This window comes from Dioszegia hungarica, assembly GCF_025882075.1.
Source record: "Dioszegia hungarica strain PDD-24b-2 chromosome Unknown MKK02contig_2, whole genome shotgun sequence".
Classification (NCBI taxonomy): Eukaryota; Fungi; Basidiomycota; class Tremellomycetes; order Tremellales; family Bulleribasidiaceae; genus Dioszegia; species Dioszegia hungarica.
Window position 1 is genome coordinate 1 of NW_026515766.1, and position 64,408 is coordinate 64,408.

A 64,408-nucleotide genomic window follows, 5' to 3' on the forward strand; every position below is an offset into this window, starting at 1 on the left:
AACCCCCTAACCCCCTAACCCCCTAACCCCCTAACCCCCTAACCCCCTAACCCCCTAACCCCCTAACCCCCTAACCCCCTAACCCCCCTAACCCCCTAACCCCCTAACCCCTAACCCTAGGTGGAGAAGGGGACGATGGGAAGGATGATGGAATGGAAGGAGGCGGTATCGGACGGAGCTTGGGAGTACATGCTGCGGAGGATGGCGCTGGGGCTGTTGAGGAGCAGGGCGAAGATGTGGCAGGTTGGAGGGTAGACGGAGTGATGAGTAGCTAACTTGATAGAAACACTTGTATCTCATAGCAATAAGTATGCAGCTCAATCACCCCTAACCCTCAGCACAGTAAGCCTCAGTAGTAAATGTGTGGCATACCAGGCTCCTATCGCATGGCCTTTCCAGCTGTAGAATTAGCTCTGTATGTACAACCGGCGGACGAACGGCTCACCCAAGGATGAGTGCCGCCAGGGGTGATCTGGGAGCTTGGCTGAGAAGCGAGGGGGCGTGATTGATATGTCTCGGTAGGGACGAGGAAGTACTGGTGCGTGATCGCACGTAGAGTTCACTCGCAAAGAGGGGAGAGGGGTGGACGGTGGTGTCCTGACCGGTGGCTATAAAGTCAGCTGGCGAGCTGGAAGTTTGCCCCAGTAGGCGGAATAGATAGCAAGGTCTGCATGTCTTCCGCATGTACGATCTTCCCCTTCAGACGTATCACCCTTCTCCATCAAGCTCCCCTCTTCCTTCTCCGAGCACAGCTGAGGAGAGAACAACTCACCGGGTATACCCGCAGCCGATCGGAATAGAGGACAGCGGTCAAGCTGGCCCCGGTCCACTAGCCCCTCAAGCCGGATGGCGGTCCAGCCGATGCCTGAAAATGGCACCGCCAGGCACGATCGACGACCAGTTGACCTCGGACGGGGCTGCGGACCGAGGGTGAGCAGTCTACTCTGGCCAGTAGAGCTGCTGAGGAAGGCAAGGCAAGGCAAGAGCTTTTTCGCAGAGTAGAGGGGAGGGGGAATGGTCATGATTGTTTGGTCCCCCCTTGTACGCCTTGTCGGCGATCAGTCCATCTCTCTCGCGTCAACACCCTTGTCCACTATCTATCCATCACTCTGCATGCACTATGAGCGGCAACTCCAACTTCCTAGACGTACGTATGGGTCATAAGGGTATGGCTGATCTCCTAGAAAGCTATAGCGCTCGTGCAGAAAGCCATCGATGAGGACGTCAAGCAGAACTATGCGGTGAGCCGCGGCTGGAAAGGGTGGTCAAGTCAGAGCTGATCAGATAGGAGGCGTACAAGCAGTACCAGGATGCTCTGGACTACTTTATGATGGCTATGAAGTGTGAGTATATCACATAGCAACGCTGACGATAGACGAGAAGAACGACAAGCTCAAAGAGCTCATCCGAAAGAAGACCATCGAATACCTCGACCGCGCCGAAAAGCTCAAAGAGCACATTGCCAAGGCGGACGAGAAGCGATCCAAGTCCAAGGTGTCGGCAGTAGGAGCGGCGGGTGGATCATCTGGAGCTGGACCGGACGTCAAGGGGAACGGAGGAGGAGGGGATGATGATGATCCAGAGACCAAGAAGTTGAGGCAGGGATTACAGGGGGCGATATTGAGCGAGTCGCCCAATGTGGCGTGGGACGATGTGGCGGGGCTGGCGCAAGCCAAGGAGGCGTTGAAGGAGGCGGTCATCCTACCGATCAAGTTCCCGCAGCTGTTTACGGGCAAGAGGACGCCATGGAGGGGGATATTGCTGTATGGACCGCCGGGGACGGGAAAGAGTTTCTTGGCCAAGGCGGTGGCTACAGAGGCGAAGAGCACGTTCTTCAGTGTGAGTAGTAGTGACTTGGTCAGCAAGTGGATGGGAGAGTCGGAACGGTGAGTACTGTCTCCTGGTCGAGGCTGTGTTGTCGGTCTTTACCATCCCTTCTCCCTGCATTTGCTCTGACCCATCTCCCTCTCGCCTCTTCTCTCCGACTCTCTCCCCTTCTATCGTTTCTTTCTTCTCCATCCTCATCCTCCTTTCTCCTTCTCTATCTACCACACTCGCTCCACCTGTCCCCATACCTGTTTGCTCAGACCCATCTCCACCTCGTCTCTTCTCTCCGACTCTATCCCCGTCTATCGCTCCTCTTTCCTCCATCCTCATCTTCTTCTCACCTTGACCATCTACCCCTCGCGCTCCACCTCTCTCTCCTCTGTCCATGTCGATTCAGTCCCGCTCGAATTGCGCTGACCGTCAGGCTCGTCAAGCAACTCTTCACCATGGCCCGCGAACAAAAGCCCTCAATCATCTTCATTGACGAGATCGACTCGCTCACCGGGACAAGAGGGGAAGGGGAGTCGGAAGCGAGCAGGAGGATAAAGACCGAGTTCTTGGTTCAGGTGAGTGCTGGGATTGTAGTCGGGTTTGGGTGTTGGGCCGCGGTGGTTGGCTTGTTTCGGGTTGGTCTCAAGGGAGAAGTAGGCAGGCAAGTGGACGGAGTCCCAGCAGGGTAGTGGGATCCGGGATGATCGGAAGGGATGGGACATGAGCATCAAGATGGCAGGCTGGAGGGAGACGGTCATGGCGAGGCGGAACAGGAAGTGATACTACCGAGCGACCGGATCTCGAGGGATAGATGGGGCCTGGAGAGACTCGGTGGGCGTAGCGGGGATGGCAGCGTCTAGGCACAGCGGGCGATATGGGGGACAGTGAGGCGTGGGTGCGGATGAAGCGAGGTGGGAGGGGCTGCTGCGGAGGGAGGCTAGGCACTGTGCGAGAGGGACAGAGGGACTCTGATACTGCGGACGAGGGGACGCCTAGATCGCAGAGACATGTGCTGCTGGCCAGCAATGCGGGAAGGGGTACTGAACATTCGCGCTCGCTGGATAGAATGCCAGATCGAGGCTTTGGAACCACACCCATAGGATCAGCGCTAACTAGCAGATCAATGGAGTGGGCAACGACGATACCGGCGTGCTCGTTCTCGGAGCTACCAACATCCCTTGGCAATTAGATCCAGCCATCAAGCGGAGGTGAGCTCTTCCTTCTCCCCTTCCACCAGCTACCCCATCATCATCGGTACGGAGACCTCAGCTGATCCACCAGATTCGAGAAGCGGATATACATCCCACTGCCCGAAGTACAAGCCCGGCGCAAGATGTTTGAGCTCAACATCGGGACTACACCACATGCTCTTTCTCCAGCGGACTTCATGTCGTTAGCAGAGGAGACGGACGGGTGAGCTCCCTGCTTCAGCGCTGGGGTCGAGAAGCTTCAGTACAGCTGACAAGGCAGGTACTCTGGAAGTGATATTGCGGTCATTGTGCGGGATGCGCTCATGCAGCCCGTACGGAAGGTGCTAGCTGCTACGCACTTCAAACCTGTACGTCTTGCTCCTTGCCTAGCCCCAGTCCGCCGAGTCTGCCCCTCCCTCTGTCTCTTCTCCCCCGACCACCCCAATACCGCCTGTCTTCCCCTCGCTTCAACCCATGCTGTCTTGCATCGCATCCTCTCTTATTCCTCTCCTCCCCTTCCATGCCTACTTCTCTCCACTACCTCCACGTCTCCCTGGACCCACGCTGATTTCCAGATCACCATCCAAACACCCGACGGCCCCGCCCAGCGCCTCACCCCTTGCTCCCCTGGCGACCCCGCCGCGCAAGAGAAATCATGGACCGACGTCGAATCCGCAGAGCTACACGAGCCGATCCTGCAAAAGAGCGACTTTGATAAGTCTATCGAGGTGAATAGGCCGACTGTGAGCCAGGCGGATATCCAGAAGCATATCGCGTTTACAAATGAGAGTGGTGAGTCGGTCGTTCTCTCTCTCTTTGGTTCTGGTTACTGGGATGTGGTTTGGGGAAGGGGATGGACTGAGGTGGTATGGAAGCAGTGGACGCAGGAGGGACAAGAGGTACGACGCTAGCGGGGAGATCTGGCTTGGGTGGACAGTCAGGGCGGTCTGAAGCAAGCGGGATTGATGGGTATGGCGGCGTAGTCTGGGGTGATGTGTACATCAGGCCGGCAGGGAGAGGAGGATTAGTTCTGCGGGAGAAGGGAGGGACGGTACAGCTTCTTGGGGATTGCTTGGACGTCCCCCTATCTGTGCGGACCGGTGTTCTTTGATCTATCCACACCATGATCATCAATCCGGGGCAGAGCTGACATCGCAGGAGGAGAAGGGGCCTAGCTAGTTGTAGTATCGGATGTACAGAGTGTACTAGTATCGGCCAGCACGCCAGCGCTTATCAGCGGAGCTCGAACGGCTCGATAGAGTTTCACTCAACCTTTCTTCTCCATCTTCCTTTGACCTTCATCCTCCTCTTGTCCCCCTTCACACTCTGCTCTTATCTCCACTTCCACCTCTTGCTCCTTCTCTTCCCTCTACTTCCAATTCTGATCACTCACACAGGCAAGATGATTCCAGGACCCTCGCCTCGGACCCCTCGATCTCCTCGCATCGATCGTCCGCCGACAATGGAGGACAAGACGCTCACTCCAGACTTTGTCGCGGACGTCGTCCGAGCCATGCAGAAGTGGGACATCCAGAAGTGCGCGGTGGTGGTCGTGCCGATGGAGATGGGGATGGGTCCGCCAGCTGGGCGGTTCTTTGGTGGACGAGATGCAGACCAGGTCACGAGGAGGGTGAGTCTCTTTCTCCTTTCGCCTGCAGGTAGCTGATTGAGCAGACTGCCTTCCCCCTCGCTTCCGGCGCCAAGCACATCACCGCCCTCGCCCTGCATCTCGCCCTCACCCGCCTCGGTCTCTCTTTCAAAACCAAGGTGGTCGATATACTGCCCGAGTTTGGTCTGCAGGATGGCAAGGAGGGCAAGGAGGTGACGGTGGAGGATCTGCTGTGTCATCGAACGGGACTGCCTGGGTGGGATGGGATGTACAAACCGGGACTGAGCGAGGACTTTGTGAGTTGTTCATCTGGACATGGCAGAAGAGAGTGATGTGATGTGTGACTTGAAGCTGGAGGCGAGGGGATGGCGGACTCGGCCTGGAGGGGGAAGATCTGATGGCGAAGCTGGAGGATACGAGAGACCTCGATGCTGCCATATACACCGTCAGCGACTGAGCTTATCTCTCCAGCTCAACAAGATCAAGCACCCACCTATCCCCCCTCTTCCCCCATCCGGCATCCGCCCCTTTCAGTACAACTCTCTCATGTTCGACGTCGCCGCGCGTATCGTCCAGCGCCTCACCGACAAGCGCATCGACGAGTTTGTCCGGGAGGAGTTCTTTGACCCGCTTCAGCTCAAGGCGAGCTACCATGCAGACAGGATCGAGGAGAAGGCGGATGGAAGCTGGACGAGGATCGGGATGGGGAAGGCAAAGGTGACTGAGTTCCCGGTGGACAGGGAGGTTGAGATCAGTGTCGAGGTGAAGGAGAGCGGGGCGGATATCGTGGAGAAGGGCGTGGAGGTGGACTACGGGATCGAGAAGTGCGGAGAGGCGTGGGGAGCTGGGCGGGTGTGGATGAATAGTGACGATCTGGTCAGTTAATCGACTGCTGGATCCGGCCAAGCTGATGTTCAGATCCGATGGCTAGTCTGCGCTCCCAAGATGCCTGGCTTTGACAATGTCGCTACTCCTCGCTCGACCGATCCCGATGATGGGCTGTTCTTTCCGGATGAAGCGCAGGGGTACGGACTGGGACTGAGGGTGTTCAAACATCGCGGTGTCGATGTGCTCTGCCACAATGGGTCTCTCCCGGTCCTTTCCAGAAACAGTGGGTCTGAGCTGACCTACAGGGATACGCCCACCAGATCGCCTGGCTCCCGAAGCTGAAGGCCGGCTTTGCGGTGCTCTCAAACAGTGATGTGGGAGGGACCTTTCTGCGGTCTCTGGTGGCGTGCAGGCTGATCGAGGCGGCTGCGGATCTGGAGAAGAAGGATTGGTTTGACATGTAAGCACGTTCTCGCCTGTGTGATCAAGCTGATCGACAGCGTCGACGCCCGATACACCGCCTACATCTCCCCACAGCCATGGATGGATCCTATCTCCGGATCGTCCCTCTCAAACGGCAACATCTCCCCCATCGCCGGCAAGTGGGCCCACCCCGCCTATGGTACCTGGATGATCTGGGCCACCGACCTCGTCTCTGTCCGGCCGGCTCTGGGGACGTTACCCTACTTCCCCGAACTCTCTGGACCATGCAAGCGGATCTTTACTCCAGTCGCTACAGTCGACGGGCAAGACGGGGAGGCGCGGTATGCGGGCTGTTACGAGTGCAAGCTGGGAGGCAAGGTGTACTACGGGATGCCGTTTGAGGTGGTGATCAGGAACGAAGGCGGGTTGATGGAGGTGAGAGGAATGAGCGGAGCGGAGGGTGAGGGTCAAGATGAGCTGTGCCCGCTGGTGTTCGTGCGGCAATAGGTGGTGGGCTGTAAGCTTTGGTGGGCTGTAAGCTATGGGAGAGCTAAGATCATGCACCTGCTTACAATATGGACTGACTACTCTGACTAACCCAGAACTGATATTAACAACAGGCTATCAAGCTATAGTGTCCTTCCCTACCCCTGCTGCCCCCCCGCTACTACGCTCTACTGGCCATCTCGAACAACGCCGCCTCCAGCCCTTCCACCCCAACCTCGAGTGCCTCCCCCGTGTCAAGGTCACGAATCACAAACATCCCTTGCACATCCGCTACCTTTTCCACCCGCATCGTACTCCTCCTCGACAGCCCCTTGCCCTTGACCGTGCTCCTCCTCGACAGGCCGCGAGGCGGACTCTGGACCGGAGCGGGCAGTGGCCGGGTGTTCTTCCGCGAGGGGATGAGACGGGACGGAAGCATAGGCGTTGGCTTGGAGGGGAGGTTGTACGTGGTACCGAGGGACATGCCGAGTCCGAGACCGCGCTCGAGGGGAGATGGAGGAGTAGGGAGCGGTGGTGGGGTAGTGAGGTGAGCTTCAGCCGGAGACGCTGACCGCCGAGTGAGAGAGGGGAGAGGGAGGGGACGTGGAGCGGGCTTTGTGGGTGTAGGAGTTTGGGGAGAAGAGGATGCGGCGCCGAGCAGGGCGAAATCGAGGTCTGGCGATCCCCAGTCTGACTTGAGCGCTTCCAGAGCTGAGACGACCTGAGTATCCAGGCGACAGAGTGTAGTGCGGTGTGGAGGGCTGGGTTGAGCTTGAGCGCGGGCGGGAGCGGGAGGAGCACTGATGGGGAAGAGCGAGTCGTCGAGGGTGTCCAGAGCGCTGGATTTGGCTGGTGGGCGCGAGCTCCTCTTCGGCTTGGTCGTCTCCTCCTTCCGCGGATATGGCGTCCCTGGTACTCCCTTCCCTCTCCCCGCCGCCTGTCCAACGCCCATCGCATACACTTCATGCCCATCTTCCCCCTCCTCGTCCCCAAACAGCAAGTAATCCGACACCGAAAACTGCCCCGGTGACATCTCCACCGCCTCCCACTTTCTCGGCGGCGGCATCGGACTCGCTGGCGTCACCACCCATCTCCCTCGCTGCGCCTCCAGCCCACTATTCATTCGCCTCCCCATCCTCTGCTCCAGCTTTCGCCATACCGCCTGCGCTTCATCCTCCTCCGCCACCTCTGGCTGCCAGCTCAGGGTGTGATCCGCCATCTCCGGGACAAAGTCCGCCTGGGGCGGCGAGTCGACGAGCGCCTGGGTAGACGAGAGGATGTGGCCAGAGTGGAAGTCTCGGTCGATGGCGGCAAGGAGGGAGGTGCGGTGGGATTTGTTGGATGAGGACGAGTAGTCGCGAGTAGGAGGGAGGGACTTGAAAGCGGAACGGCGGCGCAGATCTGTGGTGTTGGAGCTACCGGATGACGATGACGTGTTGGAGGAGGTGCCTCGACGCATGGGAGGTGCGTCTGCTCTACGAGGACCGAGTGGGCGGGTGGTAGTGGGAGGTGCGCTTCGCCGCAGAGCCGACGTGGGGGTCGCCATATCGGTGATTTGACGACAATACGCGGTGGACGAGGTGGTAAGGACTTGACCGGGTTGGGCGTGCGGAGTAGGAAGATAGTTGCCGTTCTGATAGTCGCGCTGTGTTGGCGTTCCGAGCTGTGCTGGAGGCAAAGGAGGGAGGAAACGAGGCGGTGTACTCGGCGGCGGAGAAGCAGTGTAGCCATAGTCCGAGCCAAAGGGATTTGGATGGTATGGTAGCGGTCTCCTTTGCACTGGTGTCGGCGGGACGGGCGACATCCATCCTGCCTCTCCGCAAGCTCCTTCATGCGCCTGAGCTGGCTCATACAGCTGATATCGAGGCTGCAGAGCTATCCCGCCGAGAGCCGGAACCGATCGAGCGCCGCCGAAATGCGGTGCAGGCTGCGGTCCTGTAGGTAAGACGGGCGAGGCGGTGAGGTACGGAGAAGCGGAGTTGGACGATGCAGGGATAGGTGTGGGGAGGAAGAGTCCGAACGAAGGCGTAGGAGGTACCGCTTTGACGGGGACGGGGTCGAGATGAGAAACGCCTTTGGCTTTGGGCTTGGGCCGGAAAGTGGGGAAGCTGAGGTGGGGGATGGATGAGCCGGTCATCTTTTGGGTATGTGTGCGACCTGCGCTGAAGATTGGAGAGAGAAGAAGACCAAAGCATTGGTCGAGTAGACATGGTGAAGAGCGTCATGAGGTGCATGTGCCAAGGACAGTTGCTGATCGATGTCTCAGCCGACAGCCGTCCGAGACATTCCCTCTTGCCCTCCGTTCTCGGATATTCGACCGTCCAAGGAGGAAGGAGCGCCAATCCGGGATCGTTCGACGCCTAGAGGAGGTGGAGACGGACAAACAGCAGACCTTCCGGTCAGGAAGAGAGTGGAGAAGGTGGCTGGACAAGAGCGAGAAGTTGCGGGAAGGGCTGACACTGGTCATACGCCTGGCGATCTTGTGTCTCCATCTGGTCGCCTAAGGAACCAGGATGATGATATGGATACATGCGCCTATGGTCTCCTACCGATGATCGTCTGGTAGCTACTGGGGAGCGTCCGAGGTTTATGCGCCATGATCCGCCTACTCCACCCAGACCTCCAGCTTCCCGCCCAGCACCCGCGCAACATCCACCCCAGCTTCCCAGTCCCCTTCGTCCACCATGCTCATCATGTCCCCATCCTCATCCCTGAAGAGCAAAGTGCCGACGCCATCGGTCGCCATGTTGGGAAATTTGGTGCGGAGAGAAGAGATGACGTCGGTGAAGGTGGCTGTGGAAGGGAGGGAAAGAGCGCGGGTATGGCCAGTGATATGGACCTGACTATCAGCCTCGACACCCATGGCCTCGCTACAATACTCACCTTAAGACGTATCTTGGTCATCTCCCAATCATCATCATATCTCATGCTCGACGCCATGCTCCCTTGCCTCGTCAATCCCAACGCGTTCCGGCTGGTCATGACGCTCCCCGATCTGCCCAGTCCCTGCGAGAGCTGCCGATTGAAGCTGATGGGAGGCGAAGGTGATGACCGGCTCGGACTGGCGTACCGCTTATCGATCCCCTCCTTCTCCCATAGCATAATGCTGTCTGCGCGCGGGCGAGGTTTGGGCTGAAGGGGCCGGGTGCCTGAGTCCGAGTCGGGAGAGTAGTACTCGTTGACCACAGCCGAGACCGCCGAGGTAGAGATGGGGGTGCGAGGAAGTGGATTGGGCGGCGAGGGAATAACCAGGCACGTGAGGGCAGGTGGGCTTGGTGCTTTCCGGGGAGGGGTGCTGGGCTGGATGATGGGTAGATAGGCGAGCTGAGCGGCGGTATCGTGGTCAGGGATACCGAGATACGCCAGGGAGGTGGTCTTTTCGTTGTGCGGGCGCACAAACCCGGAGACGGTGCGAGGGGACGTCTCGTCGACCGATCCGAAGCGCCTGGCACTGCCCCGACTCATACGAGAAGCGATGGGAGTGGCGTCGGGGACAGGTAGGTCGCTAATGTTGGCTGAGCGGGGCGGGCGGAGATTGCTCGTTGATGCGGACTTGGCGAGAGGGTGGGAGAAGGGGAGGGGGATACCGCTGGGCGTCTCGCCACGATTGAGCCGAGTCACACCAGTGAATGTGGTGTAGGCGTCCGAGGGTGAGGTAGCGGCGATAAGGACCTGCAATCAGCGCAGCACGACATGGTAGCTCTTCCTCTGAATCAGACATCCACTATGATCTCGTCCGCCTCCTCTCAATCCTCGCTACCCCGCTCCACCTTGACCTCCCACCCCTGCCTCTGTTAAGGCGCGCGATCACGACCATCTCTCTCCTCCCGACTTGTCCGGGACCATAGCCCTTGAACACCGGACTCACTGCTTTTCCCATATAGTTTCTTGGCGCGAGGTTCTTGAGCTTGCCTTGGGACGGCTGGAAGAGGAGTCCATCCTGATATCAGCGGATTCAGGCAAGCACTCACGGGTACTGCCAGGGGATCACACCCCCTCCCCTTCAATCTCAACGCAATCCCAATCACCTCCCGCCGCTCTTCGCTCGTGTCTATAGCCGCTTCCGCCAGATCCGCCATACCCCTCTCGACTTGTCCGAGGTTGATGAGCGCGAGGCCGCGGTTGAGGAGGATCTCGCTGATGTGGATGCAGTAGGGTAGGCCGAGCTGGGTGTAGTTGCTGATGTAAATCAGCAGATTCATCGGATATGTGGGTGTCACTCACATATGGTCGTTCCCTCTCATACGAGTATGCGCCGCCTCAAAGTCTCGATATGCCGCTTCGTACTGTCCAAGCATCTATTGTCAGCCCAGACCCGGTCAAGGACTCACAAATCTGCTAATCCCGCACTGGTACCAGGCAATGACTAGCCAGTCATCCAGCTCTGTCGCCCGCCTATACCTCGCTATCGCCTCCAGATGTCTTCCCAGCTTCGCGAGCAGGACGCCGATGTTCCACTCGATCTTGGACGTATCGCCGATCTTGTTGAATAGCGCGATAGCCCGAGGTAGGTCGGACTCTGAGGCTGTCAGGGCTGACTGCCATATCTCGAGCTCGGCCTTGAGGGACATGTTCTAGAGTGATTGAAGTGAGCTAAAGCGATGAAGTGAGCAGAGGGAAGTAGCGGGATTAGGAGATATCCGGTCAGTGAGGCAAGAGCGATCGCACAGCGCTTATTCCTCTTTGACTGCACTACCTGTTTGTTATGAGTCTCATAGCTACTGGCATGACCGTCACCAGGACAGGTATCACAGATGACGGTAGAGAGGTGGTAGAAAGAGTAGATGAAAGAGGAGATGGTTGCTAAGAGACGGCTAGGCTTGGCGAAACTTAAAATCGTCGAGGAATGTGGAGCTGGATCAATGTGGCAGTGTGGCAGTCCAGCGCCCATCGCCCCGCCCTGTCACAGCCACCGCAAGTGAGGAGGCCGCACCAGGTGGGAGGCAATACTGGGCGTATACACAGTATAGAGATCTGAGACACTGACCAGTGGTACAAGTACATAAAGATCTGCTCTCACTCCGTAAGCAAACGAGCGCCTCTCTTTCTCGCGCAAGTGACTTGACATTGGCCACCCACAGGCGCCCAAGCTGCTGATCAGCCAGAGTCACTTGGCCCGTGGAATTGCATCGTAGAATCAGCTTACCAACTTTGGTCTGGTCCACACCGTCGATCTCATTGCAGAGTAGTCGCGATCCGTTCAGGCAGCCCTCGTCGCCTTTCTTCCGACAAACACATCCTCCTACAGCTGCGGGAGGGGGAGTTACTGGCACTACCGGGGCTGGTGCTCCACCACCTACTCCCGGCAGATTTCCCGGTAAATTGCCCGCCAGCTCAGCTGGAGTGACAGGAGTACCATCCGGAATCGTCAAGGTGTTCAGTCCCGCTCCAGGCTCGTCAGAGTCGAGCAGTTCCACCGTGTAGCCCCAAGGCTTGACCAAGCCGCCCAGAGAGGTTCGCTGTCCGCACTCGGGAAATAACTGCTTGATGAGGGATCCTGGTCATCAGTGTATGCCTTGTTCATGGATACAGATGGACTTGCCCGAGACGTCGAGTGTGGTCGTACCGCAGCCGGGGCACACGTCTTTGATGTAAAAGTCCTTGCCGTCGATCTGGACCGGTTTGCCCTCGGGACTCGTAATGCGTATGCTGAATTGTGAGCACTTCCCCAGCGTTCGACTCACTGCTTGCCACAGTACGTCTTTGCGTACACCGCACCGATGGCTACTATTAGCGAGGACGACCAGCGTCACTCACCGACCATCCGGTTGTCGCCGCGGCCTCTATACGTCCGTCCTCCGCATGCGCCATAATTGATAGCCGCCTCAGCGTACATCTTCTCCACGCCGGTGGTGATGGCAAGACAAGTGTCAGGTGCGCCCGGGGTTGCTGAATTATCATAGTAGCTCAAGGTCAGCCACGAGCCTCCCGCTGCACCACTTACAAGCTGAGATCCATGGTCCACTTAAACAGGACTTTCTGTCCAAGCACAGCTTGAAGACAGGCAAGTATGGTCAGTGTAGAGTAAAGCATGTTCGTAAGATGATAAGAGTAAGTAGGATGATAGGAGCAAGTAGGATGAGAGGGCGTATCATAGGTTGAGGGGGCAGTCGTTGCGTATCTCTTTATGGGCGTAGCTGCGATAAGCTTGACAGGCAGAAGGTATCCTTTCAATCTTCTTCATCCCCCCTCGTCTCCGCGTATTCAGCACTTGTGCCACCTGAAGGGGTAATCAAATCTGAAACCATGTGCCTCAGTCTGCCCTTTCATGTTTCCCCGCCTTCCCCTCATCGTCAAGAAATCTGCACATGCCTCGCTGTCAGCGAAGCGTCATCGTGCAAGGTTTGAGATCAGTACATCCTTGCAAGTTTCTTCTGACCATCTGATGCCCAAGACTCACCGTCCATAAGATTAGGAATTCGAGTTATTCTCATCGGAAGTAGCAATAGGCGCGGAGACAGCCTAAACGTCTCTGCCTTGCCTCATTCAGCGAATCAGTGGTAGTCGTTACCCACGACGGTCCATATGATGGGCAACAGTGTTCTCCTTTATCGGGCGGCTCAGCGACATTGAAGTGTGCCGAGGATCAGAGTCGCCTCAAACTCTGAAAGAAGAGCAGTGATATACCATTGAAAGTGAGCAGGTCAGCGCCGTTTTCTAACTTATCTGGCCCGACGAGGGTGACATCTAGGCGTCTTGACGGAGTAGCATGCTGTTCTTGGGTGCTGATGTCCCCCTGGCGTCATAGAAGAGAGACCGGCGGAAGGTGGATGGAGATCCAGAGGCGGAGTCAGCGCGAATTGCCGACTTCTCCAGCTTCATCATCAGCATCGGTCAAGAGGGCGAGCATGTGTGAAGGAGACGAGTACGAGTCAAGAAGATGGCAGTGAGCGGATCGAGTGGGTGTATCGTTGACTATAAGCTGTGATCCGTCGATCTGGACTTGGCGAGATTCTCTCTCTTTTGGAGGACCAAAGCGCAACACCGCCCACCACCGGGGTCAGGGCGGGTGCGGGACAATCAACTCCAATGAGGGATGTTGTCGAGCTTTAAAGCACCGTCAAGACGAGCATCAGATAGGCTGAGAGCGGGGGCGGCCGCGGTGTCGATCCCAGGCTCTCCGTGCCTCATCCACCTAGAACCCGCTCGCTCCCGCGGACTCGGTCAGCTACCGAGATGGAGAGTAAGTAGCAGCAGTACCCTGATACACCAAACATCGTCAGGACAGAGATGTTAGTGTCGGATCGCTCACATCAGACGACAGACGAGCATCAGCCAGGTCCGTGCGTCATTATTGAGTCAGTCTTCCGAGCCAAAAATCCTGCATAGATCACCCCCTTGCCGCCTTGACAAACGCCCCCACCTTCTCTTTATCCTTCCCCTCGGCCCCCTCCACCCCACTCGCCACATCCACCCCCAAAACGCCTCCACTGGCCGCTACCGCCTCTCCCACATTCTCCGGCCCCAATCCGCCCGCAAGCAGAACCGGCATCCTGCTCCCCTTGATCCCCACCTCGCCTGCCTCGATAATCTTCCGCGCATGTTCCCACGGGAACGCCTTGCCCTCTCCTCCTCCACCCGCCGTATCCAGCAGAACAAACTGATTCAGCCCCGGCCGGCCAATCTCGCCGCCTAGCACCGTCCCGTCCGGCTTGACTCGGAACACCTTGATGACCGGTACAGGAATGAACCTGGCCCAGGCCTGCGGCTCGTCCCCATGTAGCTGCACCATGTCCAGCCCACCCTCGTCCACCGCGGAGAGAATCTCCTCGAGGGGTTGATCCCGGAATACACCGACGAGGAGGGGTTTGCGCCGAGATTGGAGTTGGCGCGCGTGGAAGGCGAACCATCCTTCGGGGGTGGATGGGGCGGGAATGGGAGTAGATATGGATGCGGCGGACCGGACGAGGGTGGATATTTCCTTTGCGCGGGAGAGAGGGATGCACCGCTTGGTTCCGGGAACGAGGATGACGCCGAGGAGGTCCGCGCCGGCCGCGATGGCGATAGATGCGTCCGAGGTGGAGCGGATACCGCAGATCTTGACGATGGGGCGAGGCGAAGGGGTAGGCGAGGGAGGAGGGAGAGATATGAGTTCCCGCAAGAACTTGCCAGCGTCCTCGGCCCGCATCAATGCTTCACCGACCAATACCGCCCTCACTCCCTCCTTGACGTACTTGCTGACATCCTCTGGCGAGCTGATCCCGCTCAGCGCACACAGAATGACATCCTTCCCATCCAGCGCGGCATTCACCCGGGAGGTCGTCTCCATGTCCACCTTGAAATCGTGGAGATTCCGATTGTTCACGCCGATAACTTTGGATCCGAGGGCGAGGGCGAGCTGTAGCTCTTGGGGATTGTTGACTTCGACGAGGGGCTCCATGCCGAGCGATAAAGAGTAAGAGTAGAGTTCTTGAAGTTGGGAAGGAGAGAGCATGGCGACGATGAGGAGGACGGTATCTGCGCCGTAGAGCCGCGCTTCGTCTATTTGGTAGGTGGACAGGATAAAGTCCTTGCGGAGGACGGCGGGACGATTGGGGAGCGAGTCGATCGCTTGGCGGACCGCGAGCATATCTGTCAGTCCCCCCTTGAACCACTTGGGTTCGGTGAGGACCGAGATGACCGAGGCACCGGCGAGAGCGTACTTGAGCGCCTGCTCCGGGGCGGACGCGTGCAGCGAGATGTCGCCCTTGGACGGCGAGGCGCGCTTGATTTCCGCCATGACGGCCGTGTGAGGAGTGGAGGTGATGCGCTTGACGAGGTCGATTTGGGCAGGGGCGGTATGGAGGGAAAGGGAGGTGTGGAGGTTGGCGGGGGTAGAAGCGGGAATAGCGGCGGCAGCGTCGACGTCGACGAGACGCTGGGCGTGGATCCGATCCAGGATAGTAGGGAGATGAGCCGATCCGTTCGCCTTGGCCTCAGGCTGCGCCTTGCCTGCACCACACCACTCATTCTCTCCCCAGTATCCTCCCTTCATCCGCAAGAAATTCGCCATCATTCCCCTTCCGCCCTCGCTCATACAGCTCTCGGGGTGGTACTGAACCGCCTCGACCGCATACTCCCTATGCCTGACCGCCATGATGACGCCCGACTCCTGCGTTGTCGCCGTGACCGCCAGCTCTTTTGGCAGAGTGAGCAGTGTTGCCGCGAGCGAATGATACCGAGTCGACTGGAGCAGTGCGGGGAGCTCGTGGAAGATGCCGAGTCCGTCATGCTCGACCAGGGAAGTCTTGCCATGTTTGATTTCTCCAGCGAAGGCGATCTAAGTAAGCTTTGCTGGGGTCTCGGCTCACCTCTCCACCGAGAACGTCTACGAGGCATTCCAACCCCATACAAATCCCTAGCACGGGGACCTTCCCACACGCCCAGGTGATAACTTCTCGGCTGATCCCCGAATCGGTCCGAGGATGTCCAGGACCGGGAGAAATGATGATCCTGTCCAGGTCTCCTTTGGCGTGCATGGCCTGCCATTAGCTCAGCTCGGACCTCAACCCACCTCGACATCCTCGATAGAAATCTTGTTGTTCCGCCTGACGAGGGGATTCCCGCCTAGAACTGCGACGTCTGCGTATACGTTCCAGGTGAACGAGTCGTAGTTGTCTATGATGAGTGTGTAGCCCATAGTGAAGGTAGATGTATGTATAGTTGCTTGAGAGAGATCGAGTCGGTAGAAAGTCCTTGTTGCGGTGCCGTAAGTGGACCTCTCCTCAAACTGGGCTTGACACCTATCTCCTTACACTATACATCTACTATGGAGAAGTTCTCACAGTGGAGAGTGAGTACCTGGAGAGTGACAGGGCTGATAGATAGGACCCTGCGACGGGTATAAATGTGGGTAAAAGTTCGGGTCGAGCTAAACTTAGCCATTCGTACCGGTCCGAACGAGCTCGTCGGCGTTGTCGACATTGCTCCTTCCGGTCGGGCTGGTACTCGCTCTCTTGAGAGGTGTACTCCTTGCTGGAGTTGTGCTTCTCCATGTTATCCTGGTCGAGGGTCTCTGTGCCCTCTTCGTAAGTCAGACGTCAACAGAGCTAACGTAGAAACCCGTTCCGGCGCTATATCGACCCCTATCGTCCCTCTTCACAGCCATCACCTGCCGCTTGGCATTGGGATGTTTGGGATACTTTTGGATTAACGCAGAGACTGCTTCTGCGAAGAGAGGGTGGGTCTCGTCGATGACCTAGGCTGATCGTAGGGCTCAAGGGGTCGCTCAAGCGGTCAGAGAGCCAAAGAAGGGAGATTTGATCGTTTCGAACTGGACGAGCTATGTCGAGGTGCTGTATCTGGCATTCAGGTGAGTCTCACTTTCTGCACGGGTGGGGTGGGCATAGAGTGTTCCTCGGGAGTGCGCTGGTACGGGCGGATTAGGCGGGACGCAAAGTTTGGGGCGGTATGGCAGTGCCGAGGGAGACCGGCCAAGGAAAGCAAGGCGGTATACCAGACCTGTCTCAGCACGCATCCCTCCCTTAGTGTCCAGCTGACGATCAGATACAACCCCACTTTCCTCCTTCCGATCTTCTCCCCCGCCCCACCCTCCTCAACACCCCTGACCGGCCGACACACCGGCACCGGTTCCGCCCAGCTGTCCACTACCCTCCCTCAGCCCCCCTTCTTGGGGTATCGGCCATTCACCCTCTTCTCCATGCTACGACGTACGGGATGTCTCCCGGAAGTGTGCTCGACGCCGCCAGTGGGGATGTACAAGACGCTCAAGGAGGCAAGGCGGGCGGAGGCGGGTGTGGTGTGTCTGTTTCCGGAGGGGACGACGGGGAATGGACGGGCGGTGTTGAGGGTGAGTGAGGGCGTGTTGGCGGATGGGGATGTGGGTAGTGGGGAGGGGGTGGTGTGGGTGAAGTACGCAAAGTGAGTCGGATCATCAAATTGAATTTCGAGTGTTCGGAGACAGACGGAGTAAGTGCAAGTTAGCATACGCTGAAGCTACAGACATACCAACGCGTGCCCACTCCCTCAACCTCTTCCACACCTCTACTCCATCCTCTCCTCCTTCACCTCCAACTCCCTCCTCATCCGCACGCTCCACCCCTCGGCTTCACCCTCATCCCCCTCGTTCCTACCTTCCGATATCCTCTCGTCCATCTCGGGCGGACTCGAAGGGGTAGGGCGGGACGGTACCGGCGCATGGCGAGAAGCGGTGATGGCTGTGCTGGCAGAGACGGGTCGTACGAGGAGAGTGAGGGGCATGGGATGGGTCGAGAAGGGGAGCTTTCTGGAGTATGCGCGAACGGGCAAGAAGGGGAGATGAGGCATGAGATGTTTGATAGGGGACGGGCAAGTATGCGCAATCTCTCGAGGCGACGAAATACTGAAATGCTGATCTAGCTAACAAAGTTGACTTGACTGACCCTTGCGCGAGCCTGACCTGTGTCACGCGTGTACATATCCAGTCCCTTCTACAGGAATACATATGGTGGACGTATTACTCATTCTACTATGGACCCAATCTATAAACAAGCTTCCTTGACCGCTATCATATCATGTCTATACTGCTTCATCAGCTACTCATCCTTCCCCAATTGGCCATTACAGGACTCACCATTTTCTCCATGTTCCCTTTTGGTTCTTCGGTACCCGCTCTTCACGTCTCCCTTGGCTTCTCCAGTGCCTTGCCATCCTTGTCGACCTCGACAATCTCCTCGTCGATATTCTCCGCCTTCACCACCCCCCTCGACCGCTTTACTGATCCCTCATTGCCCTCTCCCTCCTCGTCCCTCTCTCGCTTCACGCCGCTCCCGTCGCCCTGCTGTCCGGCCGCTTGCGCCGATGACGCCGATGGGAATGAGGCCGCGCCGACGGAGCCGAAGCGAGCGAATCCGGCCGGCCAGTGGGGACGTCGAGCGGGGACCGACGCTGGTGCTGACGCTGGGAAGGCTGCTGGAGGCATTTGAGGCGCTGATGGCCCTGCTTGAGCTTGAGGGGGAGCTGATTGCGGGAGGACAGGTGCCGAAGGAGGGGCGATGACGGCGGCCTGGGCCTGTGCGGGCTGGATAGGGACCGGGTTGGGCTCGACGTGAGGCGCGGGGGGTGCTGATCGCGCTCCGGTGACTGTGTTGCTGCCTGACTGACCGTGCTGTCTCCCTTCCGCCGCTCCCTGCCGGTTCGCCTGTCCCTGCCCCTGCTGAGAACGCTCCGGCTTTTGGGCCTTCTCAGCCTTGACCCTGCGCACCACCTCCACATCCTCCGCCGTTATGCCCAACCGCTGCAGTACCATCTCATTTTCCCTTTTCTCTTTCTCTACCCTCTGTCTCTCCGCCTCGGCCTGCCTCTCGGCCTGCCTCTCGGCCTCCCTTCGCGCTTCCTCTGCTCTTCTCGCCTCCTCCGCCCTTTTCTTCTCATCTGCCTTTCTCCATTTGTCCGACTCATCAAACTTGTTGACGCCTCCGAAGAAGGGCTGACCGTTCGACGAGCCGAAAGGGTTGAGTTTGCGAGCAGCAGTGATGTCGATCTTCCGCGAGTAAGCGGTATGCGCGGCCGCGGCGTCGAGGATCAACATCACGGTGCTCGGTTTGTTTTGCGCCCATGCCTGCTTGACGTCTTTTTTCGCCTTGTGCGTCATTATCGCGAGGACATTCTGGTAGTAAATCAAGAGGTCGGCCGTGATCTCGTACATGATGATTTTCGGCATGGGTGATTGGGTGTGCGAAGGGGTTTCCGGTGAGGAGAGGGGAGAGGGTGCACGTGGACGAGACGGATTCCGGCGAGGTTGACGAAGGTGAGTTTACCGAGTCTGACCAGTGCGCGGATGAGTAATATTGATGGCGCTCTGTATGATGTATATATAGGTAGAGAGATGTATGAAAGAGGAAGGGAGATGGAGGGGATGACTCAACCCGCCCCGGCTCGGAGAGGGGGAAATCTGAAACAAGGCCCTCACCTTCAGGCACGTTTCATCTGACGTCACTCCTCCTATACCTTGCCTCTCCATACCAGCTCCAGGCTCTGCCAAGTAAGCCAGTAGCAAGTACTGACGCGTCCATATCGCGGAATACCAATGCAGGTAGGACTTCTCCCGCATCTCCCGCTCCCACTTCGACCAGTCGTCTAGCTCCCTCGCAGAGCATCTGGCGCGAGCTTCAGACCATCCGTGCCACCAGCACCGCCACCCCGGCTCAGCTGAGCAAGGTCATCCTGATATGCTGTAGGAAGGAATCATATATCTTGTAATGCATGTGAGGATTGTTCTCCTCGGAACTCCAGCTATAGTCTCGAGCTCCCCAGCGCTGTCTATCTAGTACGCCTGACCTCTGCATGTCTATACTGCCTCATCAGCCTCCGATCACATACCAGCCACAAGTCATAAGCTACTCACATATATCCGTATCTCAATTGCTACGCACCGCCGTACCTCACTCCTTGCTTGACTTCTCCAACACCTGCTCCACCTTGTCGACCTCCAAGACCTCATCATCCCCCTCCGTCACTTCCACCTTGACCCGGACATTCCTCCCATCATCGATCTCCCCCTCTTCCAGCTCTTCTCGTCCTCTCTTGACTCCGCCCTGTCTCGATTGACTCGCCTGAGCCTCGTGGGCGGCCGTATCGTTTCGAGCGGCAGACATGGTACCGCCAGATGCGAAGCCGAGCCCGTGCGGTTGCATGAGCATCGTGAGAGGTCGGGGTGGTTTCGGGGCGTTGATTACCGGAAATGAGGAGAGCACGCTCGCATTCGCTGCTCTACTGACCGATGCGAAGCCGCCAAAGCTGGATCTCTGGGGCTGTGGCTGAGGCGGCGCAGGGTTTGACGAATTGGGAAAGACGAAGGGAAGAGTGGCGATCGACCCAGAAATTGCGACTGACCCGATGTTGAGGTGAGGCCACGCAAGGCGCGATGAAGCTGGTCGGATAGGATCCGGAAGAACAGCATCATTGTTGATCTGCGCTGAGGCCTGAGGGAGTGAGGGAGCCGCGACGTTGGTAGATCGGGCAGGCTCGATTCGGACCGGGTGCGGGTTTGGCGCGACCCGAGGAGTGCGTGGACGACAGAGCTGATTCGACGGTCCATGAAGCGCCAGTAGGGGTGTCCGCTGGTCTCTCTCCACCTGGATATCGTCCGAAGGCTCCATCTTGACCGACATCCCCTGTCGTCCAGCAAGAGCAGGAGCGAGGGCTCGCTGCTGACCCAATGCCGATCCACTTGGTCCCGCCTGGCTCCCCTCCCTCACCTTCACACCCCCACACCCCTCCTCTGCCTCCTCCATCAACTTCTCCGCCCGCTGCAACTCCTCCTCGGTCCATCCCAGCTCCATCAACGCATTTCTCCGCCTATTCTTCTCCGCAATCTGCTTCTTCAACTCATTCTCCGGTCCCTCCGCCCACCTGTTCTTCCGCCCCCCTCCTAACCGCTTATCGCCGAGTGTATTGAACTCGTTGAGCCGGCGCGCTACGCTGATGGGGATGTCCTTGTCCATGGCCGTTTGGGACGCAGCGGCATCGAGGATGAGCATAATGTCGCTGGGTTGACGTTTCGGGCCGGCGTGTTGGTAGCGCTGCCAGTCGGTGATGGCTTGTTCAGTGATCATTTTGGCGAGGTTCCGGTAGAGGGCCTGGCGGCTGGCGTCGTCGTTGGACATGATGAGCAAAGATAAGGTGGAATGATTGGGGGAGTGAAGGGGGACCGGAGAGCGTGACAGTAGTGGCCGGTAGGAGCCATGTGTTACTTGGCTGCAGGGCAAGCTCGAGACCGAAGCAAGAGAGAGATGTCGTAGCTCTTAGGTTGTATGCCTGCTGATTGTGGAAGAAAGAGGAAGCTAAGGTCGAGCGGTGAGCTCGGGCAAGACAGAGCCAAAATCTGAAACACGTGACCGGGCGTGCGGCGTTTCAGCTGCTCTGTGTACTCGGCTCTCAGCTGCCTGGTCGCGACGTAGGCAGACCTGAGTGAAGGGACACGAGAGCACGCTCCATGTCATGATCTGCCGGGCGAGATACTATGGACGTGATATCTGGGCTAGCAAACCCTCCTGAATTAACCCTGCGATCCATATCCGGCCACTGCATCGGATATCTGATAGCCTGATAGTAGAGTAGTCAGCCCTCCCGCTCCATCTGTACTGAATGTGGAGTATTGGCGGGCTGTACAGTTGGACAGGGTGACAAAGGATATGTACAGTTGCATGATGTGTATGTTCTGAATACCAATACTGAGCCAGCTCAATCCTCACTGCTCCAGGCTGTACAAAATTAGCTTCGACCATCTCCGAACTCGAGCTATGGGCGCTAGAATGACTCACCTGTATTCGTTCTACCTCTTCGACGCCTCTCCTTCCAACAGCTACACCAGCCTATCCACATCCTCCACCTCCAGCTTGACCGTCATCTCCTTCTTGACCCGCACCCGCTTGTTTGATCCGCTCTCTCCAGTCTCCTCCCTCTCGCGCTTCACTCTAACTTCCTTTTTCTCCTCTTTGACCACCGCTGCGCCTGATACAGCAGGGACCCCGCCTACATCATCGCGATGGATGGTAGACTGGCGGTCTGAGTACGAATGTCGAGCGGTCGTAGAGAGGGCAGCGGAGGAGGGAGCGCGACTGGGGTGCTGAGGAGGGAGGTGATGCGCGGCAACCGGATCGATGATCTCTGACTTGATGATCTCGTTTGCGTTGGATAGAGAGGAAGCATGTGCCTAGATGGTCAGATAGAGCACAGTGCGGTGGTTATCAAGATCAGCACGTGCACTCGCCTTCTTCGCCTTCTTTTCCTTCTTCGACATCGCCTTTGTCGCCTCCGCAACCGCCTGACCCTCGCGTTCCCCTTCCACTTTCCAGTCGCCAAAGAGGAGCCTCTCTTGCTCCTTCTTGAAACTGAAGAGCCGCCTCTCTTCCTCCTTCTCGTTCGTCTTTCTGATGTGCTCCTCTTGTCGTACTCTCGATTCCACCACCTTCTTGTCCGCCTTCGAATTCTTCCCGCCCTTCTCCAGCTCTGACTTTGCTCTTATATCGTCTGTCTTCCTCTTCACCATCTCCACCACCCCGCTGAACCTATTCTCCCCTCCCAATGCCATGTTCTTGCCTTTGATCTGACTGAACCCGTTTGAGTCCCGCACACTACCCTCGTCTGTTCTCAACTGATAGGCGGTGATCGATACGCAGGCGTTCAGTAGCATGAGGGCGTCGGTGGGGACTTGAATTTCACCGTTGCCTAGCTTTTTCCAGTCCGCGACTGCTTGTTCGGTGACGATCCTGACGATGTTGCGGTACAGCCACTTCTGGCAGCGCTTGTGGCCAGGCATGATGTCGGGCGGATGAGGTTGGTCTGAGTGATTGGATGAGCGAAGGGGGATTGGGATCAGTGAGGATTGCCGGGAGTCCGGGAGTGCTGGCGAGTCAGCTGCCATTCTCTGCTGCGGCAATGAGCTATTCTAGCTCCAGATTACTCACGATGTACGCCAGATAGTATAGTCGCGTATCCTGTAAGGATGAAGGTGAAGTTGAAAATCTTCCAGGATTAGAGTTGAAGACCCACACACGGCTGGCTGAGCCAAAATCCGAAACACGTCCCGCCGAGATGTGGCGTTTCAGGTGCTGGACCATCTCCGCCTGTAGCCTGGTGAACCTTGGTATATTCTGGATGTACAGGCCTGGTAGCATGAGCGTAGATCCCCTCTAAGCGTAGATCCCCTCTACGCTTTGACTATTGCGGAAAGATCATGTCCAAACAGATGGCAGTATACTCTCCCACTTAAATATTTACCCTCGGGGAGAAACTCCGCCTCACCCCTCTTGCTGACGCCAGCAACGATGACCGCATATTGTTGCATAGAGAGACCCTAGCCATGAGCTATCCAAAGCATGTGTATTCATAATATCCGTAGTCCTATTCGACTATATACTGGCGAGTCAGCAAGCGCTCCATCACGAGTTAAGAGGGAACCGACAACATACCAAAAAGTTTCTGCCCGAAAGTTCCAGTGCTCACAACACCTTCCGTCCCTCCCTTTCCTCCTGGCAAGACCCCTCCTCGCCCAGCTCATGCTTCACACCCTGCTCCAACCTACTCCGCACCCGCCTCTCCTCATCCATCTCCCCAGACTCCTCCCTTTCCCTCTTCCGTCCGAGCTGACTTCCCGTCATCCTGCCATCCCTCCTATCTTCCATCTCTCTCTCGGCGACAGGCTCACCGACACCTGACCCGTCGCTATCTTCCTCGTCCCGCTTGCTCCCCTCCATCGCGTCCGCATCCGCCTTCTTGCCCGACTCTCCATCACCACCAGTATCGCCAGTATCCCCATTCTGACGTCGCACATCCTTCACCCCACCACCCGCCTCTCCTCTGTTCCCCGCAGTCCGCGTAGCTTCCTGCTCCGCCCGAGCAACCGCCAATCTTACGGCAAGCGATGGCCCTGGTGCTCGAGCGTTGAAGAGAGGCGGCGCAAAGTCGAGTCGCTGGAGTGGACGAGCTGATGGGAAGGAAGTGGGATACTGACTGGCCCACGCGGCTGCGCGTCCAGCGGTAGAGGTAGGGTTGGGAGGTATGCTGATCCCCAATCCGGCTGAGGTGAGAGTAGGTGAGGGGAGCTGGGTACTCGACAGTGCACCGAGCATAGGTCGGACGGCAGGCACGCCCTCGGCAGGGGAGACGGAGTGACCGGTGCGGACGGCAATAGCGGGTGCGGGGGATACGCCGGTACCGACCGAGCGGGAGGAGGTGGAGCTGACCGACTCGGCTGATCGGCTGTCCATGCACTTCTGAGCTTGCCGGACCTGCTGGCTACCGATCAGGACCTCGCGAGCACGAGCGAGCGCTGCCGCTTGCCGCGGAGTAGGGATCTTGGTCGGTGCGGGCGCAGATGGAGGTACGGCCGGTTGGCGCATCGCGGAAGGGCCGGTCGGAGCAAGAGCAGGAGCGGAGGAGACAGCGGCGATGGTGGGTATAGGAGCCGTAGCGACGGTAGAGCCGCCAGATACAGGGGCAGTATGCGGTCCGCGCGACGGGTGAGGAGGGAGGGGAAAGGTTGGCTGAAGACCGTGTCGTTCCGCCTCGAGAATCCCCTTCGGCTCAACTACCGCCTTGTCCCCCACCTTGCCCGCCATCTTGGTCGCCAAGAGCTCGCCAGACTCAGTAGCAGACGCTGACACCCTTGATCGCGCCCTCCGACTCCCTCTCGACTCCCGCTCCATCCCCAGCTGCTCCTTCCTGCTCGCCTGCGGCTCATCCCACTCCCTGATTCCTCCCCTTTCCTCCCGGTTCCGGCTTCTAGGCCGTATCTCCTCATTCGTCTTTTCCTCCCGCATCTTCCGCACCTTCTCCAGCTCCGCCTCCGTCACTCCCAGTTTCTCCATCATCTCCGCCCTCTCCTTCTTTTCCGCCCTCTCCCTCGCTCTCTGCTTCTCCACCTCGTCCCACTCATTCTTCCATGTCCCCGCTAACCGCTTATCCCCGAGCGTATTGAACTCGTTGGCCCGCCTGACCACTCCCACATCGCCCAGTCTCAGCTCGTGCGCTGTAAGACCCGCCGCAGCGTCGAGGATAAAGAGGATATCGCTGGGTTTGCGTTTGGGGTCCAGCGTGAGGGCCGAGTCGGTGATGGCTTGGGCAGTGATCATCTTGGCGATGTTCTTGTAAAGCACCGCGCGGATAGTCGAGGTAGGGCGTGGGGGTACGGTAGAGGAGGATGAGATGCTGGACATGGTGGAGAGAGTGGGAGTGGCTGATGTGATCCGCAAAGTTCGAGGGAGGTACTTGAGCTCGATTATGGGTGATAAAGAGGTAGAGCTACTGGATCAGCGCTCACTCTTCACTGTTTCGCCCGTACCGCGCAATACGTACTGTATAGATACTGTCAGATAGTGAGTTGAGAGAGGAAGACAGAGACTCGGTGGACGGTTTGCGCTTTGACTCCCACCCCACCCACACACAGCTGACTGGACCGAAAAATCTGAAACCTCCACATCCCCATCTCCTCTCTGTCCGTCCACAAGCTCATCGTGATAGACATGCATGCGTCGTTGGTGGAGGTGTTCCAAACCTGTCCGGATCAGCTCAAATTGTCTACCTGAAGCTTGCGGAGACGAGAATGAGGAAAGAGAGGACGACTGACCCACTCTCCCCAAGCCCAATCGGCCGAGCTCCGCCCGACCCTGGACTGACTGCTACTTCGCTACTGTCGTCTGCCTTTCGCCTGTCCAACATCATCCCCCGGTGGAAGAGCGGGGTATAGGCTGGGTGAGTTGAGGCGACGCGGAGAAACTTCTGATGCATCAGCACAGGATCCTCCTCATCTCTCCTTCTGCTCCCTATCATCCCGTATCGAGCCATATCGATCACTACCGACTGGAGCTTGCCGAGCATATGGAGCCTACTGAGGAGATATATAGAGCTTACCGAGTATATGGCGAGCTTGAAGAGCGCCTAGATGAATTTTTAAGGTCTTTCCTGTTCATACCCCACCTTGAGATTGCCTCCTGGAGGGCTGAGATCCGGCCCGCAATGTGCAAGTAGCGTTGAAAAGCATTAGGGATCCGGCATACTCGTGACAAGGCCACTGGACCGTACAAGCAAGGGACTGGGAAGATTGTTCTGGGTTCTGACTCTCTGAGGAATCAGCAACTCATTTTCGACTTCTTGTTCGCTAGGCCTAGGAGCACAAGGAGAAGCGCCAGCTGGACTCGGATGCTAGATAAGCCATACGAGTAGAGCTCACAGTGCAACGGTACCTCGCCGCCGATCGACTCGTCCTATCATGCCGTCCGAGACCGACGGCGACGCGCTCCCTCCCTCCGAGCTCCCCGGCCGGCCAAGCTCCAAGTCAAAACCCCAGCCTTCCAGCGCCCAGCTGCCGAGACACCATCTTTCCCTTGAGCTTGAGCGCGATAGGTCTAGTATGCCTAGAAAGGGTCTAACGGCTTCGATGTGTCTGATGTGCGCTCAGGCGAGGGCCGTCACACGTATTACCGTGCGCACTGAGTATTGGGTAGATACGGGTACTTGAGTCAGGGCCAAGTCAGGGCGTAAGGACAAGCTAGGGAGAAGGGAGGAGGAATGAGGAGTTGGGAGGCAAGAGAAGTAATTGCCCCTTCGGGTAGTTTTGTGGTGTTCGGGATGGTGGCAGTAGCAAAGCAGTAGCAGTGCCTGGGCATTTGACGTTCACTTAACCTGTCAGTGATAATGAAGAGACTGTGGCATAATGAGAGAATACATGGTTGAGACGCTGAGCGTCCGCTTCGCCGTCAATCATACCGGCATAGTACTATACTTTCTCTACCTTCATACTGCCCAGTCAGCTCAGGAGGATGTAGGAGAATGTCTTGTGTGAAGAGCTTACCAGCATCAAATCATCCTATACCCATTATGACCTGTACGCCCCCGCCCTCCTGCTTGCTTGTACCGGCGCTCACTCCCTCCTACTCCTGACCCGCCGCTCGTCCTCCTCTTGATACCCATACTCCTCCTCCCTCCCCCGCTTGCCTGAGCCATACCCCTCATAGCTCCTCTGGTACTGACCCGGCCGAGATGGCAGCTCGACAAAGGACGGCGAGGGGGATGGTGATGGAGGGGGAGGACCGCCTGAGCCCGACGCGCGCGGCTGGGACTGGAAAGATGCTCGTAGATCCGCCGTTGGGACTCGAGGGCGCTGGTGTGCGTGTAGAGGAGCCGAATAAGGAGGGGAGTGAGCTGGTATACCAGGAAGAGGGCGATAAGGGTACCGGTGATCTTGATGGAGGGGGAGCGGGACGTTGTTGGACCAGCTGAGACCGTTTGAGGCGGCCGGCTGTGGTTGATTCGCCGGTCGAGAAGGGTCCCCGCCGTAGTACTGACGAAGCTCGCGTGCCGGATAGTATGGCTGGACCTGTTGCTGACCGTCCCGATCCTACCGTTCGCGCGACTCCCGAAAGTACTCCTCCCATGCCTGATTCCACTCCCCTTCTTCCCCCTGATCCTGATATCGAGCTCCCCGCCTCACCCCGCTCATTCCCCAACTGACCGCCCTCTCTTCTCCCCTCAATCTCCGAAAGACGCGCAGGCATTCCTCGTGGGTGCTCAGCGGGGGCCGTCTCTCCGCCTCGGACGCCGAGACAGCTTGACCATGATGAGCCCAGCGCCGAGTGAGCCGTATCCGCCCGTGCAGGTTATGCCGGTTGCTCGCGCGTACCTCCGAGATATCCCATCCCGTACGCTGTGCGACTCGAGCGGCAGCGACGTCCACCACGTCCATAGAGTCGCTCGGGTCCGCCCGGTCCAGCTTGCGGTAGTCAAGCATGGCTTGCTCGGTCGTGAGGACGCCAATCTCGCGCAGGATCGCGTCTTCCATAGCTTCGAGAGAGAGCCGAGCGAGAGGAGCCGGTGCAGGTGCGTCGTAGGACGGGTACGGCATGATGGGCGAGCTCGAAGGAGTAGAGGTAGGGAGGATGCGAGCGGGACGGGAAGTGATCAGGTAGGTGAAGGGGAAGCAGGAGAGGAGGTTCTGGGTGTGTTGTTAAGTATCGAGTGGGCGAGCGGGGAGCGAGTCAGCGATACGTTTGAAGAGATCAGCTCGCTCGTCTGACGAGTGAGAAGAGGTAACGAGGCAAGAGAGAGATAAGCTCGCCCTGCGTCAGCCAAGGGATAAGAATTTCGAGGTCCCGACTCTTCGTCAAGGGGTAGATGACGTTTCATGCCATGCGTACGGGACTCGACGCGTCCCCTCCAGCGCACCATCTCTCACTGTAGACGCGTCGCCAACATGAGTTAAGCTCAAGGTCTCCACCTCATTCCTTGCAGAGTGCGCCGTACGCAGCTGTGTGCAGCCACAGTGGGCCCTGAGATACCGCTGCGCATACAGCAGTCAGGATGAAAGACGTGCTGGACGCGTCGCGGACGACCAGGGACGAAGCAGAGTGATCCAAAGGACCCCCTCGAATCTTGGACCTGCCGATCGGCATCTAGTCGAGATCGGCTATCGTGCCTGATGATATCATCACTTCTTTCAGGCATCTCATTCCGCACAGCAAGCTGTACTGGCCCTTGACAGCATGCAGGTCAGTACTCAGATTATCAGTGAGGTGACTGGTTATCAGCTCAGCAGCTGTACGGCCAGGTCGGCCTCGTGGAGCAGGAGCTGACTCTAAGGTGCAGGTGGAGAGATGGCATCCGTGTGTCAGAAGCTGGACAGCAATGGAGACGAGCAGAGCTAGTGGCAAAGGTACTGCAGTCTATGAGGTCGATATCGTCGGGGTCTGGCGTATGAGCTCATGTCAGAGCCACATGGTGAGCTGCTAGCTTGCTAGAGGAGGAAAGGGGGGGCGAAATGAACATACCCTGCCCCTCTCCCCTTCGGTTCGCTACCGCCTTCCGCACTTCCACTAAACAGGACGTCTTCACCTTCGACTCTCGACTCATCCCGCCATCCCTAGCACCTCGTCCCAATGCCCATCTCGACCCAACGCACGCAGCCAGGACCTGTCGCCCTAAACCCCTTGTCCGGGGAGTCAGAATCGTATGATTCTGCAACTTGGGGCATGGTAAAAGCCGTCCTGGATCTGCTATCCGACGTCAGTATACTCTTGAAGCTTAGAGGACTAGACTCACACTCAGATCGTAGATCCGACGATCAAGTGCTCATACGCGCACAGGTCCATCAAAGCTCCGAGCAGAGCACAGTGGATGGACCAGGCACTGTGCGGTCGTCGAATCCCGTGATCGGTCGCCAACCAACCCCAAAGGGATCAGCTGCGGGGAGGGAAAGGAGAAGGGAGACAGCGGTGCTGGAAGGGCTGGGAAACTCGTTAGCGTCAATCGAATTATGGCGATGAGTCAGCTGATGACTGGGCTGCCGTCGTGCCTGGAGACAGAATCTCGCCGGCATAGAGGCGGAACGACGTTAGGAGTTAGCTGTCACCCATGTGCGATAGAGCCACGTTGACAGACCATCTGCGCAGCCGATGAGCCCGCATCTCACTTGCCCTTTACCCCATGTTGATCGAGCCAGTCGGATTGATACCATCAGACAATGTTCGGTGCATCAGTAGCCAGTCACTGCCTGCCGGCTCCCCTCGGGTCCGAGGGCACAGCAGCTGAAGCGAGGAGAGAAGATTGAACGTGGGACAGCAGCGCAGAGGTGTTGGTAGTCCATTAAGCAATTTGATTGTCTGCGCGATCAGTACCATTCGTTGGATTCAGGGCCGCTAGCAACAAGACTCACAACCTAGGCATCCGAAGCGTCCCTCCCCCTTGGTACAACGTCCTCCTCCCCTCCGCCTCCCTCCACTATCCACCCATCCGCCTTGACCTGCTACGGCTCGTGATCCAGATGGTAGGTATCTCGTGATTCAACTTCAGCCAAGTGAACAGTCCGGAGGGAGTGGGTGCGGGAGAAGGTGAGCGTGGGTGGGGGGTGTGGCAGTCGAAGGGGGATCGGTAGCGAGACGATGGGAGATCTGTGTACCACATGGGTTTGGGAGACGCGAAGACGGGCAGATGGGGGTCTCGCCGAAGAGAGCTGAGGGTCTCATGTTTGATCTGCCGTATTAGCGTCTTCTGTCATAGCCTCGCAGCATATGACAAGATAGACATACCGCATATCCAACAAGCAATTGTCCCTCCCGTTTCTGGTCCGCCAGCTCCAACTTCCTTCCATAAGACCTGTTGCTGCGCGAGAAAGGAAGGGAAGGGGAGGATGAGGCGAGGCATCGGCGAGAAGACTCGGAGGCGATCAGGTTGCAAAGGGTGGACGAGCCGGACGGGAAGGCGGAACGAGGTATATTGGATGGGGACGGTAGGTAGCAGATATCGAGGTCGACATCTTGCCTACACCATCAGCTTCTCCCTTGCCTACAAGCCAACAATAAGAAGAGATGCACTCACGATTACCGCAAACGGACATCATATTCCCCTGGCCAGTCCATCGGCCCTTCTTCCCCTCCACCCCTCCCGTATATCCCTCGATCACTGCGCATCATCCCCGCCTAGCACGCCGAGTGCATCACCCCCTCGTGACTCAATCTCGGTCTGCGCCGCCTTACAGCGCACAGGCGCCAGTTGTCTCCGCGGCAGCCGTAAATCGCCGCCCTGCGTGGAGCACCGACGATGGAACGAAATCAAAGACGGGCTGACTGCGGCGCAGTGCGTCACCTGGGCCATCAGCTAGCCCTCTGAGTCCAGACAGGTCGACACCACAGCAACTTACCCGCAATTCTGATTATCGTCCCGCCATCTACTGGTCCCCCTCCCCTCCTCTGCCTGATCCATCTGCCTCCTGCATCCCCTTTCCCCTTTTCGAGAGCATTGCCATCGCCGCCCAGTGAGCATGTGCGTGGGTCCCCCGCTAGCGGACTGTACCAAAGTAGCCCCGCGCGGAGTGGGTATGGAGGGCGGACTGGAGACTCGGGACGGCTGGTGAGGCCTGAGGGGTAAGTCTGGCGTAGATCTGGAGTTTCAGCTCGGCACTCGTTTCCAGCTGCACATGTATGTTGCCGAGGCCACAGGACGCTAGTAGAGATAGACGACACGCACCATAGGCGCTATCAGTCCTCGCAGCGGGGTGGATGGAACGGAAAATCGGGAAAAGTCTGCAGGTGGGGAGATATGAGGAATGCGGAGTTGAGATTATGCGGGAGTGATGTGGTGATCGTTGAACCGACGTTGCTTGCGCGCAGTGTGCAAGTCCCGATCTTGCACAGGTAGCTGTACCGCTACCAAGAAGGTTCTAGCCATGAGCGAGACAATGTAATAGGATACATAAGACAAAGTACAAAAAGGGCGCACAAGCAAATGTTCCCCCCATACTGCGCCGACAACCTCGCCCCAATCAAGACCTGACAGCCCCTCGTCCGCCCCATCCTGCCCCGCATAGCCGACCCTCACGCAGACATCTCTTCCCCCACCCAGCCATCCTCCCACACCGAGCCAGCACACCGTACCCGCCGCGCCGTCCCGCCAATGAGCAGAGCTCCCATGCCTGTATCGGCCGTACCAACACCGATGTAGTATTGCCCGAGGTTGGAGATCGGACGAGCGAGAGCGTGGATGGGACGGCAGGTGATAGTCGAGATGAGGTGACGTGGAAGGGGAGTGGGAGAATGGGAAAAGGGAGATGAGGGGAGGTCGATCGAAGCGATGTGGATATACGGAAAGGCGAGCCTAAGATCAGTACTCAGGTATGTGGTCAGCTCGCGAACGAAGCCGGAACAAGGATGGGAAGGATGGAGAGGCGAGAGAAGAGGAACAGGAAAGGCGAGAATAACGAGGTGTCGCGATCAGGTAGAAGGGATGGGGGAGAGGAAGTAAGGTGGAGGAGGCTGGCTTGGAAGACGGTGAGGGTGAAAGGAGGTAAGAATGAGGGACATCAACTCTGATGCAAGCCAAAGACAAAAGGCTGGAGCAGAAGGCGGTATGGACGAGACGAGATGGCTGAGCAGAAAATTTGCATTGGGCATGATATAGAACTACAACTCTGGATTGGATCAGCTCAGCCCCTTGAAGATTTTCCACAAAACCAAAAGGGGGAGGAGGAGGGATAGTATCAGAGGTTTAATTTAGGTAGCGTGGGTTTTTCAGCAGCGACGAAACGTCCTCAAGCCAAATGCACTCAGGTCATCAGGGTAGGTGATTGGGGTGGGGTGAGGCTGGAGAGAGGTAACAAGAAGACAGACAAGTGCAGAACAGAGTGGGATGCATGCTCACCTAGCTAAGATACAAGACAGACTACGCAATGTGGTGATAGGAACGTCGATCAGAAAGCCCGCTCTGCCCACAGCCGAGTCTTGCCTTGCCCTAGAGCTCAGCTCAACATCAACCGCCAGCGTCCTCGATCCGTCACACCCGAGAGCGATCTGGAAATGCCTCTGTAAGAGAGCCGAGCGGGTACTGTATCATCGCCTCGACGTGGAATTTATGACTAGTGTGGACTAGCATAAGAGAACAGTGACTATACAGAAATCCTGAGGGGGTCAGCTGGAGTCCGGGCGAGTGAGAGAGGAGGACGGAGAGGGGGAGAAGGGGGGTATGGGAGGGAAGGGGGAGGGATAGAATGGTAGGGGTACTGACCTGCAGAGTATGATACGATGAAGAAACGAAATCAGTCCAAACGCACTCTTATATAGGGCGCGTGCGAGACCAGCCGGAGTTTCGGCAATAGGGAAATTTGCGGAACGTGGCGGATGCAGTGACGGCATCTAGAACATTCCTGCACAGGCATGCCGGCGGCAACTCCCGCTAAGCTTCTTCTTCATCTTGTCTTGCCTCTCCTGCTTGTGCATGCTGGCAATACGAGGCAGTAGTAGGCAGTAGTAGAGTAGTACGATTCGGAGCTCTAGGTTAGAGTGATTGTTGGACCCCGTTACTCCCCGGATCCCCTTCCTCCCTGCCTCTCTCTGCCCGTATGATCGCCTCGAGATGCTACTGGCTGACTCGCTGACCTCGCTTGCCCAGTAGCAGATCAGAGCTGCTCCGCTTGCTATCGCAGCTCGAGCCTTTCATCATGCTGATATCCTGACATGCTGGTATGATCGCTACCTCGTCTCGATCACTAGTGATGCCGTGAGGAAGGGGCGAGGAGGGAGTTGGCCGTGATTGTTACACGGGGTTGATGTATGTAACCCATCTCTCTCCCTCAGATCTCTACCACCTACCCCAGCCGCACCAAGTAAGCTATCCATCTTCGACTCGTCATGAGCCCAGAGCTGACCTGAAGAGACTCCCCTTCTTTCCAAAGATCGCTAAGAGCAAGCATTCAGCCCCCTTTTCTGACGTCTATCTTCAATCACAATCCCTACCCTTCACGCATTCGTTCGCATCCCAGCCACCTCATACTGCGCGCCGTCTGCCTCAGCTCCTATCTTTCGCGGGCTTTCCCGCTCCCTCGGACCATCCCCACCCATCTATCTCGACCACCCAGTCCTGCTCCTCAGCTACCAGCGTAATCAGAGGCCAACAAGGGCTCCGCTGCGCATTTCTACTCCCATGCCCATCGTCTCCCCATTGTCTACGAGTTGGCAGCACCGCATGCATCGCGCTCGTCAATCCTCTTGCTGCCTCGCTCGCTCAGGCGGACACAAGAATACGAGAATGGGGCTATTGGTCTTGCTCCTAACGTGACATTTACTGCACTCACTAGGATACCCATCGAAGCGTAAGCCCCGATTTCTCTGCTCTCCGATATTCTCCCTCTCGCTTTCCTGCTGCTCTCCGCTCTCCTGATTCCGGCCCGCCGGGATACCAGCTGATATCCAGTGCAGTACACAACATCGGCCAGATCTCCACCGCCACCATGACCCCCGAGTCGGAGGCTACCACCCTCATCCCTCTACCCGTGCCAAGAACGAATCGACATCCTATTCCAGCTCGCATCTCATCGCCGAGGCGTACGAACCGAGCTACCTTGCTCCGGCCGAGGCGGGTAGTTTCAAGACGCAGAAGGCGCAGAGCGGGACGATGGGGAATGGGGAAGGCGCTGGAGGTAGGAGTGCTACTCTAGTGATTGGAGGGGATTGAGGGGACATTGATCGCAATCCCGAAGGCAGGCGAGATGAAGGGTTTCGTGGTAGCGGGTGAGAAGGAGATGAGAGCGGCGGTGGGACTGAAGGGCATGAAGCGGGTGAACGGGATCAAGGGGAATACGGGGTTGGAGGGAAAGAATAGCGCGACGCTGTAAGCGGTGAACCAGGAGAAGAAGTAAGCTTGGGTAAGGAGGGATCAACGCCAAGGTTGCAGATGGAGTGAGGAGATGGCGGTATGCAGAGTTTAAGACAATATCTGGATCGGCCGCTCTTGAGATGGGGCGCTTCTCTCCGCAGCCACTCGAAATCCTCCTGCTAGATAGCCTGCGATAATGTGCTCTAACCGCAGATATGGTCAAGAGGGAAGATATGGTATGCATGCTCGGGCGATATATAACCAGTAGATATAGTCTGTCCGTGCAGATAAGCTGGGAAGTCTATGTGGGAGAGGATGTGATGAGTGAGATGTACAGCAGGCAGGATAGAGAGGTATCGTAGGCAGAATAGGGATAATGAGAGACCTTGGTCTGACTTACACGAGTAGTAATGACGAGTGGAGAGGTGTGTCTTCTCCTGGGCGGAGCGATTGCGCATTGCATCGTGACCTTCGACGCCTTGACTTTTGGCATATCCGCCCAGCCGGGTCTCTGACGGACGGCTTGGCCGTCTGCAAAATCAGCGGCTACTCTCCAGGAGATGGGGATACGTTCTACCCACCTTGTCTCGGTCTGCAGAGCGCTAGCAGCTAATAGCCATCTTGATCGCAGCAGTAGTCTGGTCACTCTGTACGATCAGCTTCTTACCTCCTTGAGTCGAAGCAGGTACACTGCCTTGGGAACTTACAGTATACGATGTCTGAAATCAGCTTTGTGCTTGTGACCGTTTAGATCTACTCACTGATATATCCGAAGCATCGGAGCAGCTGGAACTTGGTCATTACCATACCCTAATTATTCACCATCCTTGTCGTTGAGACAGACGAGACCTCCCGGCGCCGTTGGCAGTATAGGACTGCTAAGAGCAGCGTTGCGCCATACACCACCTTGAAATTTTCCTGCATCGCCAGCCAAACCGGTAGATCTTCATGGTTGATAAATTACCGAAGGATCAGCTCAGCCTCGGCATATCAAAGCAGCCCGCTCAGCTCTTAGATCTGCCTCACAGTGAGAGTCTGGGCCAGCAAGCCTCCCGCCGGGTCCGCGGGCTCCACCTTGAGCAGCTCGAAACCCGTCGCCGTCGCCGACTTGGGGGATCGCGACGATGACATACTGATGGTTAGCTCATGACCACCTGCAGAAAGTCCGCCTTGCAGAATGCCAAGCAGACGGTATGAAGCTAGATGGCCAGCTCACTATGGTTACGGTCGAGCATACCCATGAGCCCACCTCGACGGCCGACTGACCCGACTCGGTGCAGCGGGAAGATCTGGGCGTCAGCTACGTCCACCTGCGGCACAGGTGCAGGACCTACTGCGCAGATCCTGAAAGACAGACTTCACCTCCCGGAAAGAGACGAGGCTTCCTGAATCATCAGCATCGCTTCGGTTGTGCTTACAGGGCTGCTTGACATACGAGCATGAGATGGTATACGGTCCGAGCGCTTAGGCAAAGACAGCCTTAGAGCTAGACGAAAGAACGAGTATCGCTCGAGTTGGAGCTATCTCGTGATTAGCCCAGACCCGACAAAGAGGTCCCGTAGGTGACTGACCATGCTCCTTGACAGCTGCGTCCGACTCTCTCGCCAGTGACTGAGGGCGCAAGGTGTAGGCGGTGGAGTGGGGTCGACTCGGTAATGAGATGTTGTCGCGCCGAGGTGGGGACAGTGGGGAACGTCACCAGTATCTGGTACTGGCGTCCGATTTTGAGGCTACTTCGGCAGCGCATCATGCCCATCGTAGCAGGGTCGTATCCGGAGGCGCGACAGAGAGCTGCGCTGTGGGACTGGTTATAAGATGTAGATGGTCGAAAGCTAGAGAGAAGTTAGACGTCGAAGTTGGTTTAGCCGCCCAAACCGGCCCGCTTGACAAACGAGCAGGCGATGATGCCTTTCATATGTACCTCATTCTCGTCATGAGCATATCAGCAAGCCAGATCATCCGACATGCTGGTGGGTCGTCGTCTCAGTCACATATCCGCGTGAATGGAGCAAACGAGCGGCTCTGGGTTGTGAGACACCTACCTGACCTCTTACTCACTTCCCCCACATCACACTGACGGCCCTCCCCGGTCCCGGCGCGGCTTTCCTCAACTTCGGCGCATCGTTACGACCCACCCGGGTGACACGCTCATCGCATAAGAGGGCAGAGGGCGGGCGAGCCGCCACAGAATCACTTTGGAGCGAAAAGGCTAGGTGAGACATGTTAGCCTGGCTCAGGAACGCTCCGCTGGCCAGCCTCTTCTGCTTTGTTGGGGTACATGGCTGGCCTATATTAGCTGCCATGCCGTCTCCTGCATCTTGCCTCCCTACTTCTACCTGACCTCTGGCATTCTCATCACACCCCATAGCAATACTCATAGATACACCTCATACCACCGCTGCTGGACTCCACAGTCTCCACTCTACCTCCGACCCACAGCAACCGCTCGCCGCCAAGTAACATCTTAGCGTGAGTAGGATGTCCAGCCCCTCTATTATCCCACGTCTTCTCAGGCTATAAGGCTGATATTGCAGCCTGCTCTCCGTCGTGCATCACACATCGCGGCCACTACGATCAGGTGATATACCCTCCACGGCTGTAAGTCCCTCTCGCTCCGGTTGTACCCCCCTTGTTGCCTGCTTCCCCTCCTCCAAAGGCCAACCTGAGCTGACTCTTTAGTACACACACACAATGTCGACCAAGTACTACCACTACCATGCCCTTGAGGACCAGTACCTACACCTCTCCGAGACCGTATCTCGTCTCCCCATGCACCACCCTCAACGCCCTTCCCTCCTCGTCAAGCTCGACCGCACCGAGCGCGCCCTCACTCGCATTGAGCGTCACACGGAACGGGAGGACAAGAAGGCAGAGATGGCCCGCATTGCGTTCTGGACTCGCGTCCACATCAAGGGCGATGGACATGGGGTCGAGATAGTGACAAGAGGGGAGGAGCTGGTGTTCAGGGTGGTGACTTTGCCGATCATGCCTCTCTACTTTATTGGCGCTGTGTGAGTCGCAATCATCTTGAGCCAAAGAGGAGTCACACAGCTGATATCCAGAACGACTCATTGCGCTATCGAGCAAGTTCATGACCTCCGCGTCCGGCACAGGGCATACCGCGAGGCCCAAGACTACCGTAACATGAAGTGCCCATCCGCTGAGGAGAAGCACAAGGGGCTGGTATGCCACTGTGCCAAGAGACAGGCGAGGATCTCGGTGTCCAAGACGCACGGGGCGAAGGTCAGATTTGGGGAAGCCATTCAGGCGGTCAAGGGGAAGAAGTGATGTAGAAAGGCTGTATACTACGAGAGCCATACAGAGCCCATACAGAGCAACGATGAATATGTCATGACTTCTTCTCGAGGCTAGCAACCCACAGTGCAAGCTCGACAGCTGCGAGCATACACATGCATCGCCTCCCCGGAACCAACCTGACAACCTCAGTGGGGAAACCCAAGGTAGAGCCAGGGTCCAAAAGAACAAGCATGGTCTCCGCCCAGCCGCTCCTTGGCCCTGGAGCCAGCCCAGTCAGCCTATATCATGCACCAGCACCGTGCTTTCTCGCCCTCGGCACCTCCCGGCCCGAGACCGCCCATCACAGGATCCAAAAAGAATTTCTGCCATCCACAAAAACAAATGGTCACTATCGGGCTCGAACCGATGACCGCGGCATTACTATTATTAAAGCTAACAAGCAATTAATATTAGTACCGTGCGCTACCAACTGCGCCAAGCGACCCAGCGCTACTAACTGAGACAACTGAAAGTCTCTGCCTAGCCGTGGTATACAAAGGCAAAGGCAAAAATTAGCTCTGAAACCTGGACAGCTGAAGTCGCTGGATGACAATGTGCTCATCTGTCTGGTTGGGGCGCGCGCCAGGGTGAGGCTTGGGTCGGCCGAGAGAGCTGACTATGTGCAGAAATGGGCGCATGACGCCTAAAGAGACGAGGACGGACCTCAAATTGGCATGCACGCTGTCCATAGGAGGGACTCACCTCAGCTGCCCAACTGCTGCCCAGCTCTTGCGGGTCAGGCCGCCAAGTGGACCCACTCCGCCCATCAGTGCATACGTTAGCAATCGGGTGCTGAAGACCTTTGAGAGACTGGACATCGCGCTCATGCCCACCCACTCCTGTGGAGACGAAATGTAGGACTTAAGCTCATGGGGATACGAAAGCTGGTAAGCTTGCTGCTTCATTGCCCCCTTGTGACTGGAGCAGCCGTACGGCGTGGTTACGCCGCCTTCCGGCCAGCTCGCTTAGTAGGTTACCCGTATATGTACAAGCCAGCTTTGTTGCACTCCCTCACACACACCTCTTTCTTGGACGGCGCGCGACGCGTGCGCCATGGGAGCCATGATTCTGGTGCATCGTTGATACGTCAAAGCTAGGCCAGCCTTGTTTTTCATATATTGATAGAGTCTACAGCAGTCAGCCTCATATTGTGGTGTGGACGCACGATGTAAGAATGGTGGCAAGAGCCTTATGGAGGGCCAAGAACGGGATAGGGATGTTTGACGGAAGAACCAACACATACCCTGCTTGACCACTTTCCCCAGATCTTGCTCGACCCCCCAGACATGCGCTCTCAGATCCAGCATCTCGAGGTGAAGACCCTCCTGTCATGTCAGTCATCCAGACTCGTCACAATGCAGCAGGAGCAGAGGCAAAACCCACATGCAGTTTCCGCATCTCCCCTCGGACTTTCCCTACATCGTCCCTCGCCGCCATTCCCGCCTTCAGACTCGCCATCTCCTTCTCCACAGCCTGCAGACGTTCTAGATGGGACGAGATCTGGTATCATCAGCTGTGGGGACATTTCCATAGCGCCCGTGACCAGCACACAAAGACCCATTCCCTAAATTCCGGCTGAGAAGAGGTTGGAACGGACCAGTAGCAACTTACTTTGCCAGCCCCACGCTGTAACTTCTCGACACTCTCCAGAAGCTGCGAAGATGCCGTTTCTGTGACGCCTTGGAAATAATACAGGCCTATCGAGGAAGCCGAGGCGAAGCCCAGCAGCTACTCGGGTCAGGACCAGTACCCTCGGCAATACGAGGATCAAACTCACAAAACCCATAAGCCTGGAGCTCATGTCAGTGCTGTGAGTAGTCTTTCAATATGATCTGGTACTCACCCTGTCCTACATATCGTTAGCAGCGTTCGGAGGAAGCCTCGTTTTTGGCACTCACCTCAGCCCACCAGACCGCCTGGCTGGGGCAGTGCCGACCACGCCCACGACTTCCTCCCGCCGCATTGCAGTTGTAGATATCCGCCTGAGAGACTGCGCAGCTGTCTGCCCTCCTGTTCTCAGCATGCTGGGTGGATCAGAATGAGAATGCGATATAAGTAGAATGCTCTGAATTGGAATTTCCTGGAAAGGTGCAACCTCAAGTTCGCGTCAACATTCAACGTCGTGCCTGAAAATCACCACCTTCCCTTTCGGTACCACTCATCTCTGACTCGTACATATCATATCACCCAGGAGGCTCGAGACACTGTATGATCATCTCGCTGTGCGTCACTACAAGTTCTGATACCCCTTTCGTTGCATGCTTGCATGCTCGTGGGCGCCCATGCGGTTGCAAGGGACCGATCGGCTTCACCGGCCGGTCTTCCCGCTCCGGCAGAGTGGGCGGTACAAATGCGTCCCGGGTCGTCTTGCCCTTTTGATGTTATCCTTCTTACTCATATCATCTCGACTACTCACTAAGGCTTCGAAATGTCTGACTCTCGCTCATGGACCGCTCCGAATGATCACACGCCCGCCGCACCTCCCAAGGGCGACATCAACAGCGTCCCTTGGCAACCTAGCTCGGCCCGTCCGCTCGTCTTCAAGGGTGAGTTCAAAGCTGTGACACGTAGAGCTGGGCTGATGAGCCAGATGCGAACGTTGTCGATGCGGCAACCAATACTGTCCGCAAGGGTGTGACCGTTGTCATCGAGAATGGCGTCTTTACCCAGGTCATTGACTCTGAATCCGTGACCAACTTCACTCCGCCCGACGAAGCGCGTACCATCGAGATGAAGGGGCTATATCTGTGTCCTGGACTCATTGACTGTCGTGAGTAGTTGATGCTTCACCTCGGACCTGGCTGATGCTGCAGACGTCCATATCAACTTCTCGGATGGTCGTCCCGCTACTGGCTTTGTCGACCACAAGCTGCGCGCAACGTACACCCTCAAGAGCATGCTTGCCAGGGGATTTACTACTGTGCGAGATGTGGTGAGTACCGCCACTACCGCAGGAGGGATCATATTGACCGACAGGGCGGAGCCGATGTATTCCAGAAGGAAGGTAAGCAGTGGGAGGGGCAAATCGCTGATCAATAGCTGTGGACCAGTGGCTCACACCTGGCCCGAGGCTGTTCCAGGGCGGTAACATCCGTAAGTCTGCTTTGCTTGAGACGTAGCTCAGCTGATCCTTCAGTGAGCCAGACAGGCGGTCATGGTGACTTCCGCCCTCGAGAGGCTCCCGCTCACAGTCTGTGCTGTGCTCCTGATATCGACTTTTGCACTCTGGCGGATGGGGTTGATGGTGTGACTCTGGCGACAAGGGAGATGATCCGGAAGGGAGCTCAGCATATCAAGGTGGGTGATAAGTTGCGCCGAGCTGATAGTCAGATTTGCACATCTGGCGGTGTCTCTAGCCCTACTGGTGAGTCCACCGCCTGCAGCATGCTAATGCTAGATAAGCTGGAGGGCGTCCAATTCACAAACGAGGAGATTCAAGCCATTGTCGGCGTGACCAAGGATATGAGAGCTACTCTCGTTACTGCTCATGCGTACACATCTGAGGCCGTCCGCCGCGCCGTCGACAACGGCGTGAGGGGTATCGAGCATGGCAACCTGATTGACCGCGACACTGCCAAGCTCCTCGGTAGGTCACTAATCCCCCATCTACAATGCCACTAGCTAATTTCCAGCTTCTACGGGCACCTTCCTCACGCCTACGCTCATGATCTCCACCGTCAAAGGCCGTGCTCCCTGGAACGAGACGCTGCCGGGGTACATGCGGGAGAAGAACGCCATGGTCCGGGATGCTGGCAGGCGAGCTATCCAGATTGCTGAGGAGGAGGGTGTTTGCGTGTGCTTCGGTAAGCTTGACTTTCCCCCAAAGCACTTGGGCCGAGCTGACAACCCAGGAACTGACTTGACCAACGGGTACGTTTCTTCCCTTCTCCCCCGTCACTAATGAAGCTGACCTCTAGGACTGGCTACCTCCAGAGCGAGGAGTTCACTCAACGTCACGCCCTTGTCCCATCTCATCGGGTAATTGCCCATGCCACGGTCAACGGCGCCAAACAGCTCGACGATCCCAAGCTCGGCATCATCAAGGAGGGGGCTTATGGTGATTGCCTCGTCCTCGTCGCCAACCCGCTCGAGGACTGCCGTGTGCTGGACAGTGGGAAGGAAGGGATCTGGGGTGTCATCAAGGAGGGGCGAGTTGTAGTTGCGCGGAAAGAGATTGCGGACCAAGTAGCTGTCGACGTGGTTCTGGGTGTAGGGGAATAGTCTTTCCGTGATGTCATATCGTGTCTTGCTCGGACTCTTGCTATCGTGCTTCATCCGCTGTACAGAGCTAGATCCTATACCATATGCTGCGGCACCCATGATCGTATTAGATACACGGCCGCAGCGCAGTCTACCGAGATGCCGCTAAAAGTGCTCAACGTTCTGCTCGAACGCCAAGACCCCAAATCAAGCTGAAGACCATCGAGCATCTTTCTCTCACGCCATGTCTCGCTCACTACTCGCATGTCTAGCTTGTCGCAAGTCGAAGGTTCGCTGTGATGGCGCTGATCCTTGCAAGCGGTGGGTACCTAGCTGATTGGCTGGGAGCTGACCATGTAGCTGCCAGCGCTCAGAATTGGACTGCATCTACAACTCGCCCCGAGCGGCGCGTGCTCGGCGAGAGTCCACTGATGAACATCCTGACCTGTCTTTGGAGAAGCACGCCCAGGTACTACGGCATCACGAGTCCGCTATCAGCACTATCCTCACCCGGCTGGGCCTGACCCCCGAGCTTACCGCTCTTTCAGGCCACGCGGAGCCCCTCCCGCATATCGATCTTCAACCGACACAGCGGACTATCCACTATCAGCCGGTCGCCAAGCCATACCTTCCTCCGTCACTAAACCCCAATGATACAGTATCACCCCCAACCCTCACAGGCGCCGGGCTCATCGAAAGCGGTCTGATACCTCTTCAGCAGGCAAACCAGCTGTTTCAACAATACCGGACCTACTCCACCTCTCGGCTCGCCACGCTCCTCCCTGTCGACCACCTCCCCAGTGAGTCGTGCCTCCTCCGGGATGTCATCCTCACACTTGGCGTCCGTTCCACACTATCGGCCGAAACGGAGAGGCTACACCAATCCTGTATCGCCTTTACCCGTCATCGGATCATCACCGCTGGCGCAATCACGCAAGACGACGTCAACGCGGCCATGATGTTCAGTCAGTGGTACTCGGATCATCGGATGTGTAGAATGGTGATTGGATGGGCGATGGAGCTGGGGATGCAGCACTCTGCGTCAGCTTTCAGGGCCTTTCGGCTGGAAGAACGTAGTGGGGACGCTGCGGAATCGCGCAGGCGGGGGAGAGCTGTGATTAAGCGGCTCAGGATTTGGATGTCCTGCTGTTCAGCAGAGCTGATGTGAGTATATCGTACGGTCAAGCTAACGACAGTATGTGCCTTATGTCGGGCCTCCCCATCTCCGCGCCATCAATCTCTCTTGCCCTCCACGAAGCCAGCGCCTGGCTCTTCCCCTCGCCTGACCAAGCTCAGACTCCCCACGATATCGTCCTCGCATCCTATATCACCGACTTTGACTTTCGGCTGGTATCGTACATCCAGATCTGGCTCCTCGTTGTCCAGTACAGGGAGTCACTTCCCTTCTCGCCGACTGATCCTGCGGATCTGCGGGACGTGGATGGGCGGTGGGAAGCATTGCTGGGGGAATACAGTGGCTACCTGGACGTATGGGGAGCTCGCTGGCACGCTGGACTAGGTGAGTAGCCACCCTCTTCAGAGCTGACTCAGATCCATCTTCGCGCGTCGAGACACTCAATGATCCCAGCATACGGTCGGACCAGGCGGTCATCGATCGGCACCGTCTCCGGGTCCCTCTTGCTTTTGCCAGATGGTAAGCTCGAATCTGGTCAAGCTGATCACAGCTACCTCAACTCTTTTGGGATCAGACACAACAGCTCGGGTCACATAGCAAGTGTCGCCTCCCTCGCGGTCCGTACCGCAGCGACATGCGCTCTGGACATTATTCGCTGGTCACTCGAGACAAAGCTTTACCAAGCGGCTCTCAACTCGTCCATGGTGAGCTCGAACGGGACATAGCTGATTTCAGGATTACATGCTGCACAACGCGGTCGGCTTCTGTCTCGATTACATCTCGTCTGCTCTTAGCCTAGCACCCGCCTCGGCCTTCACCCAGGATATGGCTCCGGTCATACATCGCTTGGTCGCTATACTTGCGGATCTGAAGGAGGCCGGTATGGACGGCCGGCTCCAAGCGTCTCGGAGCAAGGTCGATGACCTCGCCAGTCAGATCGGCGCAGTGCAATCAGGTCCGTCTTCTACTCGTGTGATGTGCTAGCGCTCACGTCGCAGCCGAGTCCATGCCTACCTTCTCTGCGGGACCAATGGATTTCGCCCAACTGAACGCCGTCGCTGGGCCGAGCTCGCATATGGCACTCAACGACGAGACCTTTGACTCGCTGGCGGGCATGGTGGACGTTGCTTCTTTTTGGCTGCAGACTGATCTAGATGACTCGGGGTTTTGGACAGCTGGGGCATGATCACGAGATGCATCATACATTCACACTATAGTAGCGACTTTACTCTCTTCCCGCTATTCCCGCTACGCAAAACTTTGACACTACAAGACGTACCTGGGGTCAGCTTTGATCGAGGGAAGCTGCTCACCTAAAGTGTACATTCTCTCTCTCGGTCATTCCGCGCATACCGTTGTCCGCAGCGAGGTTGACGTCTGCTGGACCGTACTTCCGGTCACGAACCTTGTTGTCGCGCCACATCTACGATGTCAGCGTCACCGAAGAAGAGAAGCGGACACTCACGTAGAACCACAGCAAGCAGTGACAGATAGTCTTGAGCATATATCCAGCCATCATACAGATCGCTGCGGTTCGGTAGACGGGCGCTTCAGTCTCGAGCGCTGTGAGGGGCCCGACTGGATGGTCAGCGCAGTCGACATATTGGGAAAAGGGACATACCGGCATTGCCAGCGCAGTAGGCAATAAAGACGCAGGAGGAGACGACGACACGCTTGGAGTATGATCCGATGTTGGAGGAGATCATGACCAGTCCCATAGTAAAGCCGATGGATTGAAGACTGAAGTCAGCAACGCCATGGTTCATACTCACTTGACCAGCCAGAACCCGATCAGACGTCCCCAGGTGTATTGAGTGGTGAAAGGCAGGAAGGCCATCAATGCCGTCCCGAACACGCAGATGAGGTTGCCGATGGTCATCATGAGTAGTCGAGTGTTGGCCCAGCGAGAAGCGACAAAGCCGGAGATGAGAAGCGCAAAGACTTGGAGCGAGCGGCCAGCGCAGTCGAGCAAAGCCGCATTGAAGGTCGAGTAGCCGAGACCCTTGATGATAGTACCGGAGAAATTGGTGAGGACGCCATTAGGGACGGAGGAACCGAACATCGCGATAGAGAGAAGCCAGCTGAATATCAGCACATGACCTTGATGACACGTACTTTTTGGGATCCATCAGACCCTCTCTGCCATGCTCCCAGTTGAAGGCAAGCGACTTGACACCGACACCGGATGATGCGACACGAGCCACAGCCAATAAGCGATCCTCCTTCTTGAGCCATCGAGCATTGCTGGGACCATCCGCCATAAAGAACCAGAGGAAGATACCGAGGGCGGCGGTGACGGAACCGAGGATGTAGAAGATGAGTTTCCAGCGGGGAGTAGGCTCGTCACTGAGCTGCATTGTCAGTGGAAGCTCGCTGTTTGACGAGATCGATACATACGAAAGTAATCCCAGCGGCCATCAGTGCTCCCTGTATATCAGCCTCACTTCAGCGTAGCAGAGATTAAGCTTACGACCATGCCTCCAATACCGTTGGCAGAGTACCATATAGTTTGCCGGAAGGGGATCTCGTCTCGGGTATACCACCAGGCCGTCATGAGGGAGAGACCAGGGGTGACGGCGGACTCGAAGACGCCGAGGAGGAAGCGAGTAATCATGACGTGCGTAAAGTTCTTGGACCAAACCATGACCAGGACCATCAGACCCCAGATCGTTGCGGTGGTCCCCATTATCCGCCCTGCGTGGAAGCGGCCGATCAGGTAGGACCAGACCGGCTGTGAGACAAGGTACCCTCTGACTGTCAGCCAGATCGAGGGGTGACTTACATGTAGAAGATAGCTGCGCCCAACGAGTATTGGTTCCCGCTCATGCCCATTGCGGCCTGATCATCAGCTGTGCTCACGAGTCTGGCTCACCTCCATTCCAAAGACCTTTGCATAGTTCAGAGCCGTCTTGTCCATAAACTGAAGTGTTTGGGTGAGGAGGAAGAGGGGTAAGATGAACATGTCGATCTTCCTCCGGATTCGCTTGCTCTCCGCGGGAGTCTGCTAGTCAGCCAGATACGCTGTAGAGTAGCAGCTGACTCACAATCTCCCCTAAAAGCTTCGACTCCTCGTACGCTGCCAGACCGACATTGGTATCATCTCCTTGAACCACCACCTCGGACAGCTTGATCTCGTCCTTCTCGCCGTACTGGTCGGTTTTGCTGTCTGGATGAGTCGTTTGCATTTTGTCTGGGAGATACGAGCCGCATGCTGCTGCCGCTCCTCTGTCTATATACCAGCTGATCAGGATAAGAGCTTAACGGGCCAGGTGCAAGGTGGAGGTGCCGGTGGGTGAAGCGGCAGGACCGACGTCGGCCGGACCGATCGGCGCCGAAGTGCGGAATTCGGTCAAGCTCGACGTGCGATGCGATAAGCGTTCTCTTGGCGCTGCGAGCGTGGCGGCTGGTCTGGCAGAGAACAGGGGGATGAGGACGACTTGCAGTGGTATAGCCACATCTGAATGGGCATGTATATCCTGCGCAAAAGTCAACGCGGTGAACCTCGAGACCTAAGCGATGCGAAGCTCCAAGATGGACCGCCTTTACATGTGGCCTGGATCAGCCGACTGTCACTCTTTGACTCGCTACTTGCCGGCAGTACCCACCCATAGGAGGTGGGAGGGTATGGTAAGATATACTCTCGATTGACATCTGATCAGGACGTCAGTAGCCCGAAGTGTCAGCGTTAGATCGCAAACTTGCATGATGTACCGCATACTAAGCTGCCCTAACCAGCTATATTCTCCGCCACAGCTTTCCCGTCGAGCCCCATCACTCCCTCCGCCCGCTTGCCCTCCTCTCCTTGGACCCCATCCCCTGCCCCAAACATCGCTATCAACGCCTCGATGGTCGTGTTCCCCCCTGAGAAGATCACCCCCACATCCCAAACCTCCCCTTCCTTCTGCCTCTCCGCCACCATCCGCCTGAACTCATCATTGTATAGTATCACAGCCAGCGGCACAACCGCACTTGGCTCCACAAACACCTTCATCCGCTCCATGACCAGCTTTAGCGCCGCCTTGATCTGATCATCCGTGACGCTGTAGACGCTTTCAACGAATTTGCGTTTGACCGAGTTGCCGCCAGTGAGGATTCCCCATGGATTCTTGCCGACCGGTGTGCGTAGCCCGTCGGCTATGGTGAGGGTCTTGACGGTTTCGATCCGTCGAGGTGGATCCGCCTTGAGTCCCATCTCGCCGTCATTCCCGCCCTGGTAGTTTGGCTCCGCGCCGAACACCATCGTCCCCGGCTTGTCCGAGTACCATATCGCCGTTCCGCTCAACAAGCCCCCGCCTCCCAAAGGCGCCACCACCGCATCAAATCCCTCCGACTTTGCCCCTTGCGTCCCCAGATACTGCTCCTCCATCTCCATCCCCGCCGTACCCTGTCCAAGCATGATGTCGGGGTGGTCATACGGCGGGACGAGGATAGCGCCGGTCTCGGCCATGACCTCGGCAACCATCGCCTCACGTTCTTGGCTGGTAGACCCGCTGAATCGAACGTGTGAAGTGTATGCCTGAGTACCGGCGATTTTGGAGGGAGTCGAAATGGTAGGCATGACAATGTGGGCGGGGATGTCAAATGTGGATCCGGCGAGAGCGAGGGCTTGAGCATGATTCCCTACCGATCAGTCGCGTTTAGAAAATGGGCTGAGGATGTGAGACTAACCGGAAGAATGAGTGACCAGTCCCCTCCGCCTGACCTCGTCCAGACCCAGCTCGTCAATCAGCCTCAATACCGCATGAAAGGCTCCTCTCGCCTTGAACGCCCCGATCCGTTGTGCATTCTCGCACTTGAAATAGAGGCGGATCTGAGGGGCCTTCTCGTCCGGACGAATAGGTGTTGATGCGATGCTGTTGAGGGTACGGTTGGTAAGAAGCGGCGTGTGGTGAATGTGGTTGATGATTTTGTTGTGCGCGGAGCGCACAGACGACGGCGTCAAAGGCGCGCAGGTTGCGAGGTCTGCCATGAAGACTGGCTGTTGTGGCGGGATGGCTGATCGGACCAGATACGGGTTCTGAGCTAGAAAGACGGCAAGGCCTGGCAAGATGAGATGGGAGGGAGAACAGTAGACAGAAGATGATCCGGCAATGATCCGGTGAAATAGCCGAGTGGCGGACAGCTGGTGGGACCAAGCATCGCCTTTGGGCTTGCCATGCGCGCCGGCTTTTAAACACTCTTATCTATTTGCATCTTTACCAGTCTCCCTTCCTTGGAGCTTCAGCGCCCCAGCCCTCTCGACCGACCCCAGCCTCACCCTGGCGCGCGCCCCAACCAGACAGATGAGCACATTCTCATCCAGCGACTTGACCTGTCCAGGTTTCGAGGCCAGTCTTTGCCTATGTATACTACGGCTAAGCCGGGACTTTCAGTTGTCTCAGTTAGCAGCGCTGGGTCGCTTGGCGCAGTTGGTAGCGCACGGTACTAATATTAATTGCTTGTTAGCTTTAATGATAGTAATGCCGCGGTCATCGGTTCGAGCCCGATAGTGACCATTTGTTTTTGTGGATGGCGGAAATTCTTTTTGGATCCTCTGATGGGCGGTCTCGGGCCGGGAGGTGCCGAGGGCGAGAAAGCACGGTGCTGGTGCATGATATAGGCTGACTGGGCTGGCTCCAGGGCCAAGGAGCGGCTGGGCGGAGACCATGCTTGTTCTTTTGGACCCCTGGCTATGCCTTGGGTTTCCCCGTTGAGGTTGTCAGGTTGGTTCCGGGGAGGAATGAGTATCTGTGACGTCATGCTCTGGCCCGCCTTTCCCGAGCTCCCAACGTACGTTCAACGTTCTACTCCCCTCCTCGTGGTGTCTTCGCTTGGAAGTGCTTAAGGCATACTGCGCTCTCAGCGATACTCGACCGGTGTGACCTACACAACCTACATCATGATTTCATTTCAGCGTCACCTGCAGTACTTCAGCAGCTCGACAACCAGCCAGCAGATCACCATCCTCTCGGCATTACGGGCAGGCTTGCAGCTCGGTCTCGACTTTCCAGTCGCGCTGTTCCTCTCCATCGGCATTCGCGTCCTATACGGCAGGACACTCATCTCACCGGTCGTCATCTCCTCCATTCCCCCGCACAGTCATCGCACCCAGCTCGACACCGTACCCCTGGACGAGAAGAAACGGTCGTACTCGGCGCGCGACATCCTGGCGCTCTACGCTCAAGACCCGAAGGCAGATCGCGGTCTGATCACCTCCGTCTTGGATCGGGCTCATATACTGTCCTTCTGGGCTATCGCCGCTCGGCCGGACCATATGGTGGATGCGGCAGATCTAAAGCGGTTCAGACAAGGGGGCTGGGAGACGGATGTGGTGGAGCGCAGAAGGGGGCGAGGGGATGTTTTGCCGCTCTGGAGGGGAGGACCGATCATTGTTCGGGCGCATAGCTGGTTTGTGCGAAGGCTGTTTGGCGTGCGAGTGTACGAGCGGAGTTGTAGTGAGTTTTGTACGGATGAGAGAGCGTGAATAAGCTAGCTGACGATGCAGGTTGGCTTGGTTTATAGTAGACATCGTCACAATTCGTGAATGGATGACCGAGACACATGATAGTCTCGGTGCAAATGGCGGCTAATGAACGATACCACGTCAAATACTGACCCTCCCACTCACCTGAGTACCCCCAGAACCCGCGTTCGCTCAGCAAGGCCTGGGCATCGATCCACTTCATTCTGCTCATGTTACTGGCCGCTATATGACAGCCTTACCCAAGGGCTAGCTGATCAACAGCAGCCGGATCATATCTCCGAAGAACCTTGGTGGCTGTGAGCTGGCCAGTCTCGTGTGTACATTTCCCTGCTTGGATAGGGTCAGGCGGGCGAGAGAATCATGCTCATGGTGAGTTGGCTACACTCAGTGAGTACTGTGCCTCGGTATCTCAGGACGTATGTACTATCCCTCCATCACGCTCCAGCTTGTTGCCCCATCCTCCTGACCTCATAACATACCCACCGTATCCATCCCGTTGACCTCGACTGGACGGACTAGGTTGTTGGAGGCGGAGGCGGAGTGAATGGGAAGGGGATAGAGGCGAACATTTACACGGTCTGCTCTGGCATGCTGGTCTCGCTGAGGACAAATGTGGATGCTGAGCTGACGTCGCGCAGACATCCCGCAATACTGCCATCTCCACCTCACCCCCTTTCGTCCACCTCAAGTACCCATTTCCTTTCGCTCTTTCGGTGATATTCTTCTCTACTGCAGTCTATATCTCAGATATCTACGTCATCTATCGTTCATCCTCTACAGCGGCGAGCTGGACCGGTTCGGATAGACACTGCTGGAATTCGATGACCGAGAGCTGGCTGTAGATAAGCAGGCGCTTGTGCGGGATGTATGATCTACCCCTGAGCATATGCTACTCGTTGAGGCCGTGTCAGACTAGCCTTCTCCTCCGAAGATGCCAGACTACATGGGGCATCACTGCAGACCGAAGCGCAGGCGAAGGAGAACCTCTGCCGCCACTCTTTCGCGCACGGATCTGCCTCCCTCACCGTCAGATCCACGTTCAGCTCACCTCCGCACTTTCGTCCCATTTGTCCTTCATACTTCAACCTCATACTATACACCCTTGTTATAGACGATCAGCTACGCAGATCAGCCCGCATACTTGCTCGCCACGGCAATCTGGATCGCTCCAAAATGCCAGCCCTCGGTGACTCAGCCTCCTCTCTTTCGTCTAGCGGCCTTAGCGTCGTATGGGTCACTCCCGAGCTCAGATACCTCGTCCTCGCGCTGCTGGACAAAGCCACACTGGCGACGCTCTTGCGTGTCGAGAAGGGAGCGACGGCTGCGGTAGCCAGTCTGCTATACAAGGAGGTGACGGAGGAGCAGGCAGGGAGGATGGACAGAGACAGTGTGAGCCCCCTTCAGCTCCCTAATCACACCTAGAAAATGGCCGGCTCTCAGGCTGGACGGCCAGAGGACGCGGTCTCATATTGAACTCGTGACCAAGTAGAAGAAGAACACGCTGACCAAGCAGGATCGTCGAGCCGCCTGCTGCGATGCGGTTCAGATCATCAATCGCAACCCCCCTTCCCTTGACCCTCTCGCCGAGGACGACGAGGACGACACCCACGTCCCAGTCAGATTCAGCGCCATCAACCTCTCTAGCGATCTTGCCGCCTGGCGAACTACCTTCCCCAATCTCCGCACCGTCCTCGCCGATCGTCCGTCGCACGAAGCAGATGACGTCTATACCGTCCACTGCGAGGGGGACAAAACTCGGCTCGAGCTCGAGACCCGCGTCGGGCTCGACATCTACACCCACCCAGATCCTCTCGCCATCCCACCTGCACTGCCGTCGGTACCGGTTCTGGCGGGTGTAGAGGTGCATCACGTCATCTCTCTCAAGTTGGAGGATGGCGGCGAGGAGGAGTTATGGGGGAGCACGGAGCGGGATGAGGCTCTCAACAAATGGAAAGAGTGGCTGTATCGGAAGCCGCTCGATCCCCGAGTGGTCAACGTCGACCATTACTCGGTCGCCAACATGCCCTTCACCTACCGTGACGCGGCTACCTTCATCGCCAATCGGGCGGCGGCCGGTCACGAGCCCCTCCGGAGCGTACACGTACCCTCCGACCTGCCATACCGGGACCCTGAGTATAGCGTCTTCATGATCGACCGTATGTCTCCTCACATACGGAAACTATACATCACCCTCCCTCTATTCAACGAGCTCCTCGAACGCGCGGCAATCCCTCTTTTCATCCTCACCGCCCTCCTCGCAAATCTCGAATATCTCGACCTTGTCGACTTTTTCTACCACGACTTCCCATTCGTCACTTCCATCCCCCTCATCGGCTTTCCAAAACTCCGTGAGCTTCGGCTTTACTGCGTCCCCGACGGCCTGTCTTGGGAAGCGCTGGCAGCCTACGTTTGCCAGCTCGGCTCAGAAGACTGCATCTACAGGTTGATGGATGAGAATTTGAAGGAGATAGGGGGGAAAGAGTTCCAGGAGCTGGCAACGCTGGCCAAGCTGTAAGCGATAGCGAATAGCAACGGCTGACTTTGGGAACCCGCCAACTATTCCCGAGCAATACCGCGTCATGATGGAGGAAATTCAGGCGCTGAAGGCTGGTCTTGGCTCGGGGGACTCGGAGGATTGAGTAGATGCCGGGACAGTCATGCTTGGGGAGGTTTTTTAGATGGTCCATGGAGTAGATGGACACAATCAACCATGCGCAGCAGAGATGAGGATTCGAAGGCAGATACTGAGGCTGATGCAGGAGCTGGTGGGGAGCTGTTCCGTCGGAAGCGTCTACAGAAACAGCACCTTCGCTTTGACCTTTCGCATCTCTTCTCCTCCTCTCCACACTTCTCCCTACATACGCGATTACCTCACCATGACGTTCGCACGCAGCAAGAAGCCCGCTCGCCGCACCCTCACCGCTGATGTGTGGGAGCTCATACTTCCCTATCTGCGAAGACCGCCCGTCGAACCACAATCCTCTCCGGAACGTTTGAGGATCTACCAAGGGCCGTTGGTCAGGATGTGCTTCGTTTGCCGCGTATATCCATCTGGACTTGCGTTTGATGAGTAACGAATGGGTAGCTGATGCTTGAAGCTCTTCCGCTCTATCTGCGAACGACTCCTCTACGCCCACATCACCACTGACTGGCTCGACAAGCTCCTCGAGAACGCCGACCAACCTTGGCGCCAGCGCCTCTTTCAGCACACCCGCTCCCTTCGCATCGAATACGGTGACAGAGACAGGGAGTCGTACCGTCTCATCATGGCCCGGGGAGCAGAGTTCTGGGACTACTGGGGTCAAACGGCGGATGAGGCAGAGTTGACAGAGATGAAAGAGTGCAGGGCGGAGATGGAGAATTTGACGGAGGCGTTGACAAAGGCGAACAAGGTCGGGACCCAGAAGCTCTTCCCCCGCCTGGAGACTATCGCCGTCTCTAGCGTGTACGGGAAAGGAACCGACGTCTGGCAGCGGTACGAGGACTTTCTCGACGAGCTCGAACTACGGACCAACATCGAGCGGTGCTGCGAGCAATTCACCACGTTCTGCACCAGCGGTAACGTCCGTCACATCTGCCTCGAGCAGATGGTCAGTTCCCTCTACGTCTACTGGCGTAATGTCTCCTTCCCTATCGACCATACCATGTCGACCACGGAACACTCGGTCAACGTCGATACCTACTTCTCCCTCTGGCCCGGGCTGCCCCTGCGCTGGGTCTGCACCATGCCTCCCACCTCCGACTTCGTCGCCGGTATACGCTTGGTCACCAAGGCGCTGGAGTATATCCTCAGGCATCGCGACCTTGCTCCTCCATCCCAGTGTCGCGGCAAGCCCCCCGTAACTCTCGACATCTACTACTCCACCCCCACCGTTCCGCGCACCTCGTCGAAGAAACTCGGGCCCAAACTCTACGACTTTGGCGTACTCGGTCGTATCACCTTCCCGCCCAACTCACCACGCCGGTCGTTGACGCTCGAGGAGCAGCGGACGATCACGGCCGAGCTCGGAGCGAATGCGCAAACCCTCTTTCGGTCGAGCAAAAACGGTCATCCCGCGGATCAAATTCGGTGGTACCCATCTGGCGATGCTCCTCTCTGCGACGCCTGCGGTATCGATTCCTGGAGCCGGCAAGATCAGGTGGAATGGTGGGGAGAAGGGACGGTATAGGGAGATGACGGGCGGGAAGGATCAGTGAGGGAGTGCGTGGCGGCATGAAGGGGAGGGGAGTCAGTATTCTCGGCGGGTCAGAAGGGAAGTGGGGCTGAAGAAGGGTGGGATTGGGAGCTGGGGAGCGGCGGAGACGGCTGGCGAGGATTGAGGGCGACACAATAGATGCGCTTAGGAAGGCGCCGGCGGGGTAGGGACATGACACTTACGTACTATTGACTATGCAGATCCATATCATGACACCGTACTCATAGACGTGGTCTGGCTGGTCACCAGCTCCAGAAGCGTATGTGCTCCATCATACATCTGCTCGAGTGATCTGACCAATGCCGACCATAATTGCTTTCCGCCGCGCCAACGCGCCGGTCTTCCTCACTCTGCTGATCTACCTATTCGCTTACCTCACATTCGTAATCACTACTGCTTTAACTTGTGGACTGGGGCGGCTGAGGTACCCATTCCTTTCACGTATGTCCCCCATCACGAAAAAGGGAGTATGAGCAAGTCAGGTCATCCAGAGCTCGGTATTGAGTTTGCGCAGTTGACTGCTGTGGCTGCATTCCTTCCTTTCACGCATGTACCGTCTACTGGACAAGGGAGGACATCCAACAGTGTTGCTTTGACATGCTGACTTGGGTGACTGTGCCCCTTCCTTTCACGGACATCCCGCGAATTCTGTACAGAGGATGTCAGCTATCTGTCCGACAGATATATTATGGCGCGCTGCTGAAGTCGCTCTCACACACTTACCAGGCCTCGATCTACAATGTCCGTTTCAAACTGCAAAGAGGTCCTCGGCGACGAGTTCGAGGGGCGCCTGCTCGATCTCATGCGTCGCTGGAAAGTACCTGGGTGCGCCATCGCCTTGGTACCGGCCGCCGAGCAGCCCATCATCAAAACATACCATCTGGAGGGTATATGCGAGCCCATCACGAATCAGGTGAGTCTGACACATTTCAAGCTGATTGGCAGAGTTGCTTCCCTGTGGCTTCTTGTACCAAGCTGGTCACTAATCTCGCTCTCATCAAAGCCCTCGAGACTGCCGGATACGACCATCCCCTCGATGTGCGCATCAAGGACATCCTGCCCGAATTCCAGCTATCCGAGCCCACCGCTACAGAAGAGTGCCTTGTGGGGGACATCATTGGCCACCGCTGCAGTATCCCGGCTTTCGACTTTCAGTCGATCAGACCGTTCGAAGAAGGCGTGGATTGTGTGAGCTGACCCTCGTCGGTAGAGTACTGCTTGGCTGGAATACGCTGATGACCATAGCTGAGCTTGGTGAAAGACATGCCCCTATCGCATCCCTTCCGGGAAGACACAAACAGCTACAGTAGCGCCATGCACCAACTGACTCTCCCACTCATCGAGCAGCTGACGGGTAACACGTTCCGTGCATACGTCAAGGAGGCGATACTCGACCCTCTAGGTATGTCCGCCACCTGCCACTCTGCGACCGAGGCGGGGTCCAGCCTGGCCCTCGGATACCAAGTGCGGTATGATGCTAAAGGCATGCAAGAGAAGATGATGACGTTGAGGCATCCATATGATGCTCTGGGAGCGGTGTCTGGCCTGGCAAGTCTTCGGATGATGACCTCCATTGAAGATTTGGTAAGTATCGACCTGCCGAGTGATTACTGATTGTAGTCGAAACTACTCACGCACCTGCCTACGGTTCCCTTGTTTGCCGAGATGTCAATCCCGCATCAAGACCCGTCCACTTGGGTCGAGGAAGCGGAAATGTGCGCGCCCGGCACCCTGGCGATCCTCCTCGATGGTCATCTCATGTCGGGGTACACTGGCGCATGTCCTGGCTTCAGGTCACACGTTGTCCACGTGCCTTCTCTGGGTGTCGGGATCGGCGTGTTGACCAACTCCACCGAGGGGCTGTACCTCATCCGCTGGATAGAGGCGTGGGTCGTGGGGGCATTGACAGGGAAGAGGGAGCAGCTATGCGAGAAAGTCATCAATCAGTAGGTCTTTCTGCGCTCAATATGGATTAGTAGTACTGATAAGCAGAATCGAGAAGGATCGAGCAGCTTTCCATCAGACCGTCATGACCCAGTGTCCAGCTCTACGCGGAAGTGGCGACGAGAAGCTCATCGGCAATTTCTACTCGCCCACTTTCGGCTCCCTCACCTTCACCGACGACTGCACTGTCGACACGAGACCGTTTGGCAACATGATGAACATGCCGTGGCTGCCCCACCTATACGGAGACGTCCGACCGCTTATCACCAGTATGGGAGGTGGGAGATTTGAGGGATGCCTGGAGTGGACGGCGGGAGCGGAGCAGGAGCAGTGTTGGGGAAGGCAGTATGGGTATCCCTTCAGACTTGAGGTGGTCAGTGTCGATTCTGAGGAGGAGGAGATCAGAGTGTGGGGTATGGCGTGGTTAGAGTCAGGAAGTGAAGAGGGACCGCCTGCTGTATATCGTCGCGTATGAGAGAGTGAGTATGTAAAGATTCGCCAGACCCGATACATACCTTCCGTAGTCCACATACCGATACTCTTCCACCCTAAGTACCTTCCAGAGCGAGTGAATATGTAATGTCGCCAAGCCAGATCCCCGCAAACTCTTCCCTAGTCCATGTACCGATACTCTTCCGCCCTATGCCCCTTCTCAAGCAGAAGCGTCGGCACGTCTTTGCTTCCCCACCCCCTCGGCTTCCCCTGCCTCTCGTTCCGCCCACTGTTCTCCTTCCGCATGTAGCTGCCAAAGAGCAATACACCCACCGCTGTCGCTCCGCCAATCACAGCCGTAGTGATCGTGGCGGTCGGGTAGCCCCTCTCCTCTTCCCGCGCCATGTAGATGTTGCCCGTCAACAGGCCCGCCGAGTTACCGACCGCCACCATGACTGCGGCGAGGACGATGCGGTGCGTTTGCGAGATGGTGTTGTTCGAGTACCAGACAGTGAAGAGGGGCGACGGGCAGGTAGCGCCTGCGCAGATGAGAAAGGTGGAGAAGTAGCCTGCAGCTCGGGCGGAGGTAGGGAGCGCGGAGAGGAGGATGAAGCCGATCGAGGTCACGGCGAGGGGAAGAGTGAGGTGGTAGGACCGCTCGCGAAAGTGGTTCGAGCTGAGGGAGAGGAGGATGGAGCAGACCACGTTGAGGAAGAAGGGGCCAGCTGTGAGGAGGTTGGTCGTCAGGGTTCCATAGCCGAGGCGACGAGTGAGTTGGGGAATGAAGTTGAGCGCAGATGCGAGAGGAACGCCGCAGCCGAATGAGAGAACGGCCCATACGAGGTATCGCCAGTCCTGGATGAAGGGAAGGTATGCATCCTGCTGTCAGCTGACGGACCATACTTGACTCACCTTCCAGGCGATCACCTCCTCCACGTCGTGTGTCCCATCCATTAGAAGCATGGCGCGCAGCATGTCCTTCTCGCCCTGCGACAGGAATCGCCAAGTATAGGGCGTGGCTGGGAGATAGATATAGGCAAACATAGCGAAAGCGGTACACGCCGATCCTTCGATGAGCTGAGTATTAGCTCAATCCCATACTGGAGCTGGGAGCGACTTACAAACAAGATTTGCCACCCCTTCAGTGAGCTGCTCTGAATGCTGAACACTCCCCAGCTCAGGACTCCCGCCACACAACCGGCGATCGGCAGAGCCGAGTACCAGATACCCAACCGCTTCGATAGGTCTCCCCGGGCGTAGAATTCCGAGAGGTACGAGATGATCAGCGGCATGAGCGGTCCGCCGGCCAGATTGAGAAGCAAGCGGATTGTGAGAAGGCCGGCGAACGAGTGGGCGTAGGCAGTACAGATTCCGAGGATGCCAGAGATGAGCATGACGAGCGAGGCAAGCTGGGGCGCGGGAAGGTAGCGAGTCACTGGGCAGTCAGCTTGGGCATGAGAGAGTAAGGGTGAACATACACATAGCCAAAGGAGCTCCAGAGAGGCATAGCGGAATGTATCCCAGCATGATGACCAGATCTGTTCGATCAGCTGATACACCCCTGAACTGCTCAACTCCGGTGCAAGACCAATCTGATAAGTGGCCACTTACAGTACTGATTGCCCACAAGACCCAGATCCACATCGATACCGACAGTTTTGGCGTTCGCGAGACTCATGCTAATGGATGAGCCAACGCCTACCTGCCTATCTCACGCAGGCAGACCCACCTCTCGAGACCGATGAAGAAGAATAGACCGGTCAGAACTGGAAGTATCGTGAGGTCAAGCTTCAGTAAGAGTCTGGTGATCAGCATGATCCTCGAATAGGACAAGTACTCATCAACTCACTTTCTTTCGAGTGCCGGATCGATGCGTCTCGCGGGGACTGCGACGTCGTCATCGCCAGTGACCACGGCGGGCTTGTCCTGGGCATCTTCGTCCTGGCCTCTGATCATCATCTGCAGTATGTAGGTAGAGTGAGGAGAGACGAATAGGAGGACCATCCATGCAGCAATGGGGATAAGAAAACCAAAAGCCTGCCTTTGAGCGGTAAAGCCGGTCAGATCGGACTTGTGAGCAAGGAGCGGTAAAGATCAGCTTTACAAAGGTCATCACGATGCTCTCCGGCTCTTTCCTCCTTCTCGTGGTGGCAGCAAGTCAAGTCACTCGGTCCTAAGCTAGCTCCCGTCAGTCCATGCCAATCAATCTCGGATGTCTGACTCGTCTGATCATTCGCGTCGAGCGTCTCGCCCGGCTCGATCGATTTCTTTCGAGCTGGCTGGCTGGCTTCTCCAGACCAAGCCTGTCATAACCTTGTCGAGCCAATCCTCCGGGGCTTATGTTACAGCATGGGCTCTGATGTGGACGATCTAGAGGGCGAGGACGGCAAAGCTGAAAGCGACTTGGTGAATAGAGGGGGGACCGGATAAAAGCGGCTAACTCCCCACTTTACCCCACCTCGTTTCTCCGGCCGCTGATAGCGTTTGCTTCTTTTCCTTCAACTTTGCTAGTTACTACAGTAGACACTCATTCCCTCATCATTTACCAGACCTTGTCATAACTTAAGCACCGAAGGTTCTCATCCACCATGTCCCCCGCAAACCCGCCTACACCGCTCTCACTTCTGCCCCTCCCCTCGCAAGAAGCGCTCCGGTCCGCCTATGTCGGACAGCCCCTATCGGCTCTCCGTACCCCGGCTATCATAGTTGACAGGAAACGCTTCATCGATAACTCTGAGCGAGTGACAAGAGAGGCGGAGCGAAGGGGAATGAAGTTCAGGGCGCATGTGAAGAGTAGGTCTTGCTTCTCTATGCAAGGATAATGGCTGATACTGCAGCGCACAAGACAATCAATGGTGTCCGCCTCCAGGCCAAAGCGTCCAAGGGAGTCACTGCATTCATCGCCTCAACATTGCCTGAAGTGTACTACCTTGCTCATTCCGGCATGGTTGAGGAAGGGCTTATCAGCGATGTGAGTTAACTGGTCCTCGTCCGAATTCTGCTCCGTCCGCGTCATGACTGACGTGTAGATCCTCTACTCGCTCCCTATATCCTCCGACAAACTAGACGAGCTGTCAGATATTCAGAGGCATTGTGCCGATAAGGCAGTAATTCGAGTTATGGTGGACCACCCAGACCAAATCCGGCTGTTGGATGCGTATGCTGGGAATACGGCGCGTGGAGGAAAGCCTTGGAGCTGCTTCATTAAGGTCAACGGAGGGGGCAAGTGAGTGTCAGCTATTTGGTGCTGGGAGTATCGCGCGCACAGCTGATCCAATAGTCGCTCGGGCGTCCCAGCCGAGTCTGAGCAGATGAAGACGCTCATAAAAGCCGCTATGGCCGCTGAGAACGTAGAGATCTTTGGGTTCTACTCGCGTAAGTCTCAGCTGTCTTGACTGCGAGCCAGCGTGTTATCACAAAGCTGACATCATAGACTTTGGCCAGTCATACGCGTCCAAAACACTCTCTACCGCTACCGACTTCTATCACGCCGAGGTCAATTGCGTCAATACCGCGGCAAAGGTTGCTCGGCAGCTTGGAGCAAAGGGGGACTGGATGTTGAGTGTTGGCGCTACACCTACCGCTCATGCTGCTACTACCATCGACGAGCAATCTTTGACGCTGGAGGGCGAGCTCGAGCTGTAAACCATTGCCTTTAACCCTCAGCTAGCGGGAGACCTAAGCTGACTCATAGGCACGCCGGCTGCTACTGCTTGAACGACCTTCAACAACTCGCTACCGGTCTCATCCCGCCCACAGCTTGCGCCCTCACCGTCCTCGCTCGTGTCGTCTCTACCTACCCCGAACGCGGCGATCGCGGGGAGGCCATGTCCGACTGCGGCGCGCTGGCCGTCTCGAAGGATACGGGGCCTGTGCCGGGGTATGGGCGCGTCATGTGGCCGGAGCACCTCGCTGGCTGGGATCTGGGTCGAGTGAGCCAGGAGCACGGCACATTGGTCAAGCGGGACGGGGATGCCGACGTTGCAGTAGGTGATCTGGTGCGAATCCTGCCGCAGCATGCGTGCTTGGTATGCGCGGCGCACCCCTGGCTGTACGTGGTGGAGGATGGCGGGGAGACAGTGGTGGATGTTTGGGTGACATGGAAGGGGTGGTAGCTGCCTCTCGAGATGAAACCAAAGAACCGGAATGCATTCTCTATTATACTTTGCCCAGCGGGAGATCCGCACTATACTTTTGAAACCCTGGCACTCCTTCCAACCCGAGCCCAAACCCAGCCAAAGACCCTAGTAGCCGCGAGTGGGCAATCCCTCCTTGGTGACCTGGACGAGCTTCTTCAAGCACCCCATGACCCGCTCCTCGTTCGCCTTGGGGGCGAGGTACTTGCCCCTGCGCTCGAGGAGGATACGGACGTCCGAGGGGTAGTCCGAGATGATACCGTCGACACCGAGGGCGAGGAGGTACTCGATGTTGTTCTTGCGGCTGGGATGTAAGTCGGGCTCTTATGGTATGGAGCATGCAGGACTTCAGGGCGGAGGATGTATAGGGGGGAAGACTATGACTTACTCGACGGTCCAGGGGACAACCTCCATACCGAGCGAGTGGGCAGTGTCGACCATAGACTGGTTAACGAACGGGATGTAGCCGGGGAGGGAGACGTCCTGGACGACCGATGCGTACTGTGAGGTCAGCAGTGATTCAGCAGAAATGCTAGGGAGACGACATACCGCAGCGCTGCCAACAGGAGACAAGATATCCGCCTTGATGCTCTTGGCGGCCCTTGCGACGCGCTCGCCGACAGTCGCGCCCTGGAGCGAGTCGATGTCAATGCCGGCGAGCCAGTTGGAGGGGCCGGTACCGTGCACGGTAAGGTTGCCGGTGGTGGTAGCGGTGGGGTTGCGGTAGACTAGGCGTCAGCGTGGCCCGGCAGAGACAAGCGTAACGGCGGAGCGCAAGATCAGCATCTAGGTCAGGAGGTAGAATGTGAGCTTACGGGTGGTATCGTCGCAGAGAGCAGCAGTTCGGAGGGTAGGGTACTGCGCCTTGGACAAGACAAGAGCGCGCCACTGTGGAGTCAGCCGAGTCCTTGCCTAGGGTCTACCGCAGAACTCACATCGAAAGACTGGTGGGTGATCCGGTCAACCACATCCGCGCCTCGCCCAACAAACACCTTGCCCATCGCAGCGACGAAGTCGGCGGGACTGCGGGTCTGGTTGGTCACGTCGGGGTTGATCTTGGACTCGATATTGAAAAGGACGGGATCGGACGTTGCGCACTGGACAAAGTCGAACATCTCGTCCAGGGTGGAGAGCTTTGTTCCGGGGTAGACCTCTGCAAAGTCAGCGGAAGGTCAAGAGCAAGGTGGATTCAGTGAGACAAGGGGGCGAACATACCGGCACGAGGGAACCCGTCGATCCGAAGCGATCCACAGTCGAGGGTCTTGATCTGCGCCAAAGTGAGGTTGGCCACGTTCTTGCCGACGTAGGGGTACATGGTATCGTTGGCGAAGGCCGGAGCGGAATCCTTGCACTTGGTCTTGTCGATGACCTCGTCGTGCCAGACGATGGGGACACCGTCCTTGGTGAGACCGACTAGGAGATCAGCTCGATCCCGATCGGTAGACTCACCATCCATCTCCAAAGTAGTCACGCCAGCCAGCAAGCCCCAGGCGAAGGCAGGGAGAGTACTCTCCACTGCCTCACCACGCCCACCCCGATGGCCCTGGAGGTCAAAGTACTTTTCGTACGCCCATCGCTGCTTGATCGGCGAAGCGGATGCCTGGAGAGCGAGGATGGCGGCGGCGGAGAAGACGGTGGTGAGCATACTGGCGGAGGACGAGGGGTTGAGGAGAAGAAGGAGCAGGAGGCTGAGGTATAAGTTCCGGACCAAGAAGCAAGACGAGAGAACGTGCCTGCGGACCAAGTCGAAACGTTCTTATCTTATCGGGATCTTTGCCGGCGAACGTGTACGTGTCCCCCACGAGACTCCCCACCCTGACCCTCTGCCCTCCTCCCGCCCCGCGCGGAATGGACGCCACAGAGTCATGCCAAGCCAAAATGCTGCGGGGAGAGGCTAAATGGAGCTTCAGAGCATGCTGTGGTATGCGGGAAGAGTGAAGGGCAAAAGACAATGGCGGGACGCGCGAGCGGGAAGGCTAGCACGTTTCTGATTGTCCTTCCATATAACTGCTTCTGTACCACTGTTCGGACCCCAAACTCATAGGATCAAGTAAGACCATACCATAGCTGACAGCCCATGTCCGCCTATGCTCGAGATCACAATACTGACCTACTCCTGATGCAGTCACTGCCCAAGCTACACTAAAATCTTCCCCGGTCGGCCGTTCACCGAGCAAACCTGGCCTGCATGAGCAAAGTTGTGGCACCAAGGTCCAGCTTCAGACCAGCCAATACCACCACCTCCTCCACCAGTCACGAGCATACGCCTCCTTGACAGCCCATCGGCCATCGCCCAGTCCCTGACCGCCGAGCAATAGCATTCCATTCCGACCGCCTCTATTTCCAGCGTACTCCCTCCACAGTCTGACATCAACACCTTCCGCATGTACAACTCACTCGTCGAGTCCGACTCTGCATCGGAGCAGATTAATCCCCCCTTGCATCACCAGCGTCGAAGAAGCAAGCCAGCATCAGGTCGGTGAGAGTACGATCCTTGACATCCTGTTGTGGAAGAACGCGTATGAACGTCAGCTGAGTATGGCACACTTGGAGTGGGCCGAGTATATCTGCCCAAGACTCACCGAGCAAGTAGCTTCTTCACACCTGACCTGACTTCTTGTCCGCTCACGAGAAGCTCGAGGAGAGCCTGCTCGATTTGGCCTCTTACAGGTTCGGCTCCAAAATCTACATTCAGCCGAGAACATTTGCTCTACCAGCCGCGCCTGACTGTCTGCGAAGAGGGAGAAGTTAGCGGACTGTCTTCAGACTTCATACCAGCATCAGTACGCGGTATAGTCAGCGGCTTCTACATAGCGAGCAAATTTCCGGAAGAGTTAGATCCAAGATTAGATCTCGCGGCTCCCGCGGTCGTCCCCCCGAATGCCTCACATGAAATGTGTGAGCACAGTGCTGATGTGACCCGGTTTGCGAGCACACCGTCTGTCCTGCTATGATCTAAAGGCACTGTGCGTCCTCTGATTGATGATGAAAGTAGAAAGGGGCGAGACTCGCGCCCGCCGCCGCCGCCGCCAAGCGAGCCACTCGAGCCACCACGTGGCGCCGGCTAAACGATTTACCGGTTGCGCCACGCTGCTGCCTGCTGCTGCAGCGGAGCGGATCTCTAGCTCAGCGCTCAGCCATACAACTGTCCACACTGTCGCATATTATCACTTCCACTTTAGACAGAATGTCCCCTCGCAAAACCCTAGCCAACCCCTCCTACACCCCCATACCTCACCCTGCAACTCCATACAAAACCTTCGAGTGAGCCATCCCCCTCGACCTGTCCGGTTCTCCCCGCTGATCACCTAGCTCCTTCTACCCCTTCTACCTCGGCGAACACTCTTCCCGGATCAACCGCCTCTTCCACTTGACCGGCTCCTCCATCGCGCTCACCATTTACGCGCGCGTCCTCCTCTCTCTTGTACCTCGCATACTGGATGTCGTATCCAAGGACAAGGCGCTAGTCGCAAGGTTGGGCTTACGGTGGGGATTGACCGGGAAACAGATGGGCAAGTGGCTAGCGACAGCTCTGGTCCAAGGGTATGCGTGTGCGTGGGTGGGGCACTTCTTTGTGGAGAAGAATCGGCCGGCTACGTTCAAGGTGAGTCCAGGCTCGGAGGAGAGTGGGGCAGAGTGGGGGAGTAGTTCCGAGAAAAGCTGACAAGTAGTATCCGCTGTATTCGCTCCGAGGGGACTTTCGGATGCTGTGGGAGGTACTCACCCTCCAGCGGAGCGCGTGACGGCCGGGAGGATGAGGGCAGTGTATCTAGCGGGATGTGGGCGGGGAGCGGAGGGAGTTGTACAGCTATGAAAGTGATACGGACAATCAGACTGCTCATCTTCATACTCGGTCTCGCTAGACAGCAGCCTTGCTGTACATACTCTCAAGCTCTTTCTGTCCACATATGGCTCCCGAAGGCTCCCGACACCCAGTACACACACCCATAGCACTGCCACATGCCGTCAGCCCAGATCCACCTCCACCTTGACCCTCCGGATCTATACCTGAGCCGGCTGGGGGCCCACACCGGCATCCTGAGCCGTGCCCTAGCCTATAGATCCATCCTATCCGGCTCGCTCCCTGGCACGTCTAACAAGCGCGTACTGTACATCCCCAAAGCTGACACGCCCACGGGAGCTCTCTCTGACAGTCTGTCGTCACGCACCAAAAGTGTCACAGACCTTCCCCCCCTCCATCTTGACGCGTAACGTCCGACCTAGACGACGACCTCTCTCCCAGACGCTCCAACGACGACCATGTACCCCTCCCGCGGGCCCTCCGGCGACCCGTACTTCCCCCTCCTCATACACTCCACCCTCTTCCGCACCCTCGGCGCTCGACGGGCCCACGACCTCCTCTCGTCCCTTCCTCGGGCGTAACACTCGGCCGGGACCGCTGGTCTTCCCTCCTCGCCCACCAGAGTCAAAGCGAGGCCCAGCGCTTTGCCCAAGCTGAACGGGACACGGACGCGTTGAAGCATGCGGCCGGAGCGGTCGGGTGGCACTTGCGCGTGTCGGCGGTTGAGGCGCGGATGGGGATCTATGAGCTGGCTGTTTCGGGAGATTGGGCGCGAGATGGACCTCAGGGGCCACAGGTGCTGGTGCAGGAGAGGCCGAGGCCGGGGTTGGAGATGTCCTAGGGGCAGCACGTATATCCTCAGGAGGACCAGCGGGAGTTCCAGGACCGACG

The 64,408-nt window shown here is 57.1% G+C and overlaps 23 protein-coding genes and 2 non-coding genes across 25 annotated transcripts in view; 10 read left to right on the plus strand and 15 right to left on the minus strand.

Moving 5' to 3' along the window:
• Window positions 1-1,120: 1,120 nt before the first annotated feature.
• On the plus strand, window positions 1,121-4,187 carry MKK02DRAFT_39343 (putative ATPase; the record flags this gene model as incomplete). Its single annotated transcript, XM_053090547.1, has 10 exons — window positions 1,121-1,147; window positions 1,185-1,241; window positions 1,289-1,343; window positions 1,376-1,886; window positions 2,252-2,393; window positions 2,938-3,026; window positions 3,100-3,231; window positions 3,289-3,376; window positions 3,584-3,751; window positions 4,167-4,187. 10 exons carry the CDS (start codon window positions 1,121-1,123, stop codon window positions 4,185-4,187), a joined length of 1,290 nt encoding a protein of 429 aa, XP_052948843.1.
• A 283-nt stretch (window positions 4,188-4,470) lies between these two features.
• On the plus strand, window positions 4,471-6,375 carry MKK02DRAFT_39344 (beta-lactamase/transpeptidase-like protein; the record flags this gene model as incomplete). Its single annotated transcript, XM_053090548.1, has 6 exons — window positions 4,471-4,638; window positions 4,683-4,913; window positions 5,089-5,493; window positions 5,536-5,685; window positions 5,751-5,905; window positions 5,946-6,375. The coding sequence occupies 6 exons, from the start codon at window positions 4,471-4,473 to the stop codon at window positions 6,373-6,375; spliced, it is 1,539 nt and encodes a 512-aa protein (XP_052948844.1).
• Window positions 6,376-6,535: 160 nt separating this feature from the next.
• MKK02DRAFT_39345 (uncharacterized protein) lies at window positions 6,536-8,491 on the minus strand (the record flags this gene model as incomplete). Its single annotated transcript, XM_053090549.1, has 1 exon — window positions 6,536-8,491. The coding sequence occupies one exon, from the start codon at window positions 8,489-8,491 to the stop codon at window positions 6,536-6,538; it is 1,956 nt and encodes a 651-aa protein (XP_052948845.1).
• A 468-nt stretch (window positions 8,492-8,959) lies between these two features.
• On the minus strand, window positions 8,960-10,925 carry MKK02DRAFT_29207 (uncharacterized protein; the record flags this gene model as incomplete). Its single annotated transcript, XM_053087746.1, has 6 exons — window positions 8,960-9,193; window positions 9,238-10,026; window positions 10,223-10,294; window positions 10,326-10,533; window positions 10,579-10,652; window positions 10,686-10,925. 6 exons carry the CDS (start codon window positions 10,923-10,925, stop codon window positions 8,960-8,962), a joined length of 1,617 nt encoding a protein of 538 aa, XP_052948846.1.
• A 445-nt stretch (window positions 10,926-11,370) lies between these two features.
• MKK02DRAFT_29208 (uncharacterized protein) lies at window positions 11,371-12,387 on the minus strand (the record flags this gene model as incomplete). Its single annotated transcript, XM_053087747.1, has 6 exons — window positions 11,371-11,444; window positions 11,501-11,851; window positions 11,921-12,003; window positions 12,039-12,078; window positions 12,112-12,260; window positions 12,299-12,387. 6 exons carry the CDS (start codon window positions 12,385-12,387, stop codon window positions 11,371-11,373), a joined length of 786 nt encoding a protein of 261 aa, XP_052948847.1.
• A 1,297-nt stretch (window positions 12,388-13,684) lies between these two features.
• On the minus strand, window positions 13,685-15,973 carry MKK02DRAFT_39347 (uncharacterized protein; the record flags this gene model as incomplete). The annotated part of the gene is made up of 3 exons (XM_053090550.1): window positions 13,685-15,613; window positions 15,645-15,815; window positions 15,848-15,973. 3 exons carry the CDS (start codon window positions 15,971-15,973, stop codon window positions 13,685-13,687), a joined length of 2,226 nt encoding a protein of 741 aa, XP_052948848.1.
• A 129-nt stretch (window positions 15,974-16,102) lies between these two features.
• MKK02DRAFT_39348 (uncharacterized protein) lies at window positions 16,103-17,614 on the plus strand (the record flags this gene model as incomplete). Its single annotated transcript, XM_053090551.1, has 7 exons — window positions 16,103-16,126; window positions 16,162-16,182; window positions 16,215-16,361; window positions 16,392-16,513; window positions 16,547-16,645; window positions 16,840-17,214; window positions 17,296-17,614. 7 exons carry the CDS (start codon window positions 16,103-16,105, stop codon window positions 17,612-17,614), a joined length of 1,107 nt encoding a protein of 368 aa, XP_052948849.1.
• A 333-nt stretch (window positions 17,615-17,947) lies between these two features.
• On the minus strand, window positions 17,948-18,979 carry MKK02DRAFT_29211 (uncharacterized protein; the record flags this gene model as incomplete). The annotated part of the gene is made up of 1 exon (XM_053087748.1): window positions 17,948-18,979. One exon carries the CDS (start codon window positions 18,977-18,979, stop codon window positions 17,948-17,950), a length of 1,032 nt encoding a protein of 343 aa, XP_052948850.1.
• A 736-nt stretch (window positions 18,980-19,715) lies between these two features.
• On the minus strand, window positions 19,716-20,939 carry MKK02DRAFT_39350 (uncharacterized protein; the record flags this gene model as incomplete). The annotated part of the gene is made up of 1 exon (XM_053090552.1): window positions 19,716-20,939. One exon carries the CDS (start codon window positions 20,937-20,939, stop codon window positions 19,716-19,718), a length of 1,224 nt encoding a protein of 407 aa, XP_052948851.1.
• Window positions 20,940-21,637: 698 nt separating this feature from the next.
• Window positions 21,638-25,620, minus strand: MKK02DRAFT_29213 (uncharacterized protein; the record flags this gene model as incomplete). The annotated part of the gene is given in 9 exon segments (XM_053087749.1): window positions 21,638-21,988; window positions 22,010-22,680; window positions 22,743-22,800; window positions 22,828-22,995; window positions 23,036-23,131; window positions 23,247-23,256; window positions 23,281-25,077; window positions 25,097-25,268; window positions 25,407-25,620. 9 exon segments carry the CDS (start codon window positions 25,618-25,620, stop codon window positions 21,638-21,640), a joined length of 3,537 nt encoding a protein of 1,178 aa, XP_052948852.1.
• A 1,075-nt stretch (window positions 25,621-26,695) lies between these two features.
• Window positions 26,696-27,676, minus strand: MKK02DRAFT_29214 (uncharacterized protein; the record flags this gene model as incomplete). Its single annotated transcript, XM_053087750.1, has 2 exons — window positions 26,696-27,172; window positions 27,287-27,676. 2 exons carry the CDS (start codon window positions 27,674-27,676, stop codon window positions 26,696-26,698), a joined length of 867 nt encoding a protein of 288 aa, XP_052948853.1.
• A 5,429-nt stretch (window positions 27,677-33,105) lies between these two features.
• MKK02DRAFT_29216 (uncharacterized protein) lies at window positions 33,106-36,375 on the minus strand (the record flags this gene model as incomplete). The annotated part of the gene is given in 15 exon segments (XM_053087751.1): window positions 33,106-33,308; window positions 33,392-33,499; window positions 33,519-33,730; window positions 34,028-34,100; window positions 34,313-34,443; window positions 34,494-34,559; window positions 34,620-34,631; window positions 34,674-34,722; window positions 34,757-34,787; window positions 34,939-35,044; window positions 35,179-35,201; window positions 35,270-35,297; window positions 35,484-35,744; window positions 35,971-36,248; window positions 36,274-36,375. The coding sequence occupies 15 exon segments, from the start codon at window positions 36,373-36,375 to the stop codon at window positions 33,106-33,108; spliced, it is 1,683 nt and encodes a 560-aa protein (XP_052948854.1).
• Window positions 36,376-37,552: 1,177 nt separating this feature from the next.
• Window positions 37,553-37,654, minus strand: MKK02DRAFT_t22. Its single transcript has one exon. It is a non-coding gene; the product is annotated as a tRNA-Ile (tRNA).
• Window positions 37,655-38,320: 666 nt separating this feature from the next.
• On the minus strand, window positions 38,321-39,172 carry MKK02DRAFT_39355 (uncharacterized protein; the record flags this gene model as incomplete). The annotated part of the gene is made up of 7 exons (XM_053090553.1): window positions 38,321-38,337; window positions 38,453-38,534; window positions 38,593-38,709; window positions 38,821-38,937; window positions 38,987-39,017; window positions 39,053-39,058; window positions 39,108-39,172. The coding sequence occupies 7 exons, from the start codon at window positions 39,170-39,172 to the stop codon at window positions 38,321-38,323; spliced, it is 435 nt and encodes a 144-aa protein (XP_052948855.1).
• Window positions 39,173-39,798: 626 nt separating this feature from the next.
• Window positions 39,799-41,430, plus strand: MKK02DRAFT_19164 (uncharacterized protein; the record flags this gene model as incomplete). Its single annotated transcript, XM_053086047.1, has 9 exons — window positions 39,799-39,979; window positions 40,023-40,141; window positions 40,186-40,213; window positions 40,249-40,302; window positions 40,346-40,506; window positions 40,540-40,795; window positions 40,842-41,012; window positions 41,061-41,079; window positions 41,127-41,430. Coding segments are annotated over 9 exons (1,293 nt in total), but the record flags the coding sequence as incomplete, so codon positions are not given.
• A 2,380-nt stretch (window positions 41,431-43,810) lies between these two features.
• MKK02DRAFT_39357 (major facilitator superfamily domain-containing protein) lies at window positions 43,811-45,729 on the minus strand (the record flags this gene model as incomplete). The annotated part of the gene is made up of 11 exons (XM_053090554.1): window positions 43,811-43,823; window positions 43,858-43,967; window positions 44,010-44,122; window positions 44,166-44,284; window positions 44,317-44,625; window positions 44,660-44,895; window positions 44,942-44,971; window positions 45,015-45,294; window positions 45,327-45,382; window positions 45,417-45,545; window positions 45,589-45,729. The coding sequence occupies 11 exons, from the start codon at window positions 45,727-45,729 to the stop codon at window positions 43,811-43,813; spliced, it is 1,536 nt and encodes a 511-aa protein (XP_052948857.1).
• A 542-nt stretch (window positions 45,730-46,271) lies between these two features.
• MKK02DRAFT_19210 (threonine dehydratase) lies at window positions 46,272-47,513 on the minus strand (the record flags this gene model as incomplete). Its single annotated transcript, XM_053086058.1, has 2 exons — window positions 46,272-47,164; window positions 47,213-47,513. 2 exons carry the CDS (start codon window positions 47,511-47,513, stop codon window positions 46,272-46,274), a joined length of 1,194 nt encoding a protein of 397 aa, XP_052948858.1.
• A 424-nt stretch (window positions 47,514-47,937) lies between these two features.
• Window positions 47,938-48,039, plus strand: MKK02DRAFT_t16. Its single transcript has one exon. It is a non-coding gene; the product is annotated as a tRNA-Ile (tRNA).
• A 383-nt stretch (window positions 48,040-48,422) lies between these two features.
• MKK02DRAFT_39359 (uncharacterized protein) lies at window positions 48,423-49,045 on the plus strand (the record flags this gene model as incomplete). The annotated part of the gene is made up of 2 exons (XM_053090555.1): window positions 48,423-48,978; window positions 49,029-49,045. 2 exons carry the CDS (start codon window positions 48,423-48,425, stop codon window positions 49,043-49,045), a joined length of 573 nt encoding a protein of 190 aa, XP_052948859.1.
• Window positions 49,046-50,180: 1,135 nt separating this feature from the next.
• On the plus strand, window positions 50,181-53,176 carry MKK02DRAFT_29222 (uncharacterized protein; the record flags this gene model as incomplete). The annotated part of the gene is made up of 4 exons (XM_053087752.1): window positions 50,181-50,396; window positions 50,521-51,518; window positions 51,811-52,024; window positions 52,106-53,176. 4 exons carry the CDS (start codon window positions 50,181-50,183, stop codon window positions 53,174-53,176), a joined length of 2,499 nt encoding a protein of 832 aa, XP_052948860.1.
• Window positions 53,177-53,942: 766 nt separating this feature from the next.
• On the plus strand, window positions 53,943-55,622 carry MKK02DRAFT_39362 (beta-lactamase/transpeptidase-like protein; the record flags this gene model as incomplete). Its single annotated transcript, XM_053090556.1, has 5 exons — window positions 53,943-54,116; window positions 54,149-54,391; window positions 54,449-54,787; window positions 54,824-55,149; window positions 55,196-55,622. The coding sequence occupies 5 exons, from the start codon at window positions 53,943-53,945 to the stop codon at window positions 55,620-55,622; spliced, it is 1,509 nt and encodes a 502-aa protein (XP_052948861.1).
• Window positions 55,623-55,759: 137 nt separating this feature from the next.
• Window positions 55,760-57,583, minus strand: MKK02DRAFT_39363 (putative high-affinity nicotinic acid transporter; the record flags this gene model as incomplete). The annotated part of the gene is made up of 7 exons (XM_053090557.1): window positions 55,760-56,458; window positions 56,492-56,656; window positions 56,701-57,014; window positions 57,058-57,117; window positions 57,191-57,258; window positions 57,309-57,380; window positions 57,429-57,583. The coding sequence occupies 7 exons, from the start codon at window positions 57,581-57,583 to the stop codon at window positions 55,760-55,762; spliced, it is 1,533 nt and encodes a 510-aa protein (XP_052948862.1).
• A 584-nt stretch (window positions 57,584-58,167) lies between these two features.
• Window positions 58,168-59,694, plus strand: MKK02DRAFT_29224 (uncharacterized protein; the record flags this gene model as incomplete). Its single annotated transcript, XM_053087753.1, has 6 exons — window positions 58,168-58,372; window positions 58,417-58,550; window positions 58,609-58,805; window positions 58,860-58,954; window positions 59,013-59,220; window positions 59,274-59,694. 6 exons carry the CDS (start codon window positions 58,168-58,170, stop codon window positions 59,692-59,694), a joined length of 1,260 nt encoding a protein of 419 aa, XP_052948863.1.
• A 129-nt stretch (window positions 59,695-59,823) lies between these two features.
• MKK02DRAFT_34942 (Glycerophosphoryl diester phosphodiesterase) lies at window positions 59,824-61,360 on the minus strand (the record flags this gene model as incomplete). The annotated part of the gene is made up of 7 exons (XM_053089041.1): window positions 59,824-60,019; window positions 60,104-60,216; window positions 60,265-60,443; window positions 60,531-60,603; window positions 60,651-60,868; window positions 60,931-61,128; window positions 61,165-61,360. 7 exons carry the CDS (start codon window positions 61,358-61,360, stop codon window positions 59,824-59,826), a joined length of 1,173 nt encoding a protein of 390 aa, XP_052948864.1.
• Window positions 61,361-62,902: 1,542 nt separating this feature from the next.
• The window catches only part of MKK02DRAFT_39366 (uncharacterized protein), a gene marked incomplete at both ends in the record, with an annotated part of 2,122 nt that continues 616 nt past the window's right edge, over window positions 62,903-64,408 (plus strand). Inside the window, 3 exons of the mRNA XM_053090558.1 lie at window positions 62,903-62,979; window positions 63,028-63,319; window positions 63,387-63,431. Coding sequence (XP_052948865.1) covers window positions 62,903-62,979; window positions 63,028-63,319; window positions 63,387-63,431 — 414 coding nt within the window. The remainder of the gene's footprint in view (window positions 62,980-63,027; window positions 63,320-63,386; window positions 63,432-64,408) is intronic.